The following is a 72,089-nucleotide window of genomic DNA, read 5'->3' on the forward strand; positions in this document are numbered from 1 at the left end:
AAGAGAGGAAATCGAGGCAGAGGATGGCTACAAGCAGGAGGGAATAATTAAGTATGGGAACTCTCAATAGCCAGCTCCAACACCCTCATTTCTTTAGTCCTAACCCTAATCCAACTCTTGTGCTTTCATTAGTTCAGTTAGACCCTGAACCACAAACTGTTTTCATGGGAGGAGTTACTGTGATGGTCAAAGTGTGATTTCAGAAGCAGACAGGTATGAAGGAACTTGGAAGAGAAGTGTGGAAGATACGTTCCCGCAATCAAGAAGTTTAAGTCTCTCAGCTCAACAACCATCTTCCTTATAGCCATTACTTTTGATCAGAATCTGTAGAAGGCTGACCGTTTCCAAATCGGCTAAAATTCCTTTTTTCTTTTTTTTTTTTTTTTAATGTGTGCTGTCAGTGGCATCGCTTCCAACTGTCTGGGGGAAAGTGCAAAAGGACATCTCTTCACACTAGTATCATAAGCCAATGTCATAAAGCTTTTATTTTTCACGATTCATCTGTGAGAAAAGGTTCATGGTTCATTACATAAGACGTGGAAACTGCTGTTAGTACAAACTGACTTTCTTCCCACCTTGGCCCTGCTCCAGAATGCAGCCACGTGTGCATATTGCCACGATAACAAGCTGTAAGTGCAGTAAAGGTTCAGAGCTATATTTTGCCCTGCGTGCCAGGTCCAACATGTAAGGCTGTAATTAAGTTGATCATTACCTTTTCTTCTTGGAAGGAGCCCTTATCTATCTATCTGTAGATAGTGTGAAGAACTGTTTTTTAATTTTGTACTTGACAGCACATTGGAATTATTTTCCTTTAATCTCCTGCTAAGCGCTGCTAAAATGCCTACTCAGTGGAAAATTACCTTATCCATACCCTTAGAGAACAGCAGTTGAAGAGTCTTTTATTGTACTGTCCAAACTACCTGCATTGCCAAAGACTAATAAATCCTTGTTATGAAGCTTAATACAGAACATCACACCTCCAGAATAGGATGTATGTACTACATCATCATGCATCACGACATGAGCTTGTTGTTTATAGAATCATAGAATCATAGAATAATTTAGGTTGGAAAGGACCTTCAAGGTCATCTAGTCCAACACCCCTGCAAGGAGCAGGGACATCCCCAACCAGATCAGGTTGCTCAGAGCCCCATGCAACCTGGCCTTGAACGTTTCCAGGGATGGGGCATCAACCACCTCTCTGGGCAACCTGTACCAGTGTCCTACTACCCGCACTGGAAAACATTTCGTCCTTATATCAAGTCTGAATCTACCTCCCTCTATTTTAAAACCATTACCCCTTGTGCTATCACAACAGGCCCTGCTGAAGAGTTTCTACCTGTCTTTCCTCTAGGCCCCTGTCTGTTATGTAAAGCCTGGGAAAAGACAACTTTTCAACTTTAGGAACATGATGCACTTTTAAGCAGTATCCAAATGAACTCAGCACAGAAATTGGCAAGGCAAGAAGGTCACATACACAATAAAAATACATTGGCACAGGCTCCACACACAATGGACGAAAGGAAAAAAAAATGGGAGGAGGAAAGAGCAATCTAGACTGAATTCCAGAGACTGGCAGCCAGCAAGACTAGTTAGTATGAAATGTATATTGAATGCAATAATTTCTAGGACACTCTCTTCAAGAAATAAAATTCCAAGGTTTTTTTTTGGCACAGGTGTCTACTTAGTAAACTGATCTCCAACTCAAGGTGGTTACTACTTCTGCCAATAGCTGCACTCTTGGAAAGATATTTGGACCTTTTAGAAGAGGGAAGACTTTTGGCACAAATACTGCCCATTGTGGGGGAAAAAAAAAAGTGGTTCATGCAAAGCATTTGTAACTTCAATAGTGGGTAGCTGGAATATTCTTACACTTTTTGTATTAGAAACACAAGCTTGGCTAAGAAGGCTTCACTAGCATACAATTGCCTTGAATTCCTGCTTGAATACTGCTTGCTAAGATGCTGCAGCCTGACCACTGCTTTGTAAATTATGAGAGATCCTGCCAGGTACAGAAGAAAGGCAAAAGCTTCTGATTACTATACCAATACTGCTGGTAACCTCTTAAGAGCACTTTTCTAATCAGTTCTTTCTTGGGATCATCCCCTTTCAGGGTCCCACCAATAGCAGGTGTAGATAAGGGCTCCTAACCACAGTGCCGTAAGGATGTAGGCCTAGTCAACCAAATTAATTCTACGTTTAATCTAAGTTGAGCAGGCATGGTATCACTGGCCAGTTTGACTACCTGGAAACTTGAGGATCAGTAGAAGGCACCAGGAGAAAAACAAGAATACTGAAAAACAACTATGTATGTATTAGTGAAATGCCTGTATTTGGGACAGGAGTAGTTACAGGCATCCTAACATTGTCTGAAGCTCAGGGAACAAACTCTTATAAGTGCTGCTGAGTTAGTGCATCTAATGTACATTGTTTTATTATAAGCATTTGACTGATTTTTTTTTTTTTGTTATAATCCAGAAAGGCTACTGGTAAACAAGAAACACCTTAAGAGGCAACTAAAGGACTTTTCCTGTCATATATTTTGTTGTGGCTGTTCGCTGAGCAACAGGCTATCATGAAGCTCTACAATTATAAAATTGTATTACACTGATTTTATAACCCAAGAAAGCAAAAAAAAAAAACCCATCCCTTTTGTAAAGTCTCATTGCATGCAACTATGTTTAGCAGAAAGCTCCACTGGGTTCAAACCATAAACCTGGAAGTGTCAAACAAGATCAGTCAATTTTCCCTCTTGAGCAAATTTGCGTGTCAGATTCAGATAGTCTCACCAGGGAGACTGAAAGCAGGTGCTGGCAAAATCCTTTCAAGCAGCGTTATTCCTCTGCTGTTTACAGAAGCATACACATGGGCACTAAGCACAGAAGGAAGTGTTTGCTCAGTTAAACTGTTTGCTCAGTTTTCTGTCTACATAGCCAGCTTTTTCATGATCTTTATTGCGCGTCACACCTGCTCTTTAAATGCAAAATCTCTTATGTTCTTGAGAGCAACACCTCCTCAGCAGCTGCAGCTGAACCAGCCGCGCAACAGCCCACAAAGGCCCGGATAACACCAACCCTGAGATTTATTTAGCATTTGTCAATGGACTGTTTGGTGGAAACTTGGAAATGAAAGTGCAGACATAGAAGGAAGCACAGAGCATTACTACGCACCTGCATGAAGGTCCAGGTGAAAGCAGTGATAGCATTACATTCATACACATAGAGAACTGTTTGTCTCTTCTGCAGATGTTAATAGGAGCTGCTACCTTCCATGTTCTGCTGAGAGGGCTTTATAATACTTCCCCTTCCTAGAGTGCTAGCTGCATCCTTCACACCAGGAAGCTGTGAAGTGTATCATAGACTTGATACTTCTCAGTCCAAGCCAGTTCAAGCAACTAATTTGGCAGAAGACGAATTCAACAACTCCTCAACCCAACTAGCCTCTCCAAACCCGCAATACTTTTCCCCCTCCTTTCTGCTATCTGTGAAAATGCACGAGAAAATAACAACTGGGAATATGGAAGAGGGTAGAAATGGAAAGGAAGACTCTTCCTCTTGACAGCAGCCTGAAGACAGATGAATTCCAAGAGATCAGAAAGTCATGTCTATAATATACTTGCATGTTTCCCTCCCCTCCCAGCAACTATTAACTATTTGATACATGTTCATACCAGTGAGGTGGAGAAAAAAACTTTAAATTAGTCTCACCAGCCCACGATATAAGGAGTCCACTTGCTGGACACTGGCAGAATGTACACGGAAAAGTCAGGTCTTGTCTATGGCTTCTACCGAGAACCACCGAAGTGTCCTGCAAGCTTCCTCAAAATTTGTTTTCTGAGAAAGACAGCAGCTGTTTGTTTGGTTGTTTGTTTGCTTTTTCTCTTTTAGAACACTTGGTGTAGATTTTTTACTTTCCTCAAGTTGCACATCTTTCCCACCTATTTCTGCACAGTACCACTTCACCTTTGCCAAAGAGAAACCCACCTCCTCATGCCCTTTGTTTGTACCACCACAGATGCTGGCAGAAAATGCCACTTGACTCTCTGCCTGACTCCCGCCCTTGCAGGAAGCAGCTTTTCCTTGCTCATCACTACTGGTGTTACTTCCCTCCCAAACAGGACTGGGGCAAACCCCTCCTCTTCAGTCACCAGACTGAATCACAGCATTGACACCACTCTACTCACGCTGCTAAACTTTGCGCCCCCCCCCCCCAGAGTCTTGCATGCACTTTGTCTCCGAGTTTGTAGAACCACTGTACTACATGCTGCCCAACTGCACACTGACTTCTGAACGGTGTGACATCCTTGTGACATCCTCCTCCTCCCACAAGGAAAAGGAGGGGTGAGGATACCAACTGAAGAGCAAAGAAGAGGTGGCCACGCTGAATTGCATCAGGGAGCTGATGTGACCACAGAGCCACAAGCACACTAAGTGCCACTTCTTTCTTTGGAGCATAGTTTGCTTCTCCTCCGTTTGAAAGACACAGTTACTACACCTTTGTCCAGATTTGCTTCCCCTGGCACGCTGCTGCAAGGGGCTAAAGGGCACGCATCCACCTCTGATTACTCATTCACTCTGGCAATTATTTTGTTCACTTAAGGCTAATGATAAGGGGTTAGCCTGCCTGCTTTACATAAGGCACATGCTGAATATTATCTCTCTCCCCATGTCTTCCTGTAGCAAAGCACATCCTTGCTGATATGATGGAGTAGCAGGCTAATCCAGTTCAGCTGCTGGATATAATCGTTTCCTTGAGGTTCCTTTGATAAAGGTGACTTGTGGCATAAATTTTTAAAGCATAAACAGAACAACAGACTTCTGTTACTGACACAGAATTAAAGGGAGGGAAGTAGAGAAGGAGGGAGAGGATGAGGTCAGAGTCCAAAACATTGCATAAGCTATGTGACTGTGCAAGAAGAATAGAGTAAGGAAAATTATGGAAAAAGAAGAAAAAATAACTTATTTCAATAGGGTTTTTTTTGTGAAACTCAGTATTCCAATAACCTCAGGGTACCTGAGGAAGGAAAGGCACGGGCTACTAGCGAGAACAGTCAAATCTCACAGATTTCTGCACAATCTCACAGGCTATGCTCAGATGGAATCTTGAGCGAGGCAGGCGCATTAGAGAGAGCACACAAGGCTTTGTAAGGTGCCTCCACATTATGATACTTATCCAGTCATCTTTCAAAGAGGAACCACTTGAGAAAACTGTTAAAATTTCCTCAGAACTCTGGGGTCCAAATTTGCCCTTATTCTTCGGTCATTGCAGTCTGGGAAGACCTTGATTACAGCTGCATAAGAGGAAGCACAGCAGCAGGACACAGTTCCTAACCCTTTGTGTTGGGTAATGAGTTTTGCACAAACCCTGTAGTGTGAAGTATGAGCCTACTCAGATTACGCGTATCACATTTGACTGAAACTGATGGATGGAACTGGGTTCATCCAAATCACAGTACTGAGTCACTTGTTTTAAAAAAAGTTTATTTAAATAAAGTAGGTACATTTCACAGAAATGGTTATAAAATGCATAGCATATTATAAACAATACTGTTACTTTACAGCTACTACTCATTATTATCCGAAATAATTGCTTTTTAAAAACTAACCAGCCTGCTTGGTGAATCAGAAAGCTAAAATCCCCAGTTATGCCATCTTAGGCACTGTGAAAAAAAAAAATCATAGGATATAACAAAGCAGGTGTCCACTTTTTCATTCACTCTACTGATTGTTTGTATTGCTGCATCACTAATTCACCAGTTCCTATTATGTGGAAATACCTGGCCCCCAGAGTCACATACCAAGACTAGATTTCCATCAACTGGAGCATAAATTGCACTTGCTCAGCTAACCAAAACCCCATGCAACTCCAAGGAAAGCTGACTGAGGGTGTTCACACTGATTAACTTAATGGATAGAGCCTGTATAAGTGGACAAAAAAACAAAGCAGATTTTCCAAGTTGTGCAGATATGACACACCTATACTGCTATTCATAAGCAACTTGATTTAAAGTTGGCAAGGCCATGCATATTTCAAGCTTCAATGGAAACTGAATGCCCAGTAGAAACAGACCTTACCGTCAGCGGTGATGCAATGCCACAGAATGGAGCCTTTCTACAGCACCTGAGAAACAAGCACACCTCAAACACTCAGAACTCCACTCAAACAAATCCAGAGGTGTCTGTTTTCTCATCTTTGGGATGCCAGGGCACAAAGAAGTAAAAATGAAGAGCACAGCACCGATCCATAACCATGGCTGAGACAGATACCAGTTCATTCACACAACACTTCAGCACATGAGTCACGACTAAAATTCTTCCCATTTACCCTTCTATGACAACAGACAGAAAGCAAATCCTGAGGTAAAAGGAGTTGCATCAGGTTTGCACTGGCGTAAGCAAGTCTAGAATCACGCAAGCTATACAATCCATTAATTCATACACAACAGAAGGAAAAATCCCCTTATTTTCAAAACATATAGATAGATGTAGATCAAAACATGTATGTTTTCAAAACATATAGATACATGCTCAAGAATAAACTGACTTTCTGCATTATGACATGTGCTTTACAGTAATTTAAGCTTGGCTTGGACTGAAAATAAAGAAATTTGAACTCTGGCCAGCAGAACTCCTTTGGAACTGTTTGTCAAGAGAGAAGAATGAGGTCTGAGGCAGTCCAAGAACACTGATGTTTCATTCACCATCTTCAAGTAGTTTTTCTAAGTTGTTCTGTATCTGGGAAAAAGGGAGAAAAAAAAATTGGGAGGTAGTAAGTGTTATACTGCATTAAAAAAAAATAAAAATCAAGATATACTCTTCAATACACTCTCCACGTGCACAATTCTGTCACAACTATTCATACCAATGGTATTCATGTTAAATGCTTCCTGCAGTATAGTCAAAGGAAACATCTGGATACAATCACACACCTAGCTTTCACACCACGAGTATCTCCTGCAATTTCCTCCTACAGATTCTCTCCTCCATCTAGTATGAGAAAATAAGATAGAAAAAAAACTAGAGCTACAAAGAAAGGGACAAGAAACTCAATTATTTCAAACTTCAAAGTCACAGCTCTTAGGTTTAAGTGTGTAATTCAAAGTTTTGTAACAGCTCCAGCTACACAGCCGGCTCTGACGTGCATGCAGCAAAATAAAGTCTTCCAACCATTATCAGACATGTCCCAGTTGCCAGATTTAGTGTACTGATTGTGGGTTATCTCTCCTTAGTAACACTGCAGGCAATGCCAAGCCAGACGCATCCTCAAAGATGATTTGCGCAGACCTATTTTACAAAGCCTATTTATCCACCTTCCATCTCCTTGTCCTTAAAAGCAGAGAGGGGGGAATATAGTGGGTCACATCCCCTGGCACACGTGTTCGCTATATCTCAGTAACTAACAGTCACTGGCTACACAAGGTTTAGTCACAGCCACTTTCAGATTTTAATTTGAGGAGCCATTGTACTTCCTGTTCAAGGATACCACTTCTTAATCCTACCTCATGATTTCTAGCCCAGATGCCCCTTTCAAGAGGGGCATTTTCGGGAAAGGAAAACAGTAAGAAGCACCTAATTTTATAAGACTCAATGCACACAGCAGAATTTCCTTTTCACGAGCTATATTAGAGCAAGGGAATGAGTAACATCAGGCCACATTTTCCCTCCCTCAGTTTAACGCTCTATCCTCTGATGGACATGGTGCATTTAAAAAACCTGTTAAAAACACTTAAATGCCAAAGCAGAATTCTGCTAAGCCATTGTACTTCCTTGGCTCCACGTATGAAGTAAAGCTTGTAAAAATCACAAGGTCACACTGAAAAAAGTAATTGCAACATAGTCTTGCACTGAACATTTTTAAACTGCAGAATATTTTTTAGTTTTCAACCTAGATAATTTCTGTGCTCTAGTTTATAAAGCTGCATTCGCGCAGGAAGCGAGCGATGACAAGTTACACTGGAACTTTTATGCCACCTTTGCTCCTGAAGCCATCTGCAGCCAATTACTAGCACTCTTCACTAAGGCATGTGAAGCAGTTAAACAACTGCAGTAACTTCGCTCAGAGAACGTAAAGCTATTAGGTTTCTACCAATTTTGCAGTTCAAGAGTTGGGTCAAACACCCTGTTCTAACCACTGCTCATCTAGATTAGAGAGGACCAGGATGTGGAAATATGCAGCTACAGGCAGTACTAACTTAGCTTGTATGCACAGCAGTTGACTTTATCTTCACTATTTGGCAAAGACAAGGTAAGACTTTAAGGGTCCAATCCTGTACACACTAACTGAAAAAAGCACATGACTTAAGACTTTAATTCAGGACAGAGGGTCACTTCTCTGGGAACAGCTGAATGATCTGACCATCCAGCTGCCTTTTACTGTGTCTCCTAGCAGAGACTATATATGGGAATGGGAAAGTGCCTAGCCCTGCTGCAAACGGCTGGCTGGCTGGCGTCCCACTGAAACGAAGTGAGGTCTCCCATGAACCATCCTGCCAGCCTGTCCCAGTCAGCTGGAAAGCAGTAACCTTTTAAATGACCTAATTTGGCTAAAGATTGTATCTGGTAATAATCTGGTAAGCATTTTCCTCTTGTATTCATATTGTTATTATCCAGAGCATACAGAGGGGTTACGCTAGTGTTATCACTCTAGACTTCCAGAGCCAACGATGTGGAGACGGAGGAAGGGGGACAACCCTCTTTTTGGTGGTCTTTGCAAAACCTATGCCAAACAGGTAAACAGTGATATTACATAATCCTAGCTTTAAGCTATTTGAGAAACTTGGTTCAGGGAAAAAAAGGCGCTGAAGGACCTTTGCATGCACTCAGTTTTAGAAACAGAGGCAAAAATATCCCATGTGACTTAAGCACATAGGAATTAAAGTAATTTTTGTTTTCGCTCCACTAATACTTCTTCTCATGCTTGACCAGCGTATGTGTTCCCAACACAAAACATTTCATACACCTGTACTGGTTGCAGTAGCCAAGGTTTGGGGGCAGGAGTGGGGCAGGGGGCCTGCAGGGGCAGCTGTCGTGGGAAGAGGCCAGAGGCTGCCCTGTGCTAGACACGGCCATTCCAGCTGCCTCCAATGGACCCACTGCAGGGCACAGCCGAGCCCCTCAGCCACAACAGTGGTGAAGCCTCTCAGAAATTGTATTTAAGAAAGGGGAAAAACACCAAATAGAGAGAGGAGTAGAGTAAGAGCGTGACAAACAGAAGGAACACCAAGGTCTAAGAAAGAGGAAGGGGAGGAGGTGCTCCATGGCAGAGAAGATGTCCACACTGCAGCCCATGGAGAACTCATGCTACAGCAGGTGGTTATTTTCTGAAGCACCAGAGCCCTTAGAGGAACCCATGCTGCAGCTGCGGGAAAATGAGGGAAGAAAGGAGAAGCAGAGAGAAAACTGTTATGTTCTTACTGTAACCCCCCTCTAGCCACACTTGCAGGGCAGGGAGTTGGGTAAGGAGTCAGGAGTGAAGGAGTGAAGTTGAGCCTGGGACAGGCAGGAGGAAAGGTGTTGTTCCATTGTTTGCCCTTGTTTCTCACTACCCAAATCTATTTTAACTGGTACTATACTAAATTGATTTTCCCCAAGTTGAGTCTGTTTTGCCTGCAATGGTAATTGCTAAGCAATCTCCCAGCCTTTATCTTGACCCATGAGCTTTCTCATCCTATTTTCTTCTCCTGCCCTGCTGAGAAGGGAGAGTGAGAGAGGGGCTGGGTGGGTGTCTGACTGCTGGCCAAGGTTAGCCCAACACAGCACCAAAAGTGGAAACAAGGTCTGGACACCCACTCTTGTTTTGCCTAGGTTTCCAATTTAAGTCAGCAAGTGCATTTAGTTTTGCAATTAGAGAATGGTAAAAAGTAAAGGGCAGGTACATGATTAACTATAATTATCAATTACACAACTGGTGCAGCAGTATTTGTGCTTCTGAAGTGAGACAGGCATGCTCTAGCCACTTTATATGAAGAGGCTAACTACATATGAAAACTAGCTCAAACAACAGCCCCAGACAGAAAATTTCATAAAATAGTAATAAATGTTAAGTTCAGAATTCTTAGCCTTGAGGGACAAAAAAACAAGTGAGATCATCACATGCAATAGTCGGCCCTGAAGTGCTCAGTTTATTAGTATTCCTGGTTGTAACCCTCAGCTCAAGGCAAAAATTTACACATACCAGGTGCTTGTACTCAGGCTAATTTATAGTCCAAAAACCAGTCTCCGTCTAGGAAAACATGCCAGCTTCTGGTATCAGACCTTAGGGTAACTTGGCACTTTTCAAAATAACAGACTATAGAAAATCAGCAAGAATCTACTTAGTGTATCAGTATTTATATCATAGGAAGTTACCTTTTCCAATTTTATAAGATTAGCAGTTAATTCATCACAAAGGGTATCAGCATTAATTTGCAGACGAGATCCCAAACCTTGGCGCACTGGATGTCTGCCAAACAGAATGAAGAAGTAAGTATGACAGAAGCAAAAAAGAGAAAAATAGAAACGAGAGATACTTGCAGACGGGAATACAGTGGCAACATTGTGAACTGTACTTCTTTGCAGAAACAAAGGCCTAAGTCTCTTCTGCACTCTTAACTACATTCTTTATGTGGTCTCACTCTCCAGAAGTTTGGATGGAAAACTTTACAGCTATTTCCACAGGAAATAAGTTGAAAAGTTGTGTAAGTTCCATATCGTGTGACTTGGAGGAAATTAAAAGGCCCAGCCACTGCTTGACACTATAAAATTCCACATTAGATCATCCTGTATCTTGTATTGTTTGGGATTAGCGCAAGAGAAAACAGGACTTTCTTGTGTAAGAGTGCTCTAGAAGAGGGGCACAGCATCCTGCTAACCAAAACTTGCCAAAATGGGAAAATGGCTCTTGACATTGCCTGCTATTAGAGGTAGGTTTATCCTTCTTCTTGCATTATTGGTAGAATATAAATGCAAGGCTGCTTAAGATAAAGAACCATTTCCTTCCTATTCCTTTTTTATCAAGAACCTAGCTGTCTTCTGACACACATATACAAATTCTACTGCTTTCCACAGAAGACAGGTGAGAGCAGCTGGATCCTAAGCAGTACTTGTTCAACATGACCACAAGGGCATTGTCAGAGTGACCTGTTTGTTGTGGATGGGTCATGAAACAAAGGTGAATTAACAAGCACCCTTATTCAATAATTTGCTACAGGTTTGAAACACTTTGCAGACAGTTCCACCACGCCTGGGCACAGCTGTGGCCTGAATTTTCTTTCCCCCCTCTTTTTCAGGTGCTGCTTCTCCAGCATTCCCACTCACACTGCATGTGGCTGCAGGTTTTGCACTGATATTTACAAATGACTTTGGAAGCCATGTTTTTCAGAGCAGCTTAGAAGAAAAATAAATTAGAAGACAGGTAGAAGAGTTAATGCAAAACTTGCTGCTGAATAAACTGATCAGTATCCTCAGTAGTAGCCAGTTAACTGTCCTCTGTCCTAAGAGAGGAGTAGGAGGCTGATACAACTTACAGTGGCATACTGCTGTGGTGTATCCCCCAGCACGGCCTCTCTATTTGATGTTTGCATATTTCTTATCCATGTAACACAGAGATTAAAAAAAAAATGCAAGGGCAAATGACATCCATGACCTTCACTAAAGAATGAAACTACGAATGGAACTATGGCCCCTTTCCATATTTCCTCTTCAAATACACAAAGAACCTTCCCTTCGTGTGTTTGGATTTTTTGTTGCTGTTGTTTTGGTTTGGTTCTGTGGTGTGGGGTTGTTTTGGTTTTTTTTTTTTGTTGTTGTTGTTGTTGTTTTTTATTTTTGCAAAACAGGATATCAGTTTCTAAAGAGTCTACAGGCAGCCCAAACCCTTAGGAAACATTATACTCAAATGTATTAGCACTAAGATTATGAAGTACCTTCTGTCATCTGAGGCTCATCAAATTACATTAAGACTGAAGGTAGAAGTTATACCTTTTCCATGGAATCATTGCTCGGTATAGGAACTGCTCATTTCAGCAGTTTACACTGAAACATTCTCAAGGCAGTAGTACACCACGATATATCACATTAGTACTACAAGTCTTAAACAGAAAGCTCTGAGATGAGGCTAGTACAGATACAAGAACTATAGAATACTGAAGTACCACAAGGGCACTACAGTATCACAGTGGTTTCTGAAGAAAACAGATGAGCGTAACAGGTACTGGAAAAAGATTTTAAAACCTCAAAACTTCACAGACTGTATCTTACTCCTTAATATGTGAATCAAAGGATGTGATGGAAATAAGACGTTCCTCCAGGACACCGATTTTGTATCTCATGTAGAAGGTAGAAAATATTAATACACAAACACTGTAAGAGAAAAATAAGGTACATCAGTTAATGGAAACTTTAGAGGTACCTGGCAAATTTAATGTTAAAAGCCATTTAAATTATTACTTGTACATGTTGAATAATAAAAGTAGCATTTGTAGAAACACCTTAGGAATACTCATCAGTGGCATTCAGACAGTTATGAAAATCTCAGTCTTGAGTATGGCTTTGCTAAGTGACATGTAAAATAAACCTGCAAGTAGTTAAACACTTTTAACATTTCCTGAACAGAAAGACCCTTTACTTTTAAAAGTAAAAGGCCTGCTAAGCAAGCTTGCCCCACCATTTCTACTTCTGAAAAGCATAAAGGCCACCATTCCAAATAGCTTCTTTTTTTTCAAGTGAAACTTAACTTACATTAATCTATGTAAACCTAAGAAAATCCTAGTATTTTGACAAACTTGGTATTAATTACTAACTTACAGAACTGCATAAAATATAAGTACATGGTTCAGAGATAAGAGCTTCTGGGACTTCACTTTGTGGAAGAACCTGAATGCTTCAGAATGGCCTATGAGAAAAAGAACCAAGTGTTACTTTGACCAAAGCAGACCACAGCATGCAAACAGTGTTTTAAAGCATGCAATAGACAATATAAACAGAGGAATAAACAAGAAAGAGATCTTCCAAATTACGTGAACTGACATAACTACGCAAACTTATCTCAGCTTACCCCAGCTGAAGATCTGCCCTTGACTCCTTACCTTTTCGAGGACTGCTTCGGGCTTTTCCATCAGGTCCGCGTTTACTGTGGGCATCTGAACGCATGGACTTTGCCTCAGTTTTGGAAACTGTCAAGTGAGTCTGTGTCTCAACGACATGATAATCTGCCAAAAGTAAGATTTTTAATAAAGCTGAAATATGAAGTTAAAGGAATCTGTGGGTAGCTTACGTCACTCAAGGGAGTAGGGGAAGAGGATGATTTTAAAAGCTGCATTTCTGGACTTGGACAGAAAGCACCAGTTAGTTTGGTAGCCTTAACACAGTTTGCATAGTAATTCTGCATAATTACAAAATATAAGGAGGCACCTGGACTGGAAGTGGATGATGTTTGCTGCATTTACATTTCCACATCCTTTGAAAGATGGCAACCTGTGCATACTTGGAAGGTTATAACTGAATTTTCATTCAGATGATTACACAGACACAAAAGTAATCTCTCAAAAAGGCTGAATATGCTAGAGTAATGATTCCAAATTACTTTAATAGCAACATTAAATGGAGACATTGCATTGTTACTTTAAAAAAGAGATTATAGTTCCTTTCCTGACTGTTTTTTAAATGCAGACGATGTCTTGAAAGAGACGGGATAGAAAAATCCAGTCATGCTCAGTTTTGTTCATACTTTGCTTGCACACCCTGGACTTCTCTAAAAGAAACAGAATCATAAGTTACAGATGTGCTTCCCCTTCCCCCAGCCCCTCCTTAATTATTTTTCCTAGGGTGATTCTTTAACTGGATATTGGGTTTTTTTTGCTTGTGAAAAAGGAAAATGGAAAGGTCTGAAGTAGCTATTAGCTGTAAGGAAGTAAGACAGCAAGTTAAACCATTATTCAGAAGCATTCATGTAGCAAATGATGACACCACAATTTAGTTACTGCTTCACAAACACAACCAAATGATTAAAAATACACACACAGTAAATACCAAAGACCAATGAAAGCAAATAGCCCCAAATCATTCCATTAAACAAAAGACACATAAGAAAAAAGAAGAGTTAATTAAAACTAATGCAACAGAAAATTGGTATTAAAAATGTGATACTATTTCATTTAGAGGTAATGGCAAAAGTTCCTTATTATACAAATTATTTTACAGTCAAGATGGAACCTGGAGTAGTAATGGCATAACAACACATTAAAATGTTAATATATATTAATTGTACAACACAAAATACCCTAGAGTTGCTAATAACATTTAGCATGTGCTACATATTCAAGCTCTACTGTACTTAGGAACTTATATGCAGCGAGTTTCTACACAGCATTCCTGCTAATTAGGTAAAAAACTTGAGGTATTTGAGACTACAAACAGTAGCGTTTAAGAAGGAATAACTTTGGACAGTATCTTCAAGTGTCTTAACAACTGCAAAGAATAAAACAAAAGTTTAAAAACAAACCCACAAAAACACATCCCAAAATTTAACTTTTTTGATGACCAAAAGCGATCATGGTACAGAATGCTATTTATATAGAAGAAGTCACACTGTAACTTGAGCTTCTTTAGCATAGGAGGTTTTGTTTGTTTGTTTTTCATTATTTTAAAGGAAGAATATCTCTTACATTGTATCTTCACTAGCATAACTGACAGGGAATGTGAGGAGCAGACAGTATACAAATAAGCAACTGGAGGCACTAGTGACAAATCAGATCAGCTGCTGACCAAGTATTGCATGAGTCTGGATTGCAAAGGGATATAATAATGGAAAAGCAGCTATTGTGGCTTTGAGGAAGATCTTAAAAAACCTAATTCTCCAGGACTGTGGAGAATGTAGATTCCACATCAGAAGGGGATTACAGAAGAAAAAATGAGAGCTAAACCATTCTCATTTTCTTGGGGCCCCAGGATGTCACTTACCTTGGAAACATTCCAGCTCTGGGGTCTGTGAGCCTGTGCTGCTAGACTCTTCCATCTCTTGTCTCCGCTGCTGCACTATTCCATCCAGATCAGAATAGTCTTCATTGAAATCCTGATGGGGAGAAAGAGTCACAAGAAAGCTCAGATTGTTCTAAATCTAAACAACCCTATTTCCTCTGACCTCCCTCTAGAAACTGAACCAACAATTACAGATTTAAAAACGTTTAACCAGGAATAATCTCTGATATTAAGATCTTGAGATCAAGTTAGCAAAATAAGCCTCGTATGATCACCAGAATTCAAGCCTCATTGTCTGCCTTCCTTTAAGTACAGAGATTAAGCCTGTGTGAAAGAGAAAGACAGTTAAGTTAGACAAACTGAGAAGTCCAGGACAGGCACTACTAGAATTAGACTCTGATCATCACATGTGGGTACATCGCTCTTTCAGATGTCTGAACCAGCTCTCAGAGGAAGGACTGCAACTAGAAACACTTCAAAAACTGTTCATGGCAGAAGAAGAAGCAACTTTAAGTCAGTACAGAGTGCTGTGAAACCTGACTGCTAAAGAGAGATATACAGAGCATACAGATTTTGTAATATATCCAAAGCACACATACATATCTGATCACATACTGCATGTGATCAGATCAAATTGCACCTATGTCAATCATTCCCACTGCTTCCTAGTGTTAAAAAACTCACGAAAGTTTTAGAAACAGGTGTCACTATTTCCTTCAGTTTCCTTTCTTCAGATATTATAAGTAGTACTTGAAATGAAAGATGCCACACAAGAAAAGAACAAATATCTAAGCCATTTACCAATGGTAGAGTTGTAGGACGATCAGCTGTGAAGCTGTTTTCTGTAGAAGAGGGATTTGGACTGTTGCCCACGCCTGTATCCTGAAAAAAAAGTAGCAGTGTTAACAAGGAACAAACACAGAAATGACCTAGCACTTAAAAGCAGGAAAGCACTAATAATAACACAAAGCTACATACCATCTTCACTCTCATTAGTACTTACCTCAAGATGTCTACAGATAGATTTTAAGAGCTTGTAGGTGGTATCTCTGGAGAGTAATGAGACAAACATATACTGAAAAACAAAAGTTACAAAACTGTTTGAGAAAAGGCACATAGTACAAGTTCCTTTTATCTAAATAAAACCGATAAGTGGTTTTGCTGATCAAGTAACTATTTTCAAGAACTGTCACACAGCAGGAAAAACCTCCACTCCTAAGCATACGACCTGAGGTTAATCACAATGAACAGGTACATAACAGTTATCATGTTCTGCTGCAAGAAACAGAGCATAGTCCAGATTTGCTCTTTTAAAAAAAAATCTTGGCATACTATGCTTTACCTGCTCCTTTAAAAAAAATCCCAAACCCCACAACTCATTGTTTGCACAGTTTCCTGCATTGCAAAATATATTTGCAATGAAAATGCACTGGTTCTAAAGCTGCTCTTAGGATAATCACATTTTCTACTGGCTGATGCAATTATTATTATTATGTAAGCAACTGTACTTTGTGCATCTAAGGTATTGCTAGCAGGTAAGAGATCCAAGTGAATGAAAGAATACTGTCAGAGCTGCCAACAAGGCAAGTAACCCCCCTGTGCATGCGCTTCCTGACCCAGCTGTTTCAGTTCCCCCAGTGCTACTACACAGCAGTCTTGGAGACCAGGGAATGACAGATTATGCAGAACAGACGGCAAGCACAGATTCTGTTTCTTATTTTCCCACCAAGTTCTACGTAGTTTTGTTTACTGCAGATCCAAAGAAAAACGACAGGGAGTTAGGGGGAGGAAAAAAAAACAAAAACGGTCCTTGCCTGTCATGAGAGGAAGCACAAGAAGCTAGAATCATCCCCTGAGAAACCAGATCCTCCAGGGTCCTAAGTCTAAATGCTCACCTGTGACCAATTCCTATTGCTGTTTAAAGGATCACTTGGCACCTTCAAGAATTGCACATATTACTGCCAATAAGTAGGCAGGGTTAAAAAACCCAAAAAGGTAGGAAAAAAAACAACCAAAAAGAAAGGAGGCACAATGCAAGTGCTTCACCCTCTACCAGTACTTACCCTGTCTGTGACTGTTGCTATGATCAGAGCATTTGGCACAAGAAGGGCAGTTTTGGTTTTCTTCAAAAGTGTCACCGAGAGCACAGGTATACTAATCTGAAACAAGATGAGCATAGTGTTAGAATCCTAATACATGCATACAAATCTGCAAGCTCTTTCACAAGGAGGCAGTCTACCAACTGTGGTAAGCCAGACCTTCAACACTTAATTTAAAGATTTCTCTAGTATGTCCCTGATTACTAATATTTCATTTAGAACAGGTATGGTTTCAGGTTAATACTATTTCTTAACCATTTTTACTTCTATTTTTATCAGATACTAATCCAGGCTTTTGTTTATACCTTCCTTACCTGATCTTTTCCGGCACTTACAAGACTACAGGCTCACTGTAGATCTGCAGAGCAAACCAGTCTTAAAGCTACGCTTCTTTGCTTAGAAACAAAACATTTCAAAACAGATCAATCAAGAAAGGCTTGCTGAAGAATAAACATAAAAGCTTCTCACCACTTACAGATCCTTTAGTCTGAAACAAGCAGCTGAGTAAATAGCTTCAGTAATGTTGAAAGATCCAATACCCACACACCCACTGACTGACTTAAACAGATTCCTGTGTGTGCCATCCAGACTGTCTATATTCACATTGAAAAGTTCTATTTTTCTTTGTGCTTTGTGCTTTTGTGTTTACACCCAACCCCATCAGCTTAATGCCTGCTAAGTTTCAGAGTATTTCACCTCAGACATTCTGTATGAGCTCTTCTTGTATATTACAAAGGACCAGATACATGGTTTGACTTTCCATTTAAAAACCTAGAGCTTAGCGAGTTAGGCAAATATGATAATCCTGGATACACTTGTTAGCATACAGTTCCTGTTAAAAATTCCTTTGGCATATACTGTCAGAACTACCTGAGAAAGCAGGAAGCAAGATTAAAAGTGTCCAAAGATTGTTCAACAAGCGATCACAGCACTGAACTAAAAACACGTCAGTGCAAAAGGAGAATGAAGGTACTCTGTGCACAGTTTCACAAAACCTTGTTAACTTTTGCTCAAAGCAGTAACACAAATTCAGGAAATGAAAAATTGTTTCAGGTAACAAAAAGTGTATTTGTAAAATTGCCAACCACTGTTGAAGCATGGCTAGTCAAGTATCTGCTTGTCATCTAGGGGCTAGAAGCTTGCTCTTTGCTCGGTACTTACTTACGTTAATAAAGCGTGCTAGCAGATGAAAAAACAAGTCAAACTAACCCAACTCAAAGCATATAATTGTAATTATTTTTAGTTCCAGTTTAAGAATCTGTAAATCTGGTCATCATTTGTTCTATTGATTTTTTAACACGTCTATTTGTCCTGCTTCAGAAGCCATGAAAATGGGTAATTAAACAGGTCTGCCACTATACCTTTCCTTCTTAAACTGGACATTGTATTGTTCCATAAAGTTTTTGCAGCACTTTTCAAAACAGCTTTTTCTGGGAGTAGGGAGCAGCTACAATATGTGTATGACAGGAAAAAATGAGAATCCTCAGGCAGTCAGAACAGAATCTGTGTAACTTAAAAAAAAAACAAACCAAAATGAAACAACAAAGCAAACCAAAACCAAACCAGAAGATTTTTTAGCAGAAATTCTGCTAATAGTAGTGATTGAAAAAAGCAGCATAGAAATCTTCCAATTGGTTCAGTTCCCCACAAAGAACTTTAAATCAGAGATGTTAATGGCATTCTACTGCATGTTATTTTGATGGATAACATTACTGTAATCAAGACTGAAGTGTACTTAAGTGGGATTAAGTACTTGCTTACTGCACTGTTACTTCAGCATTAGATTTGAATGGTAAAATCACTGCAAAGTATTTTATGTCCATCTGGGATAATAATTATTTCAGGAAACAAGGTTTACATGCAGGCAACTTGAAAAGCAACTGAAATGCCTAAGATAATGCTTAGCTCCAGGAAAGACTCGGTGCCAATATATCTAGTCAAAACAGAACCACCTGGGAAGACAGTGATGTCTTTCAAAGCCTATTCAAACCTGCACAAGAAATCTTTTATCTTTGAATATGCAGAGTGTTTACACTGCAGACTCAAATCTCCTGACTTGCATGACTATTCCCTCCACCAAAGCTTTCAATAAAAAAAAAATCTGCAAGTAGAAGAATTCATGTTGAAATATTTATTAGAACGTGTCGACCTGCTATTTCTCACAATAAAACACTTTATCACTAAGCTTTAATTACCTTACAAGTCCTGAGAAACAGAGGTTTTGTGTCTGGGAAACTTTGTCAAGTGTGTCCGACTGCTAAGAACTTTCCTCTTACTGTCAAGCTTTATTTCCTCCTCCCTGTCCCATTACATTACTTTTCACTATATCCACGATTTTCCTGCTTTTTTTTTGTGTCTGCTGTACGAGACTGAACAAAGCTTTAAGTCTGTCTTATAAGAGTAGGGAAAGACAGTTAGATCAGGCCTATCCCTTTCACTCTTAATTTTCCTCACAATGTTTTCTGAAAACAATGTCCCAGATTTGAATAATCTGGAATATCACTATAGCCACATTTACAAATACTGTCTACTGTACCCTATCTTGTAATATGGTTTCTCTTTTCATTGTATACATAAATATGTATATATTCCTGCATTTAAAACTCTGTTGACAAAGATAATTTCCTGGTACTATGTCATTATCATTCTGCATCTTTTTACCAGGTCTTTCTAGTATACTTGGTAGAGTTCTACTAGATTTTTGTATACATTTAGGTTAGTTTGAATTTAGACAGCTGTCCCACAGTTTGAAACAGTCACATTTGTTTGTGGTGACCAGGAGATCACCAGTACAGCAGCTTCAATTTTAATGAAACAAATTGCCAGGATAGCTGTTACTACTTACGAATGACAGTATCCAATCATTTCTTAATTTTGATTTCCTTGTTTGTGCCACATGGCTTTCACTGACATAGACACCATCAGCATTATGCTCTGTACTGCCTATGACTAACAGAATCCATTAACTAGGAATCAACAATAACTACTTTTCTTGGGCCAAGCAGTAAAACACAATAACCCACAAGGTCACTATGAAGAGTGTGTTCTTAAGAATTTTAACCATTCTTTAAATCTATTCCACCTTCATAAAGCCCTTTCAAAGATAGATGGTGGTCCATCAAAATGACTGACAGCAGAGAAATGACATACTGTCAACTCCTAAACTGGCTTTGGCACCCAATTCACTGACAAAGGGCCTGGATCTAACCAGGAATTTTGTTCAAGGAAGTACTTGAGAAAGAAGCCAAAGAAATCCTTGCAGCAAATCAAGCTGCTTCCCAGTAAAAGCTCAAAACTAAAGCAGAGTTTATATAAAAAAGAAAACTACTCCAAAAGCTCCAAATCAACAGAACCAGTACAGAAATCTTTACTTTTATCTGTATGCAAATCATTGACCACTGGGGGCCCAAGCCTTATGTGGGTCATATCTGCACTGAGAAAGAGTTAATTATGGTCTTGTAAATTACGATCCTCCTGACTGTTTGTGTCCCATTTCTGCTCTTCATAGTAGGCTCACAAGTAAAAAACCTAGCAAACTGGTTTTTCTTTCCCTCTTCTCTGTTTACGCAGAACAGAAGGAGCGCTAAAAGAATCCCTCAAAGACCTTTGCCACTCAACTCAGCAGCCAGTTTTAGTTCATCCTCTTTAATTGTCTTCATATGCTTGATCCTTCCCACCAGTTCCCCAACTACAATCTCGTAGTCCTTACACTGTTCAGCCTTCCTTCCTCCTCCTGCTCCTCTCTTCCATGCTTACCTCAAGAAAGATATTTTTGTACAGTTTGTGCTACATGGGCTTGGCAATGCCCTCACTGTTGCATGTCAGATCCTTTCCTGTCATCTATCTTTTTCAGACAGGAAGTCTTTAAGAGAGAAACTCAATCTTCAATAATAATACTGCTTTAGTTCTAGAGTGACTTTTGGGCATATTTCTGAACAGTGATTGTATTCAATAACACTTAGAAGTATTATAAGTATCCTAGCCTTGCGTAATAATGTAAACTTCTGGTGATGAAGAAATCGTTATGGAACAGCTTTACTGTTCTGTACGTAAAGATTTTACTAACCTTAGTATCTTTACCAAAAACCTTGGAATGGAAGCAAATCCAGTTTTCAGAAAGGAATAACTTTCCTTGGTACAGAATTTCTTTCTGCAGAGCACAGGTAAAACCTGAAACAAATAGACACTCTATAATCTTTAAGGTAACAACAATTGTTATCAGTCTGGCTTTTGTCTTGCTTTTTTCAGAGCCACATGTTTAGATTTATACCTTTTGATAAACATTGTCAAATCTTGAAATATTCAGTAACTTCAACTGACAAGCTCAGAGGATTTCACAGGCTGAAGTTTAGACTCAAAATATCTGAAGGATAAAGACTGAAAGGCATAATAACATGCAACTGGCTCCCAGAAGCCAAGAATCCTTTTTGAGAGAGTACCACCTAGCTTCCTATAAAATTTTTTACTTGCTTTCAGGTAACTATATTATGTAAATGTAAAGAGCTTAATGAAAGGTTTTAGCTTTAAGCTCTTAGCTCTACAGCAGTTGTCTGGACTAGGAGACCAACAGAGGTAAAACACATGTAAACTAATACCGCTTTTACTTCACAGCCATTCAGCAAAGCATTTATCACTCATGAATTGCTTTCTTGTATTTTTTTCAAGAAACATTTGTTACACACTTCTATGTAGAACTCACTTGTTATAACTACTACAGAGAACAGCAGAATCTTTAAATATTTTAAATTCCTCTCCTATGAGTGTTTTCACATCTTAAAGCATCAACAGCAAAAACTCAAGTCACTTGACCAGTGCTGTCTCAATTAAGTAGTGCCTTTAGTAAGGAAGCTTCAGTACAAAAAAAAAAAAAAAAAAGCTGCATTAGGTTACTCTGCTAAGAAGTGCAAAGTGGGCTACAGTTCTGAAAGATGCCCAACATCTGAAGATCTAAGCTTTGCAAGATTACAACAAAAACACCCACTGCATGCAGATGAAGGCCTTGTAGCTCTAGGCAGCTAGAGTTTAAGTTTTTTAAAATTTAGATAGTCCCTCTGGTACATCACCACAGTTGGTGGATAACAACATTATCTTAGATCCACAGCCAGCAATAAAAAGGGAGTTAATACTTACTTTGTTTCAGTGGCTCATCAATGGGAACATCTAGAAACAGCTTATGAAAGTGTGCATTTGCCTTCAGCTAAAAAACAAAAAGCCCCACACATATAGACATATACCTTATTAGACAGTCTTATAATCAAATAATGCATTCCACTTCCTGTCCTCCCAATAGCTTTTCATTTTGCCCACTTGTTTTATAATAAATTCTCATTTTTGCTATTTGGCTATTAAGTCTGTATCCTGCTTTATCCAGACTGATACACTGGTGAAAAAGGAACCTATGTCCTTGTACAACCATGAACTATAATATTGCTAAACAAAGGGGCTCTCATGGTAGTTATGTATTTAGTCTTAGTATATATAAACAAGCAAGTCCGTCCTCTGCCCTACCTGATTTGAGGCACGTTTTTTCCTTTCAATCTTCGAGTCACTCTTGATATCCACTGTCAGGACTGGGCTATCTGTGTTGCTCTTTGTCCTGAAGATCAAAAAAGGCATCCCATATAAGCTTGGCCTGAGTTCATCAGTCTTGGTAAGTCATCAACAGGATATGCTTTTCCATGAAACATATTAATCCTTCAGTAACTATTTTCTGATTCATTAAGAACACAGGAGTATATCTTATTCTTAAACCATGCCAACCCTCACTGAAGGTTTTCTTTTAACTTAGAAGGAATATTCTGAATTATTAGTTGTAAGGAAGTAAAGAAAGTTGAAGACGTTTTAACAATTTAATGAATTATCACAGTGCTTAGGCTCCACATTCATTTGTTTCTCAGCAACATGTGGAATACTAACCATGTTACTAATGCAAGAAAAGGAGGATAAAACTTTCAGTAGCAGAAACTGTAAGGTAGTGTACTGAAAGCTATGAACTTGTACAGCAAAATGTGAACTCATTTGGAAAGCGCAACAGAGAAGAAATACAGGTGCACAAGTCAGAGGATGGGTATGAACTGTACAGTATAGTGTAATGAAATCATTAAGATAGTTAGCAATCTCACAGGAGACGAAAGGGAATTGTGAGTGCCAGTTGTATAGGAAGCTGTACCTGTACAGCTCTGCCATTCATACTGGAAAAAGAAAACCAACCAAAACCCCAACAAGTCCAGAGTAGAACAAGTAGAGAGGAAAGTCTCTACTGATGGCTGGGAAAATACGTTTTGTTTGTTATGCAAAAGAAATTAATGTCATGGACTGTTCAGAAAAACAAACACAGAGATGGGTTAACAGTGTTTCATAAATCAGGAAGAAAACAACATTATCCCCGAGAGCTGTTTAGCACAGAACAAAACCATATTGACAGGCTATAAAAATAAAGCAGCTCTTTTTTTAGAGGCTTTCAGATGCAGACTGAAGAGCAGAAAGAAAAACATGACACAGGACTCCTATATTGAATGACCTAGAGAACATGTGCTAAAGATTCAATGGGGAAGTAAAGGTACTATGAAAGTTTCCATAGTAATGGAAATGGCACCTTATTCTGCACAGTAGATCTTCTTTACTTTCTAAACTTGAGAAGTTCAGGATTTCCACTAAAAACTGCAAGCGTGGGAGGAAGACAAACCCCAAGTGTAATGGAGATACAGCTAGATTTAGGAAAGAGATTGTACAGCAGGACTGATTTACATAGGAGGGGGACTGGCTTCATATCTCAGGTGGTCCCTCACAGAAGAAAACTCCAAAATACATGTGTATGTATATTTGTGGGCATATGTAAAGTACAGGTGAAACTGAAATTAATAGTGAGCCTTACAGAAAATGTATGCCAATCCCTTACTAGCACACAGGCAATTACATTGTATTTGAGAGGTAAGACTGGAAAGAGAGTTTGCAAAAAAAAAAAAAAAAAATCAGATATTTCTTTGAATATCTTCTCCTCAAAGATGCTTCAGGAAATTAAGTGATACTTTTAAAATATCTGCCTTGTGACCAAAACCAGTGTCAGATTGACTGCTGACTTTTGCATTGTCTGCTCAGTTGACAATGTGAAAGAGACGCGAAATTTGTATTCAAGTCCTCCAAGTGGGACTTCAGTATTATTTAATTTTCTTTTAGAAGAGTTTCAAATGCATTCCAGTTCTCCAACAGAGGAAGAATGACTGTTTTTGCAGAGGCATTACAATAATCTGACACAATATAGAGCACAGAGTGCAAAATTAAAACAGTTGTCACAGTCTTACCACGGACAATCAATATTCCAGCATAAGACTGTCCTGAGAACAGCCCAGGACTCAGACTGCAGCTCAGTTTGACTGCCTGTCAAACTGACTGTGAAAGGGATGTAACCAGCAGTGACATCAAACCGTGCAAAGTATTTTTTCCTAGAACAGGAAAGCTAAGCCAGCCCAAAGTCGAAATTCCCACTATTCTGTTTGCTAGTGCTGGGTAACACAGCACCCCCCGGAAGGTGGCTCCGATTCCTGTTTACTTGCATAGCGTGCAAGCTAACCCACAACTAGGATGTCTGATAAATCCTGCCATTCAGTACAGCTTCTTGAATGGATTGTAACCATTCTGATTATCTAAGCAGAACAAAACTAACAGCATTTCTGACATTACCTAGCAACATCAACTTTTTTCTGGTCATCAAAATATTCCATTTCACTGGTAGGGGTCTGCAGGAACACAGCAGGCGATTTTCCTGCCTTTCTTTTTTCATCTGTTCCATTTTCTCCATCTGAACTGCAGAGGGAAAAATAAGAAAAAAAAAGAGATAGAAATGTGTATTGCAGGATTTATATTGATATAAAATGCCACCGCGACATGTGGACAATACAGTACATATTAAAGAATAAAATTATGCCGTATATTTTATATTAAGGTCCTGAAAAGTCATCATCTACTGACTTGATAGTATTATACATCTGAACAGTATTCTGAGCTCCAGTACTGGAATTTCAGCAATAAAGAGAAGAAAACTGAAATACTGCCATGGGTATTTCAGTGCTCATAACATTTGCAGCTCTAGCTTCTGCTCCAAACAGAACGTCTCATTTAAGAAAAATGCATTCCATATTCAGTACTCATGGAAATGAGTCCAATGACTAATGGAAATTAATTTGATTGGCAAGCTGGGAGAAGCATACCTCCATGACAGTACCTAGTGCTTAGCAGATTGTTTGTCGCTGGGTCCTATCTTGCCTCTCACCTCTTCTGTGAGAGTCCACCTGCAGGATTTTCACAATAAAGGGTCCTCTCAAAGTATTAAAAGTGCTGGTTTTATTTTACAAAGCAGCACTGCCACCACAGTGCACTGCATTTCACAGCACATGCCACTGCTTCAGAAACATATCTTAAGGAATTAGAGTCTAAGAGATGTGCCATCAGAGCCTTTCCCTGGCTTTCCTTTGCGTAACTCTCTAACAGAATGTTAATTCAGAAAATTCAGAGTAAAAAAAAAGCTGTAACTAACAGCAGAGTCTGACGAATGACAATACTTTAAAGTAAGGCATGCTAAACATATACACACACCCTCCTTTGGAAGACTAAAGCCTCAGAAAGGCTACAGATGCTCTTAGCATTAAAAAAGAAAGCCAAATTGTGTGGCCTGTTAATTTAATGCCTGGCCTGAATGACCCCACTTACAGAAGCTTTTCATTATAATGTTTAATTTCTGCATTTTTATGGCAACAACACAGTCACAGCCAACATATGACAGTGTCTTTACAGAAATAAACAGTTTATTTTCCTACTAAGACAAAAATTTTGCTGATACAGCTTCCCAGACTAATTTAATCTCGTTTCTTTTGGGAAGGGCATAAAAAGATCTATTGCTTTGATTACACTTTGGTGAATAAGATCAGAAGATACTCCTCACAACCTTTTGTCATAGGACAAAAGCCATAGAGTTTTGCCTTAGTGGTGCTGGGACTTGTTCTCACCAGGTCTTACGTTTACATATAGCAACTATTCCCGTCTAATCCTTCCTTAACCCTTAGCACTCCCCACCATAGGGGCACTGAACTGACACTTCTTAAGTTGCACTTTGTGTATACTTGAAAGGGTTACAGCACTAATAAAGCCAAGAAGGAAAAAACCAATTGTTTGTCATTGCTTCACTCTTGGACCGACCCTGCCTGAACACAAGGCATCAGCTTTTATTTTCAGCCAACATAAACTAGAATTAAATGGGCAATTCAAGATATTCAAATGGAACCCAATCTTTTGCCTGAAAAACACAAATAAGCAGTTCTATGCTGTTTGAGATTTTAAGCAGAGAGAATTGACAACCCAAGGTACTCCCTACGAACACAGCGGAGCTTGTATTCCAAACGTCTGCAAATCCTGCAAATGTCTTGCTGTTATTTTTCTGTTCCTCAGGGCTTGTGGGGAGGCCAGAGAATACCCAGGATGAGTGGGAGAAGAAACAGAGTGAGGTAAAATTGTCAGGTTCCATCACACCTGCATCTCAAAAGAGCAGTGCAGCATGGAAACTCCCAAGAATAAGACTACATGACAGCAGGATTTTTAAGATGTAGTTGCTTGAGCCTGGAGTCTGACTGATGTCCATTATTGCCTTGAGAGCCTGCTGTTCTTACATGGCAATGCTAACGACTGATCAAAGCAGCCTGTATCACACCCACACCTCCATATTAAAAATCTCTTTGAAAAATACTCGGAACACAGGTTTTAGTGTTGACTTACACCTGCCAGGATGGTTAGATGTTTTGTTGCTCTTAAATGCTTTATTTACTTATGAGTCACATTCCCTTTTCTCTGACCCACAAATTAATCAATTCCTACTGTGAAGCAGGGATTGAGTACCTATAAGCCTGTTCTGTTCTGTCTGTTTTCCCTATGAACCACTACTATTCCTAAACCTCTGCTATCTGAACTCAGGGCTGGAAGGAGGATCCAAGGACTTACAGGCTGGTCAGCCTGACCTTGGTACTAGGGAAGACTATGGAGCGGTTCATCTTGAGTGCGCTCACCAGGCATGTGCAGGACAACCAGGGGATCAGGCCCAGCCAGTATAGACTCATGAAGGGCAGGTACCGCTTGACCAACATGATCTCCTTCTATGACCAGGTGATTGGCCTAGTGGACGAGGGAAAGGCTCTGGATGTGACCTACCTGGAGTTTAGCAAAGCCTTTGACATTGTTTCCCACAGCATTTTCCTAGAGAAGCTGGTGGCTCATGGCTTAGACAGGTGTACTCTTCATTGGGTAAAAAACTGGCTGGATGGCTGAGCCCAGAGAGTTGTGGTGAACAGAGTTAAATCCAGTTGGTGGCTGGTCACAAGTGAGTGGTGCTCCCCAGGGCTCAATGCTCGGGCCAGTTCTGATCTGGGTGAAGGGATTGAGTGCTCCCACAGCAAGTTTGCAGATGACACCAAGTTGGGCAGTTGATCTGCTCAAGTGTAGGAAGGCTCTGCAGAGGGACCTGGACAGGCTGGATCAATGGGCCAAGGTCAATTGTACGAGGTTTAACAAGGCCAAGTGCCAAGTCCTGCATTTCAGTCACAACAACCCTATGCAGCGCTACAGGCATGGGGAAGAGTGGCTGGAAAGCTGCCCAATGGAAAGGGATCTGGGGGTGCTAGAAGACAGCTGGCTGACCATGAGCCACCAGTGTGGCCAAGAAGGCCAACAGCATTCTGGCTTGGATCAGGAACAGAGCAGCCAGCAGGAGTAGGGACGTTATTGTGCCCCTGTACTCGGCACTGGTGAGGCTGCACCTTGAATACTGTGTTCAGTTTTGGGCCCCTCAGTACAAGAAGGACATTTCGTTACTGGAGCGTGTCCAGAGGAGGGCAATGAAGCTGGTGAAGGATCTGGAGAACAAGTCTTACAAGGAGTGGCTGGGGGAACTGGGATTGGGAGAAGAGGAGGTTGAGAGGAGACTATATCACTCTACAACTACCTGAAAAAAGGTTGTAGCGAGGTGGATGTTGGTTTCTTCTTCCAAGTAACTAGTGATACGATGAGAGGAAATGGGCTCAAGTTACATCAAGGGAGATTTAGATTGCATATTAGGAAAGATTTCTTTACTGAAAGAGTGGTCAAGCATTGTGACAGACTGCCAGGAAAGTAGTAGTTTTGTCACCATCCCCGGAGGTGACAAAAAACATGTAAACATGGCACTTTGGGACATGGTTTAGTAGGCATGTTGGTGTTAGGTTGATGGTTGGACTTGATCTTAAGAGGTCTTTTCCAACATTAATGATTCTGTTCTACTCTATTCTTTTCTGCGCAGCACAGACTTTCCTTGACCTATCATGCCCAAAAAGAATAATCATCTCAACCTTCCTTTTGCTAGGCCTAAAGTCTTAAGTCTTCCTTCAGAAGGTATGTCCCATTGTTCCACTAAATATCTTTTCTATGCCACACCCACCTGAACAAATCTTTTTTGGATTTTGTAATGAGAATCTGGAGTGCTTTATCTAATAAGCTTGCTTTCATACCTTACACAGTTGAATTATTTCACTCCTGGACTGAAGAAAATATCTTTTCCATTGTAAACTCTCCTGCTATCCTCTTCATAGCAGATTAGAGTGGTCTCTGTACTGGATAAACTAACAACAGTGCTCAAGTTGAGGACCTTAGACATTGTCTGTTTCTACAAAGTCTGGTCACTCAGAAGCAAAATGCCTCCAGTAGCTCTACAGCCATGCTCCAGTGCTAAGTGGCACAAGGCACTGTTGATGGGAGAAAATACATCTCCTAAAAAACCATGCCTCAGAATAATGCTATGATTTAATCTGCTTCTAAGACCAAGCATTACTTTTACTGTGCAAATGAAAACCCAAACATTGAGTATCATTGAGACTCCAAAACTATCAAAAGAGGCAGAAAATGAGCTACAGCTACCCTAATCACAAAGGAGCAGAGAGCTGCTTAACAGCTTCTATAATAGTTGTTAAGGGTAGCCATAATGTATGCATTTGGTATTTGTATAATACTTAATATACAGCCTGTACTTAAGGCTGAAAAGCAAAGGAAGTAAAGTAGCTGATTCTGAAGCATGGCATTTCTTACATATTTTGTATGACAGATATAGAGCCAGCAGATGTATTTATACTGCATACAGAGAGCAGCAAAGCATTAACAGAGAAGTAGAGATGTGAAACCCTGCATGAGGGAAAGAGTCAGTTCGTTAATATGAATAGGTATGATCCAGACTGAGATTTAATTGCCTCAGGTTGTCCAAGGAGCAGGCTAATTCTCTTCTCATGAGATCACAGTCAAACACAGCATAATGGAGGCAAAATTATACAGCTGCACATTAATTGAATACCATATGCATACAGATGGGCATACATGCATATATACCATGTGTTTCTCTACGCATTGCTAGGCAGGTCTGCAGGCACAGGTGGAATCTCAATATCAGCGAACACCAAAAGAGGAACCAACCCAATTGTTAAAGACTTTTTAAAAAATTGTGACTTATTTTACATATCAAAATAATTACTTTCAGAAATATTTACTGTGTTCTATTTCATAGCTATCTCTTGGAATACAATTACTCACCTGTGAGTAGTTTCATATGCCTGTGTTGTGGTATCTTTATTAAAAGGATTAATGAAAATTTTGAGTTAATACTGAACAGAAACTTGTCCAACACTGTTGGACAGTGGATAGCGGAAATCAGACTTTTTCCTCAACTGAATAGACATTTCACATAATAACCAGATCAAGTTTCACACTATCTTACCATTTGGACATCAGCAAGATCACTGTCACACTGCAAACGTCATTAGCAAGTATGTAAATTCTCTGCTCTAAATACCATCTATTATTAACTGGCTGTATTCCCTGTCTAATCAAAACCAGACTGCTATCAAGTTCCATAGAAAAAAAAAAAAAAAACAAACCAAAAACCACAGAAGGATTCCCTGTGGTCTGAAATGTGAGACACTATAACAAGATATTTTATTAAGTCAACACTAGAACAGGAGCATAAGCCATTTAGCTCTCTTGTCTTTTCAAGAGTTTCCGTTTCAGATACCCACTTCAAAAAGCAAAGGCTCTCTTGTATGTAACTTCACTTAACCTCACAAGATTTCCATGATGCAGTTTTTATAGGAGTCTCAGCAGGTGACCAACAACTATTTATCTGAACATAGGCATGGCCAAATCCAGCACACAACAAAAATCTTTGACAAACTAATTTCTGAAAAAAAAAAGTGAAGCAAAAGACCATAGGGGAGACACTCATTCACATCTGCTCTGGACTGGAGAATGTCTTCTTTTTATTCTCCAACTCGCTGGCAGCCTTTAGGAGGAAAGGATTTTCTGTCTCCCATTTCTAGCCTACCTCACCTTCTAGCCAAAAGATGAGAAAAAACATGATCACAATTCTAACTGAAGAGGAAGTGTGCAGCCTTATATCAGATCACATTTTTGTATTTAGAGGTAACCGGAAAAAGAAAAGAAATAATTATTCCTGATTTATGACTTGTTCAGGGTGCAGAAAAAGAACAAGGCACTTAAGTGTTAGGTCTAACAATTGTTCTATAGTGAATTCAATAAAAAAAGATAAATACTGCATATATACACAATCCATGCATTCAGTACGACCTTATGATTAGATCTGCTCTGTAACCCAGGCAGAAACAACACAAATCTCTCTAGAACAATACAACGTCTTTACAAATGAGGCCTGATCACTGGAGCATAAACATAAACATTTGGTCTCATTACCTGAAGCTACATCTCTGTTTCTTGGAGGAAGGACTCCAGAGCAATGTGCCTCCACGTGACACAAGACTTGGCTGCCACTTTTCCAGCATTAATTGTGTTTTTGAAAATAACTGAGTAGCTACATCAGACTGAATTAGCATTAAAAAAAAGGGAAAAAAAGCAGACACCAGCAATTCTATTAACAACTGCTATTAAGAATGCAGAACAGTCAGAGCTGATAGCAGAAGTTTGTGAGCAATCTTACCAACACCTTTACTCCTTACTCTGCTGCTTAACAAAAACAAGGTTAAAAAATGAAGCTGCCACAAATTACTTATCAGAAGCTTCTGTTTTACGGCACTTTTACAAATAATGACTCAATATGCTACATAGAAATATTTACTCAATATACTGCACATAAAGTGTTTCAAACAATGTATAGGGAAAAAAATAATTTTGGTTCTTCAGACAGGTTATACACAAAGAGAAGGATGGTGTAGTTTGATCATGTAGCAGTTTGTTTGACAACTGGCATTGACAACAGACAGTCCATAATCATTAATGAGATTTCTCTGTTTAAAAGGCAACACTAACTGAGCAGAGAAAATTTAAAGTAGGTATTTCAAGGGATGCCTGAATAATGGTTTTTGTAGATTTCCCAGAAAGAGTAGTGCCTAACAAGGCCTAATGGAAAACACTAACTGAGATGAAAATCTCACTGTGTCCATCTACCCTGCTTCATCAGACCTTCCCATCAAGGATGGACACAGATCAAAGGGAATCACTGTGGGAGGCTCACTGTTCACCAATGGTCTGGCAGTGATGAATTTCTCATAATTAACTTTGCAACCTACAATTTCTCTTACAAACCTGCCTACATGTTCTTAGAAAAGACCAGAAAAATGTAGATAATCTAATACAAATACTATTATTTCACAGTAGAAAATACTAGCTTCCAAAAACGGGTCTAACCCCGATTTGACTGCAACATTGTATATAAGGAAAGATTTTCCTTCCAAAGTCTTGGAAAAAGATATTATTATTAGAATCAGACGTGACACAAGGCGGCCTCCCTAAGCCTCCTTCTTCAGCATGAGCCTTTCCACTGGCCACACGCTGTCTTCCATGGCAATATCCACCTTCTCCTATGCTGGCCATAGCATATTTACATATATTGTACAATTTTATAAAGCCAAATGACTATATATATAATTTTGCTATTTACTTGACTTTTGTACTGTAACATTCCTTCCTACTGTAACCAGAAAAAAGGTTGAACAAACCTAAATGGTTCTTCTTGAACTAGCATAGCATAAATGGCAGCTCCAAATTACCATCAAGAGACTTTCACCTAGGTAATCTATCTTTCTAACAGCCTAAACTAAGGTTCCCAGATGGCTAAACTCCTGATGTACCTACAGGAATGGATCTTTGCCTAAGTGTGGGGTTTTTTTGTGTGGGTGTCAGGAACTGTTGTTCATAGTAAGGTAACTAGAAGGTTTCCCTCATTTATCTACAGTGAAGGAAGGCTTCAGTCTGCCTCTGCATCCTCTACTCTGATGAGTTTCTCCGCTGCTTTTCTGTAATTCGCACATTTTTTCCTGCCACTCTTATGGAAGCTTATTAACCTCCCTCACCTTAAGTGTGCTATTTTTCAAAGACAGAGGCAGAAACCAGGCAGTGACAAGTAGAAGTTTAGTTAACAAAAGCGAATACTTCAATACAGCACTGAAGCTCAGTTACCAGGGAATTAAGAACAGGCAACTATGTACATAGCCTTCTAACCCCTGGTTCTCCCTTTTATTCAGGCATCCCACCTCCCAGTACTTAGTTCCACTACTGTAACAATCACCTCAGCATAAGACAGCACATGATGCCATTTTACAAAGAAGATAAGAGCCCTGGCAGGGAGCAGTGCCCCATGTCCTCCTGGAATCTCCCACTGACCCTTACATTATGTGGAAGGAAAAAATGGATGTTTTCAGTTGTTTACAGCCTTCTAGCAAGAAAACATCATCTCTGTAATTCTGGATAGCTCAGAGTTCTTCTAGATAAAGCAAGAAGTTTGAAGGAACAGTGGAGAAACAGGAAAAGACAACTTGTCCTACTGTATTCCTATTATCTTCAGAGAAATTATTTGCTCTGTGATGACAGTATTTGAAGAGACTTTTGCACATCAGCCTAGCTGGATCCAGACAGCAACCTACAAATTTTGGTTAAAAGACATACTACAAAATAGGTCTGTGAAGACTGTTACACCAAACACAGGATCTCTCTGGTAAAACAGTAACACAAGTCTAAAGAGATTAACTGGAAAAGATATACATGGATGTGGTTAGCAGCGGCGCATGAAGATCATTAGTCCTGGCAGTGGTATCATTAGATAAGCATATACTTTCTAACCACATGACTGCAACATTTATGGAGATGGCCGTAAGAAGACAATACTCTGATACTATGTTCATGAATCATCTGTCAAATACCAGCAACAAATCCTGCTGCCCAAAGCTTATCTGTAGTATTATGTTGCCTAACAAGCATTTCTCATAGACTGCCCATAACCAGTAAAGGCAGCACATTTGGGAGTATTTCAGGTTAGTCAATGAGGCACTCTGGAACAAAGAAAAGGCTGTTCGGATTCATGGTGTGCATTTACACACAGTACAATTATTTTTAAAAAGCTGCTTTTAACTTAAGCATGTATATACAATGAACAAAGTAGCTATAGGAGCAATTAAAAAACATCACCATGAACAAATGGAGGTCATCTAGATTGGAAACTTCTGTCACACCTCAAATGTAAATGTTTCACTTTGCAAGCCTAACCTTTTCAGATCACATATAATGACTTTCACTGTAAAAACAGGGAAGAACTACCAGAGAAGAATTAAAAAATATGATACTTCATATGTGCTAATATCTTCATCCACTGAAAGTACAGAACATGATTAGCGTAGGCACATACCTACCCCTTTTTCCCTTCACAAAGCAAACAAAAAAAAAACCCAAAATACCACCCAGTAGAAGTTTGGCTGCTGGAAAGAAGTCAACCTGGATCAAAGCTGAAATAAAACTTTGTATCAGTAATAAATAACCTCTCCTTTCTTCTCTGCATTTTGTATTTCTCTCAAGTAAGAGAGTTTACAGAAAAAAAGTTAGCAAGTTGTGATTATGCACAGGTCAGTCAATTAATCGTCTTTTAACTTATCAATTGATAAACAGTTATTAGGAAACATCTGTTATGGCAGCATAACACGTCAGACAAACAAACTATAAAAATCACATTCGTTTCCCAGAAGCTGTAATTTGCCAGTAAGCATTTTCCACTGCTTTCAGTAGCATATTTCCCCCTAGTATCTGCAACGTATTTTTGCTCAAAAAAAAAAAATCTAAAACTTTCCATATCTTTCAGAGTCTTAAGTCCCAGTGTCCTAATTTCTTTAAGTTACACTTAGTAACTGGACACTACCTATGCTGAAACTGTAAGGGGACAGAATGTGCCACTTAATATTAGTGGTATCTCACATACAGTAACTCAGCCCATTGCTCTAACACGGACAGACTTCATGGTACTAGGCCAAATACCATCTGTAGAAACTGGAAAATGCTATATTGACTTCAACAGAAGCAAGCGTGTGTGAAAGCAGAAGGATGCTGGCATGGGATATGAACTGCTCGTTATTATACCTCCACCGTTTCTCCTTAATGTACCACAATCTGTTTCCAATGACACAACATTTGTTCCACCAGCTTGTCCTGCAGTGGGGCTGACAGCTTCCGAGGCAGGTCCAGTGCCACCACAAATATAACACACTCCCCTTTCAAGTCAGAAAAATAAATAATCTTGAAATACAATGCAAGGGTTAATTCCTTTTTTGGTCTGAGGCCACAACAGGATGTAACACTCAGGGACCACCACTCTGAAGGCGTTTTCTGTCTGTGAACTCCTGATTTGCTTGCGAGGAAATCCATGGAATGACAAACTTTTGGCACATTACTATTTTGAGTGCACATAATAACAGTGCCCATCTTCCACATAGTGTTATCCCTGGGGTTGTACAACCCTTGAGAAGTACTGCAAACTTTGCGAAGATTTAAGTATTGCTAAATATGCCAGAGAAGCCCATTTTTTAAATCAGTATGAATGTGCTTAACTTTTTCTGTATAAAGTTTCCTGAACCCCTGGCAGATAAACATAATATTCTCAGATCGAATATTGGAATAATTATAAAAAAAAAAAAAACACAAAACAATCCAACAAAAAACCCCCAAAACTACTACAGCTTCAATCCTTCAGAAGCATCTATTGCCCAGGGACACCTTTATGGTAGCAGCAGAAGTAAACTGACCTATAAAGTGCATCTCTAAATTGAACAACATTTTAAGGATACCTCCAGGAGATACAGATTACAGTACACACATAAATCTCTCTCCCTTGAGCTTTGGAAAACACTAAAAGATTCCCTGAGCCTCTATAAGTCTGCTAGGATTTGTTTCAAACAGAGGCTAGCGCGAGCTCTGTTGGTTGCATATTGTTCCCTAGAAGTACACGAAAGGAATGAAACCATACCACAACCATACATACTTATTTACAATATTTTCTAAAACCAAATCTACAGTGATGCAGCTTTTAGTGAGTTCATTTCTAACTGAATCAAAACAAAGATTCTTTGCTTGTTCTTCAGACGTACAATCCTCCTTGTAACTTCACATTAGTCAAACCAAAGTTACTTGGTTTCTGAGGTTAACTCACAGCCAAATGAACATGACGGTTTCTCAGAAGAATTCAGCTACCAGTTAAATGGAATTGGCAAACAAATTCCAATTTTGTTTCCAGCCACCAAATGCTTAAACAATTTTCTAGTTTAAGACAAAGCATTTCATCTTTTTTGCCTACTCCAATCTTTTTACCCTCCTGCTGCTCAGGCTAGTATTGCTGAACACTGTAACTTGCAGCATAACAGACCATATAGCTTTCACCTGCATGACATCTACATTCTACTGAACAGCAAAAATTGACAGCTAAAAAAAGGAGAGTCATAGCTAGTGAGACTTCTCCATTTATCACACTGGTTAAGACTGACTTCACTTCCACAACTGCAGCTGACTCAGTACTGGAAGATTAAATACCTGGGAACAAAACAGACGGTCAGCTAGTTAGTTGACACATTTGCAATCTCTCTGAAATCAAGCTTTCCATACAGTTTCTTGCGCTCCTAGTCTCATTCTCAAAAGAAAAATCAGATACAGATCTTGCATACCTGAAGAACTTCATTATGTTCATTGGCATAAGTCTGCGTGGAGGATCAGGTCTCAAGGCTTGAAGTCAGAAGGCGCTAGAGAAGGCCGGGGAATCCTGTCTTATTTGTAATGTGAAGTCACTGATGTGACTACACCATACAGGATAAAGGACACTTAGAAGACACTTTGATTCCCAGTGCTCTCTAACAAACAAGCTATTTCTGGCAACAGATTTAACTGTGATACATACTTTGGGAATACACCTGCTTAGAGACCAAGGATACAACAGCTGGGGTGAAAAAAAAACCCGAAACCAACACAGACCTCAGAATTTTCTTCCAGAGAAACAGCTGGAAGGAAACAGTTGCTGGTAGTTTGTTCTCCTTTCTCCTGGAGGCTGCTTAAGATTAAATCTTTGTGAAGACAAGTTATTTGGGGAGAGGAATCATCTCACATTAGGACAAAGTAACTTTTTTTTTTCTTTTGAGTAGAAAGTCACAGACTTTTTTACTTGCTTGTTTTGCAGATGCTTAAATCCTAAAACAGCATATTTGGGACTGCCAATTCCTATATGAATTGGGAGCCCGTATGGAAGAAGACAGCTGCCTGAATACAGCCAGATTTTCACATGATGGTCATTACCACGGCATACAAGAACCTAAACAACTTGAGACTTCCACAGAAAGTCAAAGACCAATGCAGGAGATTCAGGCTTTAACCCCTGACATCCCCAGCCACCATCAGAGGCTGGGAAGATCAATGGCCTTGGGGGAGTGCTGGGAGTCCTCTCGCCCACAGAAGGGGAAGCCTTCTAACTTCTCTACCTTCCATCAGTTAGCCCAAGCGGCCTACAGCAGCCGGCAAGGCCTCCTCTTCCTCCCAAAGAGTATTAAGTACTTTTGATCCCTTCGCCTGCTCAATTTTTACAGTACCTCTCAGGTTAAAAAGCAGAATGAGGCCAGGTATGGGTACGGCTGTGATGGGCAAGGAGCACCACAGCTAACCACACCAAATGAGTGCCCACCGCCTTGCCAGAGCGGCCCACCCCTGGGACAGAGGCCAGACTGAACTCCCATTCTACTGTATCTTGCCTCTATCAAAGTTTGTGAACTTTCCACAAAGTTCTGGGTTTTCTTGGCACCCAAGGGAGAGGACCACAGCTTTCCAGTGGGAGCTCATACATGTTACTGTAAGTGGAAAAGCACAGCTGCTAGATTTCTGTGCCACGGCAGAGAAGGATTTTCAGCCTGTTGCATGAAACTACTAGAAGCGATATTTACATGCCTTGCTCCTGAAAGTACGACTTCGGAGTTCAGCGCTGTGCTCGGGGCGGCCGGCTGAAGAGCACAGGTCTCAGCTGCGCGGGGGTGTTCGTGTTCAATTTAAGCCTAGACGCGGAGACCCCCTCGACGCCTCCTCCCTACGAACTTCAAACCGAAGCCAACGCCCAGAACAGCGAAGCCCCCGCCGCCCCGGGGGCTCCCACCGCCGCCTCGCACCCGGCCGCCGCCGTGACTCGGCCGAGTGACTCTCCGCAGCCGCCTCTCTCCCGCGGGCCGGCCGGAGCAGCAGCCTCGGCCCCCGCAGGGCTGCGCGGGGTCGCGGCGGGCGGGCGGGCTGGCAGCCGCCCCGCCCGGTCTGATCTGGTCCGGTCAGTACTCACAGCCGCAGGGCGCCCCTGTTTTCCCGCCTGCCAGCCGCCCGCGCAGCCTTCGGCTCTTCCGCATCACACCGCTGCTCGGTCATCAGCACCATCGGCACCGCGCAGCACGACACAGCCACCCGCACTCCCGCCGCACGGCACTCAGCCGGCCGACCGAGCCGCCCCGCCCCGCCCCGGGGCGGGCCTCGCCGCCGCTGCCGCTGCCGCTGCCGTCCTGGTCCGGCGGGATCCGGAGCGCGGGCTGCGGCGGGAAGCCGCTAAAAACCGGTTACGCCGGCCGTCCGGGGTTGGCTGCCGCCCCGCGCCGCAGCGGGGAGCCGGTTGCGGCCGCGAAGTGACTGACGGCGGCGGCGGGAGCCCGCGCACCCGGCGTGGCCGATCCGTTACGCGCCTTAAATTATTCAGTCAGGACGTTGTCGCGTGAGCCGCTGGCTGGAACAAAAGGCGTCCTTAATGTTTTATACGGGGGACGGGGGATGCGGTTTCACACACACACACACGGTCCGAGGAGGGAAGGCAGCAGCGACCGGCCCTGGGGCCCTCCGGCGAAGGCAGCCGGGCCGGACAGCGGACGGCGCGGCCCTCAGGGCTGCCTGGCCTGGCCCGGCCTGGGTTTGCAGGCCGCCGGTAAGGCACAGAAAGTGGCCTTCCTCGGGTTTCCGTGAGCAGTTCCCTCGTGACTCCTGGAAGCAGGTGGTAGTCCAAATACCGATGTTGGCCTCCAGACAGCTGCACTTCTGTGGTGATTAGCTGACATTTCCATCTGCGCCTGCCTTAGGTGTTTTTTTTTTGTTTGTTTCCTTTCTCTTCAGCAGCACCCCAGGCTGGTTTGTTTGCCCAGGAAATGACCTCACGTTGCGCAAAAAGCAGAGGGAGCGTAGCCTTCGCCCGGCCTGTGCTGGTGGGGCTGTGGGGGACGTATGCCCTCTGAAAGGTGAAATTGCAGCATTTGGCAGAAGTCCTCTTGCATGGCAGATGCTAACCATCAACGTGTGTATGAAAAATGTTTTTGTTACCTGGTTATCACCTGAGTCGGTGTTCAGTTTGGTGAGCTAATATTTTCACAAAGCAAAGATGGAGCCTGTGGCTATAACAATACAGTCTAAGGAATGCCAACCTTGGGATGAGAGTTCAAAGTAATATCTCAAGAAAAAAGTCTATTTTTATGGTTTAATGTGTTAGAATATATGACATTTTCTTCCTAACTGCTGGACCATTCACAGAAGGTAAGGGGAGAATACATGTAGCAGAGTGGTCTCTGTTAGTGGACGTCAGGATAGGAGATAGATTCGTGCATTTCAGACTAACAGATGCACAAAGCAAATCAACCAGCCTTCCGGTGGCATTGTTAGGATTGCTTGATACTGACACAGTATTTTGACAGTGTAAGAACTACATATTAGGTATGACTGAAATATATTCAGGAGATCAGTAAAAAGAAAGAGGTATTAAGGGTGAAAACGCTAAGGACTGCCATAACTGCTTGGGTACATACATCCAGCAGAAAATGCTGGATTGCTGTATGGTTTTAGCTGGACCAGGTGGATTTCATTAGATCCAGTTCAAGAAAATTTAAAGACAGTGTCCCAAGCTGCATAGAAAGGAAGACATTTAAAGTGGCTGTATTTCTGCAAGGTTGTGTTTATGTATTATTTAACATGAAAACCAAGGCAAGGCACATGTGGAAAAGAAATGAGACGTGATTTACAAGAAAGATTATTCTGGGCTGTTAGATCCTCGCCCTGTGAAACTTTGTTTGCTGCCTTATGCTCCCCTGTGGAGCAGCTGAGCAGGTTTGGCACTGCATTTCATAGCCTTTCCCATGCCCTTGCACCAGATGCAACCTTTGGCTAAATAGCAGCATGCCATTTGCCCAGGGGATAACAGAATAGGTCCCATTTCAGCTGTCTGGACTGTTGAGTAGAGCTGGAGCTAAAACAGTCAAGGGAAGGCAGGGTTGACATCCTGTGTCTGGACCCAGGACCCTTTGCTGGGGTGCAGTGACCTGTGTGAGGTTTTGGGTCCCTGGGAATTGTTCTCGTATCAGTGTGCACCACCAAAGCATGCACAGGAAGTCTGGAATCAGCAGGGAAAGTGACTGCCTACCCTTCATCTCGGTTTTGGAGGCTTTTCATTGCACTAGAGATGTATCAGTTGCTATTTTAGTCCTGATTTTAAGGCTGAAGGCAGACTTGTGGTTGAATAACTCTTGTGTAGTTCTACCCACTTCAGCATAACTTCTGGTTTACAGTAGGTGAGAATCTGACTTTTAGATACTTGAACAGATAAAATCAGCTGCCTTTTGAGTGCTTAGGTTTTCAGTCTCTGGCAGATTTAGCTACAGGACAGAAATGCGACCGCTGGCTGTTCATTCATCTCCAGAGGTTCCTGCCTCTACCACAGTGGTGCGAGAACTGGAAAGGAGCTGCTTGGTCCCTGGAGCTCAGTCTCTGTTTTAGCTTTGTCTGGCTCCATTCTCAAGGTATGCAAAGCTGTCTGTTTAAATTAGTCAAAGTATTTACTGTAGAAGAAACTTGCATTTAAATAAATGGATACCTGCAGCCTTGACACTAAAAATCAATCCTTACTAAAGACTTTGTTCCATATCATGATACATTAACTCTTGTCAGAGATTTGGTTCTGGCAATTTTTTAATACATGCCTCTTCAGTGCATTCTGTTATTATCTATTAATGACAGGGGAAGTAATAAGCAATGACTATAGCTTGTGTTTTTTGGAAGATTTGAAACTCTATGGCCAAGCTTTGTCAAACTGCGTGGTGCAGCAACTCCAGAGTCAGAGGACACGTTCCCAAATAGGAAAAGTCCTGAATGCCTGGATTCTCAGTAATATGTAGTGAGGAGTGCCTTACATTAAACAACCAAATGTGCAGCTGCTCATGTGGGTGGAATATATTTGAAAACCTTATGCTTTTATTTTGATACACTGTGGCAAGTCTTACATACACAAAAAAAACCCCACAAAGGACCTTTTACTGTACAGTTATAATTGCTCAAGCATACAGATACAGTAAAGCAAGTATGTGAAGACCAGGCTGTCACCAGCAGAAGCCCATTGTTGTGTGAAAATGTGGCCTGTGTTTTTCTCTAATTGGTGAAGTGCAGACTGGGCAGAGGAAGAGAAATCAGTGTACTACGAAATTACTGATTACTGTTTACTGCCTGCAGTACTGGTGATGCCATGTAGGCAAAAATTGACATGTTCATCTCTGAAGAGACTACAGTAAGCCTCAGAGAGGGCTGGGGGTTTTTGATAATCAAGACTTTCAACATTATGTATAACACAGCAAAGGATGAAAAACTAGAAATGAAATAATAGGAAAAACTTGCATTGTAAGAAAAGCTTTAAGATAGAAACGAAATCACAGAAAAGCAGAATGGGGAGAAGATCACTGAGTTATCAAGTTCATTCCCTATCCCAGGGCAAGGCCTGCTATTCCTGTGTCATTCCTGACAAGACACTTGCCTAAGTTGTTCTTAAAAGTCAGCAGTGTATGCAGGCAATCCATTCCAGTGTTTACTGTCATCCAGGGGAAGTCCTCCATAATCTCTAACATGATCCTGAATAGCTTATTCCTGAAAATTAAAGCCATTGCTTCTTAATTTATTCAACATGAAGAACAGTAAAAATCTGTCTCACATTTTCCCTCATTTTCTTCTTCTCTTTAGCCTAAGATAAAAGGGGTAAATTGGGTTTTCTGGACTTCTTTTTTTTTTCCTGTGAACTATCTCTAATACCTTCAGATCTTTTCTGAAGTGCAGTGCCCCAAGCTGGACACCAGAAGCTTTACAAATGTTGAATAGAGGCAGGATTAAAAGATTACTTTATCTGTCCTATACACACACTACCATTGTTTATATTTCATAGTAAAGTGTTTACACGTTTCACAGCAGGGTGAGGCTGGCTCAGGTTTAATTGTTGAACGACTGTGACTGGGTGAAGCTTTTACAAAGGACAACTGAGATGTTGTTCTCCTCTAATACATTAGCAGCTGATTGTTAGATTTGACTAAGTATGACCTTCTATACATCCTTTTTGAATTTCACTCTATTTTTTTTCAGACTGTTTCTTCAGTTTATCAGAATAATTGTGAGTCTTGTCTTGAATGACATGAGGAAAGGAAGAGTAAAGGGGCCCAGTGAGACACACTGGAAAGGTCTGTATAAAAAGAAGTAGGACTGCTGCTCATACCTAGAGATTCTTGAACAGGATATTGCAGATGAAGGATAAAAAAAGACAATCTAGCTGGAAATCAATAGGGTTAGAGATTGTCTTAATGAACAGTATGTATCTTGGGGTTTTATTTCAGTACAGTCATCAAGGCTTTTAATAAAGTATTTCTCAGCTTATATGGCAAGTAGCAGCATGCCTGAATGTGAGGAAACTTTCCTGGGAAGGAACAGAGCAGAAAATGAGTACAGTGATTTCTGGCATTGTGTATAATTTGAGCACTTTCCTCCTCACAAGTAGAGAATTCTTCTGTACTACTTGCCAGGTGTGAAAAGGTATAAAGAGATACAGCCTTAAGAGTACCCCAATACAGGTACTTTTGGATTACAGATCACTATATGTCTTGTCTTCAGTTTTCTGTATGATATTCTGCATTGGTAGGATTCTGTGAAAGCTACTCAAATGCCTTGGAAGCTATTAAGGGATGAAAGACCTGCTAAATAAGTCCTTAATAGTACTCTGTTGAAATATGGTAGGAAAGCAGTCTTATGTTAGGTACCATAGAAATAGGAGCTGTAATAGTATGAGACACAAACTAACAGACATTTGGAAAGATGTTAAAACAGTGAAAAATTTTGAGTTCTAGAATATATGCAAGTTAACCACAAGCGTGACATGGCTTACAGCTTGGGAGGTGCAGGCTAGAAAAGACAAAAACGCCTGCACTGAAAGAGTGGTGCAGCATTGGAAGAGGTTGCTCAGAGAGGCTATACTCTCTGTCTTTGGAGGTTACAAGACCCAGCTAGACAAAGCCATACCTGATCTGATCTGGTGTTGGTGATACTCCTGCCTGAAGCAGGAATGTTCAGAAACGTCTGCATGTCACTCAGCATACTTGAAGTATGCTCAAAATAAATGGAGTAAACCAAGGTCCTAAATAGTCTGTAGGAGGTAACTAGTGCCAGAACACAGTGAGTGGTGCAATTTTGTAAGGAGTGAAAAGCAGTTTTGGCCCATTCCTTGTCTGGATTAAGAGTTCAGTAATTCATTTGTTTTTAAAAGTGTGAGATTGCTTTATAAAGACATGTATCGTGTGACTAGTTTCTTCTGAGCAGTTTGGTGGAAGTCGTATCTGCCTAGCCATTCCAGTTTTTTGTTTAAAAAAGCCTGGATTACTGTATTGGTTGAACTCCCATTTGGATAAGGAAGTGCATAGGGTGTATGGAATAAGCTGGGCTGAAAGCTAGTTAGAGCATTTCTCACCACCAATGGTGAGGTGTGCTGAGGCTGTTTGTTGCAACTGAATATGAAAGCAATTGGATGCAATAGGCTTCACTGCCATTATGTACTGTAGCATCCAGCAGGAGAAAGGAGAGAAATTCTCACATAACACTTATGGGGTATTAGTAATGTGGTGTCAGCCCCCCTCATAGTGAACGTGTAACACGTTGTACGTGTACTCCATCAGCACATTTACAGCCATTTTCATAGAATCATAGAATGGTTAGGGTTGGAAGGGGCCTTCAAAGGTCATCTAGTCCAACCCTCCTGCAAGGAGCAGGGACATCCCTGACTAGATCAGGTTGCTCAGAGCCTCATCCAGCCTGGCCTTGAATGTTTCCAGGGATGGGGCCTCCACCACCTTTCTGGGCAACCTGTTCCAGTGTTCTATAACTGTGTGACCTTCACACAACTTACTGTGTAGTCACAGGAGACACACTGCATACTGTGCGTCTTACTGTGTGTCACACTGATCAAAAGAACAGTATGGGAAGGAGGGTTAATGCCAAAACACAGTGGAACCGGTGAAGTAAAGGAACATTCATCTCTCTCCCAGTTGTTCATGGCGACTTTCTTATATTCTGAAAATAGCAACCTTGTGACATGTAATAGTTCAGTTCTGCTACCCATGAGGTGGCACTCAGCCAGCTGGCACTTTGCTGAAAAGCACAGGCCAGTGTTCTCTTAGTTCATGAGAAAAAAAGCAGTCATGGCATACTTCCCAAGCAATGTATTGCCCTGGATGATTCATGGATGGCATTGTTAGAATGCAGTGATGCCTAGATCTTGTCATGTATAACAAAAGTACCAAATCCCATGGCAGTGAAATTCATTTTTCTACATTTATAACCATCATTTAATATATTGGCCAGCTAGGCAGGAAAAGAGAAATACAAATTTTGCTTTTTCTACCCTAGTGACAAATCAACTTGTCTTGATTTGTCATCCTCTTCTTTTCAATGTCCAAAGGAAACCCTGGGTGACATCCAGGTGTGACATCTCTGTATACAGATTACATGGACAAAAATTTCAATCCAAGTGCACCAGTATAAGACAGCAAAGAGATTACATGCATCTAAAGAATAATGTGCTTGCATGTATGTAATTATTGAATCTGTCTGTGTATCGTAATGAAATATACATGGATACCTCTTTGAACCAGATACGCATGCATACAAACGTACATGGTATATCTAAATGGTGATCATTTTGTTGAGAGAAACCTTTAGTCATCCGTGAGTCTCTGAAGAGCAGCAGAACGGTATGTAAGAAAGTGAAAGTTAACACAGCTTCTTTGAGGATAAATTGAATCTTCCACAAGAAAAGATAATGCCCAGACATTCAAGGAGCTTAGGATAAGATTGTTCTTCCTTTGAGGAGAGGAAGGTTAAAGTGAGGGACAGAAGATAATGTGAAAGAATGAATCATGCAATCAGTTCTTTCACAGTCTAAATCAGATGGTGTTGTGAATAATAAGCTGTTCTACTGAGCCGGACAGACTTGCTGTTTTGTCTCATTTAGAACTAGGAGCTATATTACTCTGAGGAAAAAAACTTCGCAGATATGTCTTGCATAGCAAGACCACATAGGATGAATGCCAAAACCCAGGTGCAAGCCTTTCAGCAGTAAAGTGGTTACTTGAGTCTTAGGTGCTCATAATTGAACTATAAAGACAATATATCTTTTAAGAAATGGTAGATATGTGCTTACCTGTTTAACATGACTGTTTGGATTAGTCTAAACTAAGCCTCAGCCTTACAGCAGTGCATTGGATGTTTCTGAGGGGTATAATTTCAACATAGAAGTAAATTTCCTTTGAGAAAGTTCACATTCCCATGCAGAAATCTTCAGAGAGAAAATCCCAGTGTAGGGATCCATTTTTGTGTCCCAACAAAAACCCAACTGCAATAAAACAATCTGTACAGCTTATGTTACAAGATGTTACACAGTTTTTCTGTTATTCTGCTGTATGCAAAACATAGGTACATCTTAATGCCAGATCACAGATGGAAAATGCAAGTATTGTAATTAATTGATTTACACATTTCAATGCGCCACATGAGCTGCTAAGCTAGGATTAGAGTCATGGACCTCTTTGACTCCCATTTCCATGACTTTGCATTTAGAAAACATACCTCTCCATTCTGTACTTTTATTAATTTTTAAAAATTTATTTATAATTTTTACCTAATAATGTTACTAGCAAATGCTGAATCTTCCCTTTTTTTTTTTTTAACAAGTATTTGATATTCAACCAGCATTTGATTATTGCTGGGATTGATGTTAACATACCTAGCAGTATGAAATTCACAGAGCTGGTGGTCAGTTGTCCTGATCTAAATTGCTTAAAAATCTCATTCTCTTGTATTCAGTATATATTTTTTTTCAGGGTCATTCTGAAGATTGGTCAAACAACAAGGTTTGAGATTTTTCTAAAGTTCAGGAGATCTGGTTGTGTTGATTCACGTTATAGGGGTGTGCTCCAAAGGGGAGGTTGAGATCCCTATTGTTTTTGCCAATATTTTGATCTGGACTACTGGAAAATGTTTTGTTCTAATGTCAGAACAACTATATACATTCATGCTGATAATAATGCTGCATACACATGTGGCCAATACTTTTATCAATACAAATCTCTGATCTATTATGCATGGCTGACACCTCAGCTATAGCTCCAGAGTCTTAATTTGCTTCTGAAATCAGTTCTGCTCTGTGTCAGGAATAACCTGCTGCCATGGTGATAAACCATGAGCTCCTCTGTCTGAAATGTTAATAACCCTTTGTATTCTGGCAAATTTATGCTCATCCACATGGTGCCAATTACAGTGAAGTAAAAACAGAGGTATATAAAAACTTAGGCATATAGTCAGTTTTTGTCCTCAGGCATGAATAATTAGGACAAACGAGAGCAATCATTAATATAGTAAATTTTCTCTGTGGATGCATCTTCATATATGGGGAATATGCTCTCAGTAAAATAGGACTGTATTGAAAATAGCACCTAAAAATGTAGACCCTGCATTTCATTTTCCCAAAAGCATTTTCCCTGGTATTTCATGTGGCTCATTTTGGATAAGTGTATCATGACTGTGACAAACACATGAAAAGTGAGTTCACTGACAGCTCAGTCCAGCTACGAGCTCATTGTGTGCAATCATGCATTCTTCTTATTAGGTAGTCTAGTATTTGCAGCCTGCTATTGCATCTTTCTATTGATAGAGGTATAGTTTCACAGCAGGTCTTTATAATCATATTATCCTTCTTACTTATGATCCAGCAGTTGGGTAAACTGGATTTCTAGAAGGCCTGCCCCTGCCACTCGCTATTTGGCAGGCAGGTTGATTATTGAGAAATCTGAGGCAAAGGACTCTGTTCTTTCTAAGGGCTGATCACATTGCTATCAGAGTATATATGGTAGCTTTTTGTGTACTGGTTATCTAGTGGTAAATAAAAAAGTAGGTAAATCTGTCTGCCTAGTGTTCTGGGCTGGACAGAGAAAAGAGGGCAAACTTTCTATTGCCCAAATTAGAAGTGGTTAAACACCACCTACTTGTGTTGAACCCTGTATATTCCACTGTATATACTCTTATCCCATGCCTAATTGGAAAAAGAGATCCAGAGGCATACAAAAGCACATGTGGATGCTGTTTTAAAAAACAGGCTCTAAGTCATTAGTTCTAGGTAAAAGCTTTTGAGAGCTCTAATTAAAACTTAACATTTCTGATTCCTTATTCTCTGTTCAAACTCTTGGATATTATCTTGCTGACATTTGAATTGGAAGAAAGGATGTTATGCAGATATAATACTAAAAAGGCCTAATAACATTTCAAAAGAGGAAAAATGAGGCCAGGAGACTTATTTATACTTGTGACCCAATTAGTGATATGAACTGTTACCCCATATAAAGAATTTGTGCTCAGCTACAACAAAATATAATTCAATCACACAAGGAATATGTAGAAGTGCTCCCTCTTCAGTGTGGCTGAGCACTGAGCAGATATTAAGGACAGCACTTGTTAAAGGATTTTCGAGCTGGTTAAGAACCAGAAAATGTCTAAAGCTACTTTGAGTAGCTCTTAAAAGCTATTTTATTCATAATGGGTTGACAGAAATACTATGGATGTTTACTTGTTTCTCTCCTGCAGTAGATGGGAAAGGCTAAGTGCCAGTAACCCTCTGAAACTGCATTCCCCCATTTATCTATCCTATCGAAAATGCACATGATTTATCCAGAACTCTTCATTGTAATGAATTCTACCTCAATGTGAGTCTGCAATCCAACAAGTCTACCCCTCCAACGTAAGAAAACAGATTTCCTCTTAAAAATTGTTTGCAACTTTTCTACCAGCAAATGCTTTAGCAGTACTCATTCACGCAAGCATGCAATTTCCGTGAATACTCCTTGTGTTTATATTCACTTTTCTCTTGAAACGTAATTTAATGAGCATTGTAAAATTTCATGTAGACCAAAACACACATGAAAATCTTTTGTGAAACTCCCTATTCTAACAAAGCTTATATTTGTTTTGTACAGAGATCCACTCCAATATCAGATATTGGATGACCTCGGAGAGGTCATTTTAAGACTTGAGTTTGTTAGCGTGCATTGCTATACACATTCAAAGCTGTACTTCAGTGTAATAGATAAGGCGAGAACAAGACCCTCTTGTCCCCCCTTAAAAATTTCTCCTTTACAGTAGTGCTCCCGCAATCAGTAACATGAGTGAAATACCATCTCTGTGTGCATTGCCTTCTCATATTAAGCTTCCTTTTCAGAGCATTGTCACTGGTGTATTTGTCCCAGTGCCCTCCTCTGTTGCCGTCCCCCCCATCGAGTACATACAGAACACTCAAACACATCAGGATTTACCTTATAAATACTGATCCGAAACTCTCTGTAGGGCTGACTGGGGTGCCATTAGTTGACTTTCGGAATCTCTTCTGACTTTCAGAATGAAAAATGGAGTCCTCTAAGGAATTCCCTTTTCTTATCATTTTAATGCAGTTAACTGTAGACTTAGGTAGGTTAAGTTCTGGAGCAGTCCTTCAAACGCACAGCCTTTCAGTGCTATAGGAAGTGCAGTCTTCATGTGACTCCAGCTCAGGCTAGTTTTTAAAGTCAGTTAATGAGTAACATATTGATGTGACATCATAAGGTGTTTTTCTTTTTCGTCTGCAGCACTTCATAGGTTTACTTGGAAACAAAAATCATCAAAGCTAGGGGTACTGTGTTTATGGAATGTCACTATTAATAGCAATAACTGGTTTTGATGAAAGAAAAAAAAGGGAATTTAAAATGAGAACTCTCATTCAAATGATGTTTCATTGACTGGTTTGTACCACAAACCATAACATGGTCTGTCATAAATTCTACTTTATGAATTACCTATCTGTCTCTAGTTACCCCAGTTTGAACAAGATAATTGTCTGTCTTTCAGAAGTTACTATATTCACCTGTCCTGTCAAAATTCTTATATTGCACTTCTCCAGTGATGAATTGGTGCACATGCGTGCATGCAGCTGCTAAGTCACGTCATTGCAGTTCAGTTTAAACACAGATAATCTTTTAATTCTCAATGCATCAAAACCAAACTGAACAAAACCAGTTTGCCTAACCATTTTTTTTTTCCATAGGAATTGGCAAACATTAACTACAAACTTACACAGTTTTCTGTTTGTTGAAGATGACTATAATGATTAGGCCAGTCAAGGGAATGGTAAGTGATGTTTCTTTAGATTGCAAGTCCTCTTACAATGTTGTATTAGCACCCCAAGGCCTCCAGAAATTCTGCTGAACTTCATTTACAGCCTGCATCTTAATAAGGGTTTGCCTATGAGACTGAACAAACATGTGGAATGTAACACTCTCTTTCTTCTCTCAGCATCTATAAATAGATTGTGAAACAATACAAATGTATTTGAACTGTTCACAGGTTTTACTCGTGAACTCAAAGACTTCTAGTCAAACTGATGTCTTTTTCCATGGTTTTTTTTTTTTTTTGTCTCCAGTTTCTTTGCATGACTAAGTACCTGATTTTTGCTTTCTTAAATATAAAATTTATTTTGTGATCAATATTAAGCAAACTATAGTGAAATCTACAAATATCAGAAACAACAGGAGAAATAGTAACTATTAAAATACAGGATTAGCATAATAGCTAAGAAGCAAGGGTAGAGACAAAACAGCAATTTACTTGGAAGTGAAAATTGTGAACAAATGTGAGAAATCTTGAAAGAAAAAAGGCAGAAAAGGAATGAAATACATACTCTTCATCATCTTAGGTATTCCCTGTGTAATGGAAAAAATTGAACACTGATACTTAGGAGCAGTATCTAAGCTGCTTGGAAATTGAATTTAACTTCTTGTTTTTCCCCAGTTAAGTGTTCTGAATTAATGCCTCCTTTAGTAGCTACGCTGTACATGGTTGGTTTCCTGCTCTCTAGACCTTTTTGCTACTCTGATTCTGCTTGATCCTGCATGATCATAGACTACACACACAGGGCTGGTTAGCTAGCAAAGTCTCTGTACTTTATTCTACCTCTATAAAACAAGCGATATAACCTTCAACAAATACAGTAAACAAAAGCTATTTTCCTCCTCTAGTCACAACGAGAATTGGCCTTGGCTCTGTTGTTCACCTCTACCCACTTCAGATAGGAAGTCTTTAATCTTTTTAAAGAAACTAACATCTTAAAAACTGATTTAAAAACTTAAGTGACATAGTGAACTCATAAACCATTAATATGAAATATTTGTATTTAAAAACAATCTAATTGTGTAGTAAAATGTAATGAAAACCCTTCATTAAAAGTCAGAATGGCAACTGTGTTCCTTCTTTATGTTACAAAGAGATGGCAATTGAATTTTCACCTGAATGGGTAATTGCAGGAACATTTTTAGTAAAGAGCAGCCATGACATGATTTACTTCCTTCAAGTTTATGCAACTTTACTCTTGCCCACAAAACAATTAAGTTCTCTTACAGAGAACCGTGCCCTAAACTACTGTTCTGTCATATGCCACCACATAGTAAGTCTATGCTTTCCAGCCTGCAATTACCTGACCACATTGCATTATGCCTGTAGTGAAGAACTGCTAGGTTTGCCCATGTTGGTGCTATACTGACCAGGTCAAACACTTAGCTGGTGAGTTAAATGCTCTTGTACACAGCTGTACAAATACGCTAAATACTCTTGTACAAATATTCTAAATGCACAGCTGGTATTACTGAGCTAGTTTAGGACTAGCTCAGGACTGACTACATAGAATCATTTAGGTTGGAAAAGACATTTAAGATCATCACATCCAACGGTAAACCTGACACTGCCAAGTCCACCACATGGACTTCTTTGCAGTGACACTGGTGTTATGTATGGCCGTGTGAAGCAAAATAGGTTTATGTGACAGTGCCCTCAGACTCTTACTGCTGATGCTTATAAAGAGGGCTCGCCTTTCTTAAGTGTTGCAGTAGTAGGTGCCTGGGCTGATGGAAAGAAGAGGAGGCAGGCCTACAAAATGCATTTCTGGTGGGAGCAGAAAGGTATAGTGGTAGTAGTGAGGTCATTATATGCCCAAGGAATGGAGTTTTTCTCTCCTTATTATCAGGCTCAGACAAACTGAGTTTACTATTGATTTCTAGTGCATCTGCACAACTGTGTATCTTGAGATGTTTTGGGGCTGGAAAAAGGAAGAGATGGTAGCTTGCAGTTCGGAGCCCAAAAGGGCTGACCTGATGGTGCCTGTGTGAAAGATAAGACTTGAATTCATATCACTTTTACTGGAAGGAGATCTAAGATGTCTGACCGACCTTGGGATTGCCCTATTTTGATGCAAGCATATGCAAACGTTGTAGCTTATAATCACTATCTAAGTTTTTAAAGCAGTCACTCCTTGTCTTTCTGATTCCTGGTATCCATAAAATTTTCCAGGGGAGGTTTTGGGACCTACAGAAATTTCACCTATAGAGGCGTGTGGCAGATACAGTACTTACTTTTCATAGCTGCTTACCTTCAGATCTCTTAGCAGTAGTTAACGGACACCAATATCTTTTCGCTTTCTGATGCGGTGGATCAGGTGTGGGGAGAAGTTGATACTCTTTGATGGTGTGGCTATCTGCTGTACACGGACTTCTCCCCAGAGAATTGTTCTTCATGTTCAGAAGAAATTGGTAGCTCAGTGGCTTGTAAGCTTGAATACATTTTTTGACTCTGTCTTGCTGTCCCGTATCCTGAAAACAGCTTTTTGCCTTTATTTCTTGTTTCTTTTCCTTTAATGTACTTTTCTTCAACTCTGTACGGATATTTGTCCAAGTGTATCCTTATTTTACTCAATTATCAAACTATGCCCTTTAATTCTGACCTTTGTCACTGACACTCTGTTATCACTTATCTGCTAGACTGTATCTTGTGGAGTCTAGCACTGTTGCAATTGTTTTCTGATAGGCAGACAGAGGGAAAAAAAAAGTGGTTAGTGTCCTTGACCCTCATACAATTTTATTCTCAGTCTGCAACAGCCATCACTGAAAGGTTAGAATTTGTCTTGAAAAATTTACAATTCTTTTTTCTTCTTTTTTCCTCATGACTGCTGTGAATTTTTTTTCAAAGTGAGTTACTGCAGGAAAAGAAATGGTAGTTTATTTTGGCTTTCTCAATTCCTGAAATATTTCTTCTGAGGGAAGAAATACCAGGAAATATATTAGCAGTGACAGTTGTGTTGCACCTATTTTAAGTCCCTACATCTTTACTAAAATGATCTCATGTTACTAGATAGGAAGAAAAAGTGATGAATTCTGGGTATTAAGCATGAGAGCTTTCATTTATGCTAGGAAGGCATTTGTGCCTTGTGGTAAGTAACTGCTAAGAAACTGCTTAAAGATTGCAAGTTGAAGTGATTATAAAGGGAGATGTTATTAAACAAAAAAGGTAAAGAGATGGCTGGAAATATATTATGAACAAAATGTTCAATTTTATTACCACCCTAGAATGAATCAAATCAACAATAAACCAGCCTTTGTACTTGTGGCAGGATGTCATACTGGTGATTTGAGATGGTAGTGAATGTTTTTATGTACAATCTTATAAGAGTTTACATCTGGGCTGGAGTGCAGCCACCAAACCTTATAGATTTTCTAATAAAGAGCAGGGAAATGGATGTGTGGGTGTTTCATCAGTTTGTTCTGAGTGTCCAAATTTACAGGCCTGTAAATTGGAATAAGACTGTGCATAATTAGTCTGTTATGATCCCTAGAATAATTGGGAGGTGGGGGCAGAGCAACTTTTAACTAGTAGCCTAAAGCACTGAGTTCTTGCTTTTTGGATTTGGCTAGCATAATTTTGTTTTCTGTGGTATATAAAGAAGCAGCTGCTCTGATTCACAGCTGACATTGTCTTTCAGTGATTAGGATTGCCTGTATTTTTTGTTTTCTTTTTTTTCTGCCTAGACCAGGCTTGTGCAAAATGTAATATTTTTTCTCTGAATTCTACATTTGAGAAGTGCATCTTTCCACACATAATTCCAGAATGAAATATGATCTAGTTCACTATAAAATCAGTTGGGACATTTTTAGATAATTTTATATGTAGGTTCCTATATTCTGTTCCTCCTTCTAATCTTAAGACTTCTTTATCTATTCCACCTTATGCTTAGTCTGCAATAGTGAGATACACTCAGTTTGTATGTAGTGAGTTTTGAATTGTGCCTGATTCTGCTTGAACTTACACCTGTACTTTGTTGAGTATGTGGGATGCTACAGGCAGATACCTAGGATTGCTATGACTCCTGTGCAGCTCTGAACACTGGATGAGAGCAGAGCTAGTAGAATCACAGACACATTTACAGAGCAAGGAGACAGAAAACTTCTTCAACCGGTCAGGTGCAGTGAGAGAGGTAGATGAAAATGTAGCATAGAAGAATGACACCTAGAGGTATATCGGAATGAACTGAATGGTGTGGTGTCCATGCTTGTGGAAGCCAGTGACTGTTTTTCTCTTCAGTAATCTTGTTGTAGGAACATGCACTTGTAACTACGTCTTTTTTGCCCTCTGGCATGGTGATCACACAGTAGATGCTGCTGTGCTTACTCCTGTGTATGAATGCTCACTGTCCTTTACTCTGGAGCTCCCTTATGCCCAGCTTCTGGAGCCACATAGATAAAACTTATCCACTTGGAGTAATCAGGCTGTGTTTGGCAACCTCTACTTCCTGGCAGGATAGAGTTTTCTAAAAAACATACCCACACCCAGTGAACTTCGAAGGAAGCCGCTGGGGTAGTGAAGAGAGTCTGATGTGGTGGGCCTATGCAATGCAACTCTGACTTGGAAGAGGGGGTTTTGTAACCCCATGGTTTACAGTAGGAAACCCTGAAAGTACATACAGCTTTAATTGCTTGAGCATCAGAGGTTGACAAAGAAATAGAAGACAGAAAGTGTCTGAGTTTGTTGCTCTATGTGAGACACCTAGGTTTGTTAATAACAACAAAAAAAAAATACATCTTCTGGTGGATTGAAGGACTCCTGCTATTAATGATGCCTGGCCTGAGTGGCTTAGGTGAGACTGAGAGTATAGACTCTGTGGTAGTAAACAAGAGAATATAGGCATGCAAAGCAAATGGGCTACTAGCATCTGATTTTTGCAGGGTGCTGCTTATTTGAGTGAATGGCTGATTCTTTGCCTTAGGGATGTTTGCAGGATATGTTTTAAAAAGGTAAAGAAATTAAGCTTTGCTGCATTTCTCATTCTTGAAGTGGTCTAGAGGCTTGCAGTACTATCAGTCCAAGCATTAAAACCAGATTTTCTCTTTTCTGAGTAGTGTAAGAAGAGAATTAAAAAAAACCAAAACAAAACAACAACTTTTTATTTATGCATTTGAAGCTGATGAGTTTGTCAAGGTCACGTTTTCAAACTTTCTGAACTAACGATGAGGATTACAGCCAGGCCTGGAGTAAAATGTTGCTAAGAATAAGTATCTCATATGAATATCTTACCAAGTTGATGCCTGCTAATATGAAAAGAAGAAATACATTCAGTAAGCAGCATTGTGAAACACTGAAAATTTCTGCTTATCCATAGAATTATCACCTCTGAGGTGACCTTATGCTAGCTGTCTTCTATCTAGACCTCTGCTTTATCAAACACTTCACTTGGTAAATGAGGAACTGGTCTGCACAGTGTAAAATACCATTGCTGACTGTGCAGTGACATCCCCTCTCGAGGGCTGTGTGGCCATAGGCATTAGTGAATAAAATAGGACATTCCAGCAATGTCTAGTTAGTGTAGCAGCACTGGGAAACTGCATGAGAGAGTAATAATGTCCATGAGAGAGCAGCTGGTAATACAGCTGTCGGTAAAACAAGAACAAGGTGGTAATAGGAATAAAACTCCCAACAAGGCCAGCTGTAATATGTCACTGTAGCAAATCGTTAAAACGGGGCATTTGAGACATTATACCAAACCCCACCGAGGTGAAGAGAAGCTTCATCAGACTTCTAATCAGATCACTGTCAGACAACCCTGTGCTGCAACAGTGAACTTAATTTGTAGGTAGGAAGCATGGAAGAAAACCTCACTTGATAGAAACTTGCCTACAGTAATCAATAAAGACAGTCTTAACAAATAATGGATTTGGTTATTTTGATTTTCTCAGGAAGTGATTAGACTAGACTGTGAGGAAAGTAAACAGATCCAGGAAATTTAAGCACTTCAAACCTGTTTTTCTGTATTTTTCTGTTCTTTTTAAGGAAAGGGGAAACTCATTGTTCTGATACAGTCCCAATCCAAATATGGGCCAAGCTGTTAAATTTTCTTCCTGCTTCTTATAATATATTTTTATTGTGTTTAACATAAACAAAAGGAGGAAGAGTTGGAGAGACAAGTTTAATCTTACATGATTAAACAGTACAGTGCTTCCTGAAAGTGAAATAAAAATACATGGGTTTTTTAAAAATTATTTTTTCTCTTTTGAATGTTTGTTCAGAGATAAAGTTCTGTCCCTGCATATTGCAGAGAACTTTTTAAATCTGCTCTCTTTCTCTGTCCAACTGTTCTAAAAGGAGAACTTTTTTTTTTGCCCAGATGCGGCAATTAGAAGGAGCCTTGTCAGGGGAAACAGGGAACTAAGGTTTAGGTGTGGCTCTTTCCCCTTGAAGATTTTATTCTATTTAGCTGTGTACACCATTTAAATTACATAAGTCTCGTGTCTTTCCTTCTTGAAGGGAAAAGAAAAGCATAGAAATTACACTGTTCAGAAACAAACTATTTCAGAAACAAACATCCTGTTTGCAACCTGGATATTTGTTTGATTTTGCTTTTGTTTTTCCCTTGATTTGCTTAACTGCTTTCATTCCGAGATACTCTTGGGTGCTGTGCATGTGTCCCTGTACATACTTGTCCTGCCTAGAGCATTAGTTGTTGCTGTGTTTGCCGAGTTGACTGACTCTATATCTCCTTGCCACTGGGAGCAAGTCGCAATAACTGGGTTTAGCTCTTGTGACTGTCACTTGTGAGAGAGGAGACTGTCTAGCATGAGAGGAGACCATGAAATACCTGAATGAAGGGTGTCACTGAAGGCTGCTGAAAAACACAGGTGGGGTGAGCTGGACTCTTGTCATCTCAGCGGTAGCTGTAGAGCTGCTGCTGCTCTGTGGTCAGCAGATCAGGCTGTGTAGTGGGGCAGCAGAAAAGGAAGAAAACTGCAGCATTCTTCTGCAAATGGATGAGGTGTTGGTCACATGTATGTAGTTTTCTTTTTCTTTTTTTCTTTTTTAAATCTTTTTGTCTAAAGGTAGTAGGCATACAGTCTGCAGCCTAATGGGAAGACTTATTTTAAAGTACACATAAATGAAAACTGTTTGTTGTGCCAGTATTTGCCATTTAAGAGAGTTTGCACCACATCAGCTACTTACACAGAAATTGCAATTATGCAGTCATAGGTTATAACAATAGCGCCTCATTAGTCTAAAATACCTCTGTGCATGTTCTAATGAGGAGCTTAAAACATTGTACAAACAGCACCTAATGAAGTTAATGCTACCCTTGAGAGTTGAATAACAGTAGACCTGTTTTTACAATTACATTAAGTGAAACTTGAAGATGTGAGGGTATTTGGGGAAGGTTAAAGGAACTCAGCTGATTTTGATCTAGTCTCTGTTACCAATTAATGCTGAGTGTTTGAAAAGCCTATTCAAGCCACCCATGTCACTCAGATAAGTGAAGGAGGGCAGCATTCAAAGCTTCAGCTCCTCAGTTTGACCAGCAGTACAGGACTGTGTTGTTGGGGTCCCTAATGTTACATGACATAAATGTTGAAAATTAAATATCAATATGAGGTGATTCTTGCTAACTGTAGAACTGTAGTCACTTAGGTTAAATTTTATATGAAATCTATTTGTCCTTAGAGGGAATGGGAATCTTAGAGATATTATAATACTTTGTTTGTTAGAAGTTAGTCTAGCATGTCTGGGGTAGTTAAGAGGAGTGGTAGAACAATGGTAGGTCCCAAACACCACCTGTAAAAATAGGCCCTGAGCCATCATTTTGGAGCCAGGAAAATCAAGGAGCAACGCGACCTGTTCTCAAGACCATATATGGAGATTTCGAGGATGAGTTTGACCAGCGAATTCAAAGAGGGGGCATTCTGACGACCACCAAGACCACCAAAAGACCCTCGACTCAAAAGACTGAGCATGCGCAAGTGGGTGGGGAATATTATAATGACTTCTTGGGAAGTTGATGTTTATGTATAATATTTCTCAGAAATGTAGTAAATATGTATAATTAATGTGTATTTAACCTGTGCTGTTGATCGAACAGGCGCGCATGCTAGGTGGAGCGATCCCCCGTGCGCCCAGCGCTGCAATAAAGAAGTGCCTGCTTCTTAACTTCTCATTGCTGTTAAGGAGTTTTATTCCAGATTTCAGTAACACTGATACTTCAAATTAATTACATAAAGCTGTTGTTTGGCTCCATTTGCAGTAGGTAGCATTGGTTAAAGAAGCCAAACCATGGTAATTTTGGTCAGTTTGTCTCTGTGTGTGTTCCTCAGATGAGGAGGTTTAGCAACCTCCTTTACATGTATGTTTTAATATTCTTATGGCAATTTTTCCTATCCCTTGAATGAGCATGAAAAAAATATAAAACAGATTAATGTAACAAAGTTGGTAGCTTGCAAGAAAAACATTTATATTAATCATTAGTATATGCAGAAACATATTTGAAAATATAAGGAAGCACTTTTAAAATCTGTACTAGATCTGGCATTATGCAATAAGCATTTTGTACTTTCCAGTGTTTACATAGGTTAGAATTTAAAATTAGAGGAATTAGAGTTTCCATCCAGACCGTTACTCTGTATTATTCTATATTGAAAAATACCTTCTATAGTAAGCAAAAAATACAAGCTACCTAGGAAGCTAATAGCATAAGAAGACCAAATAAATTGTTGATGTGTCCAGAACAATCTTTTGTGTTTAAACCTAAGTATAGATTTGTAGGTCAGTTTACTATGCCAAGCTATCAATTTGTTATTTATAATATATTAGTACCGTAAGTGAACAAAGTCTGTTTATGCTTAAACAGGATACATAGCCCAGTGTTCCAGTAAAACTGGAAACAATACGACTAGGATTTTTAACATCTAGCTTTACATTCCTAACATTATTTTAAATTACTAACAATTTTTAATTTTAATAAATATTACCTATTAATTTAATTTCTGAGTGATCTAATCTGGCAGTAAACTATTTGTGTTAAGGAAAGACAGGAAGAGTCATAAATACTCTTTTTTGATCACTTGCTTTAACAATACTGCTAAAGTTCACTGGTTTATACTGGGTTCTTGAGGGTGTGATGTAACTTTGCGTGTTCAATAGTGCTTTTCATCAGCAGATTGCTTGCTGTGTGTTGTTATTCAGGCATCACTGGATTTGTTCTTTGCCTTACATACGTTGAACCTAAATTTTGGGTTCAGCCTTGTTTCTGAGCTTTTCCTTAGAAGCTAGAAAAGGTAGATTGTAATGTGATTCCTCACTGACCATCTGCAGTTGCTGTCTTGAATTCCTCTCCTCTAACTTTATTTAGGCCTTCAACAATAAGACACCTATTTTCTAAATTCTGTTGAGACTGCCAAAGATTAAATCTCCACTGTTTTTTATTATGACTCTTTATCTTTTCTGATGCAGTCTGCTGTGCTTTATTGGCTTAGTACTTTCCATATTTTTCTCCATCCCCAGTTCAGTAAAGTTTCCTTACGACTCAACCATTATTCCTTCCCTCGTAATCCCATGTGTGTATAACTCACTTTTTTTTTGTGTCTATGTGTGTGTAACTTTCTTTTTTTCCAGGAGAAAACTACCACCTTTTGCAGTTCAAGTGCCATTTCTACATGAAAATTTTCTGGTAAAACTTTTTTTTTTTTTCCTTTTTTTTCCCCCCCTGTTATGCCCTCAAGGGGTATGGAAATGTATAGACTTTTATTTTGAAATGAAGACAAAATGCAATAGACCATCTGGAAAAAAAAAGTCTTTCTCTTTGTGTGCTGTGAACTTGTGACATTTATCAGTGTATAAACTGGAAAAAGTTCAGGAAACAAAAGGTCAGGTTCTGTTCAATCTAAATTTTACCTACCATGTAAATTGCATTTTCTGTGTAAATTATTTTTGAATGTGTTGACTATTTCTTTGAATTAATAAAGTAAGAAGACTCTCCCATGGTATAATTTAGTATTTGGTTGAATAATATATATTATCACTATAGAAATCTAAGCCTTGAATTACTTTAGAGAGCAACAGTTAAAAAAAAGACACCCTCTCCCTCCCCTCCTCTGTAAGCTTGTAACACTATGGCAACGTTTAATTTTCTGATCTAATGTTGCCGCAAGAAAAAGATGTGATGGAGTCAGAAACACTCACACAGATGATAATGAGAAGCTCATAAAAAATTATTCTGAAGCTTTATCCTATTTTCTTCTTTTCTAAAAAACTGCTCCCCCCAGTGAATATTTTCCTATTCTTATTCTTTTTTTAGTTCAAATTAAATATATAGGAGAACAGCACCATCTAGTGGGTCCTGGCACCGGGGTGGGCTGTGCTGGATGGCATTTGCTTTCCTCTTCCTGCTCAGCCAGAGCCGGTGACCCTACACCTGCAGCTCTCTTGTTGGTGCTGCAGCTACTGCTTCCCTTGTGCTTGGGGTTGCTTCTCATACCAATAATAAACTGGGAGTCTTGCAGTCAGTTTTGAAAACAGTATTGCAAGAATTTAGTTTATAAATTTTCTACAGCCTGGGGTGAGTTCAGGATATTTAATAATCAGTTTATTTATTTGCTCTAAAAACCATTCTGGTAACATTTCAGTTAAAGAGCATCCTTTACAAATATTACCCATTTGAGAATGCTCTTGATTATCCCTACAGTGCACTCATTAATAGTTAACACAGCTTTTCAGCAATGGTCTTTCTTCCAAAGAAAAATTTTTTCCACTGTGATCCATTAGCCCTTCTTACTTTCTTAAAATGATGCCTAAATGTAGTTTATTTTTCAAGACTAGAAGTTAGAGCTACTTTACAGGGTTGAGCCAAGAATGATGGAATAATTGAGAAAATTGAGATCTGAAAGCAGCCAGATGTCAAAACAGGTGCTTGGTAATTTACTTATTGTGAATTATTTGCTAGTTTTAATGCAAAATGCCAGGAAGTAAGAACTTTACAAATCAGAGGAAGTCTCATATATATTTTCTCTATAGAAAAAGTACGTTTATTATGCTGCTTTTTACTCAACTTTGTTTACCTTCTGTGACAATATTGCATTTTGTGCACCTGAGATTACTGGATAACAGAGTAGAACATGTGTCCAACAGGTATGAGTGAGTACTAGTGAGATCCTGCTACATAAGCTGTAGCTCATTTGTGATGTGGATGTTTGTGTTTTTTTAATTATAAAGGAAGCATAAAAGTTATGGTAAATAATTCATACATTGTATAGTGGTTGTGGTACATAATAACTAACTTCAGTGAATTAATAGCTTGAGCCTTAAAAAAAAAAAAAAGGAAAAAGGGGGGAAGGAAACACTTGAGCAACTCTATAGTTCTGAGGCGGCTAGTTAGCTGCAGAACTGCTTTAGCTTCATCAGCTAGCAAGATTTAGTTGTCTTGTGCTTTTTTTTTCCTCGTTGGTCCTCTGGGAAGGTGTTTCTTATCATCCAGTTCATATGCAAGAGCTTGAAAATATTAAGTGTTTGGTATATTAAATTACATCTGAAATGAGTTATGGAGAGTGACATATATTAGATCCTAATCTGATCTGATTGTGAAATGTGAGAGTTAGTGTGTCCTGAATATGATGGGGAAAAAAATGTAATCAAAGGAGGTTTATTTGGAATCTGGATTTGGAAAGAAGAATTGGGTTTTTTTTTTTTTTGTATGCTAGTGAACTTATGCTCAGTCACAAATTCTTGGTGGTAACTCTAATCCATAGCTTCTCTGCTTTCTAGAATACACTTGTCAAAATGATGAATGCTAATCCAGACTTCCTGTTGTATGATACAAACTTGCAGACGCAAATAATGCAGTCCAGTCTGACAACGGATCAAAGCTGGTGTGAAGGCTTTTGCCAAGCTTGCACTTGGAGAGGCCCCATTGATAAGAGTGCTTCATTTGCTGGGATGGTGCACAGAAACGTGAACAGGACACAGAGCCTACTTTATGTAGCTGAGAGATGTCTTGGAGTAATTAAATAATCTGACTTCTGTTGCTTTTTCTCCTCCAAGTGATATACCTAACAGTGTGAAGCTCTACACCTCTTTCACCTAGAATGTCCATCTTGAATTTCCTAATGTGCACAGATGCACTTATTCTGGTTATTACTTATCTCCTTCCTAGTTCCCCTTAATGCTAAAAGATGAAGGAGTATGATAGTGGTAGAACATGTTGACAGACTGAATCTCTGGCTGTAAACCTGCATGACAATATTGCAGCAATATTCCACTGGAAACATTGAGCTTGCATAGCTGAATAGAGTGCCACTTGAAGCTGGACAGATAGAAGAGGTGACACAGTCCTAAAGCTGGTATAGAAGTACCTACAGTACTGGTTGGTATTAGCAAAGAGTGCTATGAGTACTTGAAATTACATCTGGATCAGAGTATGCATCTTCAATTCAGAAAATTCAGTGGAAACTTTGCACTAGAATTATTTATGAAGAAAAAAAAAATGTCTGTGATTTGCGTGTTTGGCTTTTGTGTGTTTAAAAGACCACCTCACCCTCTGGCAAAAAAAAAAAGACCCCAAACTTGCTTTTAGCATCTTTGGAACTAGAAGTCTCTGAACAACATTTTATAAATCACACTTTCTCAAAGGGGCTGCATAGAAGAGGGATCAGAAATATCAACTTCACCATAAAATATATGGAAGTGTTCTAGTTTACCCTTACTTCATCTGCATCTATCTGTTTATGAACCCACGGGTTTTGAAGATTTCTGCAGTGTCTAACTTTGTCTCCTGATCTGGAGACTGAATTTTTCTGGTCAGCTTCTCCTATAACCTATAAGTATTGAATAGCTCTGCCTCTTGCATACAGGTAGCCACATAGTCCATAATCAGGGTTCTGGCTTACAAGAATCGCTGACTGCCTGTATTTGCAGTTATTTACCTTAAACATTTTATACTTTTATAGAATCATAGAATAGTTAGGGTTGGAAGGGACCTTTAAAGGTCATCTAGTCCAACCCCCCCTGCAAGGAGCAGGGACATCTCCAACCAGATCAGGTTGCTCAGAGCCCTGTGCAACCTGGCCTTGAACATTTCCAGGGATTTGCTTGTAAGGACAAGCTTTGTGGACTTTAGAAACAGTACTACACAAACTCAAATAAGGACTGAATGTGCTTGAGCTCTGTTTAATCATAAGTGCTAAATTTCATGGTTTGATTACACAGATGTGGGAGCAAGCATCATTTTCATGGACATTAAGTGTCTCTTGGCCTGATTCCTTTGACCTCAACCACAGCAGTAGCCTTGAGGCTGCAAGAAACTTTGCTGCACATTTTCAAAATCTGGTTAGAAATGCATTTTTTCCTCTTTGTTAAATTGCATCCTTATTCTTGTAGGTTTCCTTCTTTGAATTTTTCACAGGTTTTGTTGAAAAGAATAATATATTGGGAGTATTTAGAAATGTATTTAAAAAATTGACACCAGCAAGTGCTGTATTGATCAGGAGAAATGTACGTTTGTCACTGAATGATACCAGCAATTTGAAAAAGAGAGCATTTTTCAGTCTTTAACCTATCTGTATATAACATCTGTGGAGGGAGAAGAAGCTCTCAAATCAGTCTGAACTGCTTTGGTTAACTTTCTTTTTTTTTTTTTGACTATTTAACTGATGAAACAGATCATATATGCATGATGCTCATCCTGGTTTGCTTTGTAAATAAACTTGATCTTAAGTGTTATGTTATGGATATGAAGAATGTATTTAGTTTCACATGCACTTATATATCTATTTGGAATTCCTGGCTTGCACACCAGCTAAGCTTTAACAGCAAATTAATTTTCTGGCTGGATTACATTGAAAAAGTGTATATTTAATAGCTTACCTCCTGAAAGCATGCACAGCACTAACTTTGACAGATGGTTGTTAGAAGTGCCTGAGGAAAAAACCTGTTTTTTCAGTGAGTAAAAAAACCTGGCGTTTTAAAGGCAAGTAAACTTGTACGGTTTAAATTATTTTAATTCTTTGGGATTTTCTTTTGTGTGTGTGTGTGTCTATTTGTGCTACCCAGAACTACACAGGAACACTTTGAAAGCAACTTTTCAGCTTGTAGGAGCTTACAATCTTATCACAACTGAAGGAGAGAATATTTAATGTCCTTTTGATTTTTTTTTCCTGAGGTAAGTAGTTCTTCAGATATTTCAGTGTTGAAAATAACATCTCATCCCTTGTGTCTTTTTTTTTTATTGTTAGGGTAACAACTGGATGTGCTAGTGCACACTAGGAAAGACTCAGAGATGCTTTGATTTCATAGTATGTTTGATTTTATTGTATGAAGCCTCTGTATGCAGGAATGCAGAAGGATGTCAGCATGCTCCCTGCAACAATCAACACCACTGGCAAGAAAGCACTATTAATTTTGGTAATGCTTCCCATGTTCCTTGTTGAATTGACTTAATTCTAATAAACACAAAAATCTTCCCTCATCTGGCAGTCAGTCAAAATGCAGGCACTTGTGTGCTACTGGAAGACTGGCCTTTCAGCTCATCCCAAACCATGGAAATTAAATCCAAACTGTGCAGGTGATGTTATGTAATCTCCGAGGCCTGTTACAAAGCCAGATAAAACTGTTAGCTGAACCTGCCCGTGTTTCCTTATCCTCAGAGGAGGTTCAGCTGGTGTATAAAATTAATGATGCCTTGCTTTCATTCCAGTGTTCAGACTACTCAGTCTTTAAAAAGCTAAAGAGACTGTTGGTGAAATGTCCAAGAAGCACAGCCAAGAAAGCAAAATTGTCCTGGCCTGCATCGCTTATACTGAGGGTACTCGGCAAGGCTGCATCGGGCCCTGTGTTGCCTTTTATTTTTGGAGGGCGCAGCATCAAAATGTGTGCCTGCCCTGTGAGGCTTTGGCTTTTATTCTTGGTATCTCATTCAGTCTCTGTATAGTTGTTTTGGTTCTTTTGAAAAAAAATGTTGTGCTCTTCCTGTACTTAGCAGACCAATTGTCTCTGCAGTTTCACATGCAGAGTTTCAAATGCCATTCTAAACTGAGCTAATGACTACACCATTAAAATGTTCATCTATCTGAAGATATAGCTAATACTGAAAAAGGAAAGTTAAAGAACTTGAAAGATTATTTCTTCTTTTAATTGTTCAGTTCAAACACATTTTTATTTAATCAAATAGTTCTATAGCTTGAATGATCAGGAGTGGGCTTTCATTTTGTTGGAAATTAAGGTGCAAACAACTGAGGCTTGCTAGCAAAGTACTGTTCACATTCTTGAATCTTTATATTGTTAGGACATGAATTCAGTAAAATAATAGAGGGCAAAAGGAGAAGACAAATATGACTACACACCCTAAACTGTGAGAACCATTTGTAAATTTCCAAATTGAATTTATTCAGATGCCTAAATGCTGTAATTTTGAGTGTGTCCTTGTCATTTTAGGTGTGTTCTTAGGATGGAGGACTGTTGTGGTTTAGGCCTAGTCACCACACAGTTGCTCTCTTTCTCTCCCCTTCCTCAGTGGGATGAAGGAGAGAATTCGGAAGAAGAAAACTTGTGGGTTGAGATGAAGACAGTTTACTAGAATAGCAAAGGAAAACTACAATAATAACAAAATATAAAGATACTAAAATATACAGAGTGAATGATGCACAATTTCTCAGTACCCAGCGTCCCGATGACCGATACACCCTGTCCCGAGCAGCGATCGTGGAAATGAAACCAAGCAGCTAGCAAAGGAGTGAGCAAGAGATGCCCCCCCAGCCAACCCCCACTTACATGCTGAGCATGATGTTCAGGGCACGGAATAGTGTCTTTGGCCAGTGTGGGTCAACTGCTCTGGCTGTTTCCCACTCAGCCTCCTGCATCTGCACATTAGCCAGACCTGGGAAAGCCGGACAAGTGTCCTTGGTCTCATTAGCAACAACTCATCAGTTGTATTTATCAACATTCTTCACATATGAAATCAAAAACATTTTGGCTACTGAGAGGAAAATTAACTCCCTCCTAGCCAAAACCAGCACAAAGCCTGTCCTTGTAAACATGCAGATGAAAAAACTGTTTCAAAAAATATTGCTGAAAGAATTAATTCTTGCTTTAATATTTCCCTAATGCTAGAGAGCAGTAAGGGGACTGATTTTAGTGGACAAGTAGTGCAAAAAATTTGGGCAGCCCTATAAACAGAACTGAGGTGTCATTGTACCCATTATCCCCAATCCAGTGGGGCTGTAGAGAGGAAAAACACAATTGGCAAAAAATTTTGCAGAGGCTGCCCTGAAATATCTGGATGTGTTACCTCTCCCATTGCTATATATATAAGAAGCAATGTGAATAGAAAATACGGACTGTCATCTCGTGAGATTTTAATGGGTGGACCCATGTGTCTGTCTCACCCAGTACTCCCTGCGGTCAAACATAAAACTAACAGATAATGCTTTTCTGAAACGTATTGTCAGCTGTTAATGAAATGTATAAGGACTTTCCACAGACCGCTGAAAGATATTTTACCAGAATCTACCACTTGTCACTTGTTGAAATCAGGAAAATGAGTCTACATTTAGGTATACCAGTGAGAACACATGCTTCAGCTGCACTGGAAAGAACCTGGTACTGGTAATTACTAATGCTGCTGTCATGTGCAAGAGCCTGCTTCATGGATACGTGCTTCTCAGGGTGACAGAGTCACATCGTCTTCAGACACAATGCACAGCATATCACCTGTCACAGCAGAGCTGGGTGATCTGGATGAACTTTCTTTGATCAGCTGTCAACAGCCCTGCAAATGAACTTTGATGACCCTGTTATAATCTGAACCTGCTGATTGTTTTTAGAAATTGTGGCTTGGGGTTTTGCATTTGGGTTTATATTATTACTGATCATATATATACTAACCTGTAAGAACTGTTATATGTTAAGACTTTAAGGAATGAAAGATTATGAGGGGTACGTGGCTCAAGGTCTGTAAGATACTGCCTGTTCATTGGACTGGCACTTGTTCATTAAAATCCAGACCTATCCTGAAAAGATGGACACAAATTACCCCAGTGTACCAAAACAAAGATAAAATACTCTCTGGAAAGTGTTTGTTATTTGAAAAACTGTCTTCCACCAGTGTGCATTATAATCAGTATTAAAAAGGGCTATCGTAAGTCTATCTGTTGTAATGGAAGTGATGCATACTGCTATTTTTGCCTTACAGTCAGAGGTACAGTGAGCATCTCAGGTAGCCCCGCAAAGCAGAATAGCATTTGATTATGCGCTCATCTCTCAAGGAAGGTACCTGGATACTGGTTAACACCACTTGCTGCACAGATGCAGGCCAAGATCAGAGAACAGAAATAGACAAACATAAAATTTGAGGTGATGTTCAAGTACTACATGAAGCACCTGGTAAACGACCTTTTTAACTAGGGGGGATGGCTCCCAGACTGGAAAGGATGGTTAGAAAAAACTACTTAAGACATCGTCAAGGTACAATTTGTTGGGTTTATTAACGTCAGTGCTCGTGTGTGTATTAGTTGGGTTGATCTTATGCTGTAGCCAACTGGTATGTAATGGTAGAGAGCACTGCAAAAAGCAAGCAGAAGCCAGAACAAAAATGGTGAATATGTTAGACGATAAGGAAGAAGAAAAGGAAGAAGTGCTTGCCCTAATGACTATAAATTATTATAAAACCTAGAGGCAGGAGTGGGTGATGGGACAGCATGGCCCACATGGTGATTGATCCTGGACTCCCACAAGTCATGGGTGTGTGTAGCCCTTCTACCATATGCTAGATCTTTAAGAGAAAGAGATCCCTATCTGAAAGTGTCTGAAATTAAGCTGTAAACAGATGAAGAATGGAGCAAAGGAAATAAAACTATGTGACGCAAAGCAAATGTTTTTGGAAATGGAAACAGAGAGCAAGAAGCATGAAGAGGAATTTGAAGGGCTTGCAATAATGAAAGTGTGTGGGTAGTAACTGCTCATGAAAGGAGGGAACATAAAGGGGAAATTCAAATTGCAGATCTCAGGCATGGAGGGTGAGAAGATCCAACTGCAAGAAGGGGTCAATTGGCTAGAAGCAGGGATGCCAGAGACAGAAGGATTCCTTGTAAGGGGGTTGAATTTTCCCTTGGTAATGAGATAAGAGACAACTCCAGTGTTGTCTTGTAGCTGTCCTGCAGTGGGAGTGCTCAGGGGCCACTTCTGGGCAGCAGAACTGGGAGATGGTCCTGAGGCTGGGCTGAGGTACCCCATGCAACCAGTCATATGAAGTTCAACCAGGCCAAGTGCAAGGTCCTGCACCTGGGTCATGGCAATCCCAGGCACAAATACAGGCTGGGCGGGGAATGGATTGAGAGCAGCCCTGAGGAGAAGGACTTGGGAGTGCTGGTGGATGAGAAGCTTAACATGAGCAGGCAATGCGCCCTTGCGGCCCAGAAGGCCAACCGCATCCCGGGCTGCATCAAGAGAAGCGTGGCCAGCAGGTCGAGGGAGGTGATTCTGCCCCTCTACTCTGCCCTGGTGAGACCCCACCTGGAGTACTGTGTCCAGTTCTGGAGCCCCCAACACAAGAAGGACATGGACCAGTTGGAGAAGGTCCAGAGGAGGGCCACGAAGATGATCAAAGGGCTGGAGCACCTCTCTTATGAGGACAGGCTGAGAGAGTTGGGGCTGTTCAGCCTGCAGAAGAGGAGGCTCCGGGGAGACCTGATAGCGGTCTTCCAGTACCTCAAGGGAGCCTACAAGAAAGATGGGGATCGGCTGTTTAGTAGGGCCTGTTGCGATAGGACGAGAGGTAATGGTTTTAAAATAGAGGGGGGTAGATTTAGATTGGAAATTAGGAAAAAATTTTTTACGATGCGAGTTATAGAACACTGGAACAGGTTGCCCAGAAAGGTGGTGGAGGCCCCATCTCTGGAAGGGTTCAAGGCCAGGCTGGATGAGGCTCTGAGCAACCTGACCTAGTCAGGGATGTCCCTGCTCCTTGCAGGGGGGTTGGACTAGATGACCTTTGAAGGTCCCTTCCAACCCTAACCATTCTATGATTCTATGATTCTATGATTCATATGATCATTGCTTGGGAAAAGCATTTCCACACACAGCTGGAGAACTGAGAGGGAAATACAGAAGGCCAGAAGGCAGCTGTTCAGGGCACCACATGGCCAAGGCCAAGCAATGTCCAACGGAGGAAACACCCCACAAACCCAGCAGACCGGGCACTGGCTGCAGCCCCAACCCTGCAGAAGCTCCCAAGCCACCACTTCAGCAAAGAGGCAAGGACATTTCTACATGTGGAAGAGGTGCCTAACTGGATAATCTCCATAATGGGGCACTTTGATGCCTTCTCTCTTCCTTCCTGGCCGCCAGCTCCTACAGCCAATGGGACACAGTGCTGCCCTGGCATTGCCTACAACATTTCAAGACAGCTGGATTTACTACTCTCATTTCAAATACTATTTCCAAATTAGTACTGTAACATAGTTTTGGTTCAGTAAAGTGAGAGTCAGCTCTAGATGTAAACATAACAACTTGATAAATTCAGTGTTCTTTGCAAAAGTGAAACTTGGAGGAGAGATTATTTTACTAAGCGGAGAAAGCTGTAGTAAGATTGAAGTGATTAAGCAGCTGGTTTCTTCTGCTTTGCAAGATGTATTCAATAAAAGACTGGATACTGAATGAAAACTCTGAATAACAATGAATGCTTGACAAAGCAACTAGCATTTGGCAGATAGTGGATTTGGTCCCTTTCTGAAGGTGGATAGTGCCTGAAACAATAGACATGACTTGTGAATTTGGAATACTGCAGTGAAAGAAACTGTAGCATATGAGCACGTGGAGATCCAGGCTGTTGTCCAGAAAATAAACATATGAGCTGTTGTGATTAGTCAGAGAGACACATCTTTACTTACAGGGGGAAAAAGCTTACAGCAGTATTTGCATTTGCAAACCTCAGCAGAGTTTGCCCAGTATGAACAAAGATCATGAACTACAATACAACTGTCATAAGGTTTCTTTTTAAGTGTAACAGGTTTTCCTCTGGCAAAATGCAGAGCAGTGTATGATGTATTGAGCTATTAACCTAGAGTAAATAATGTAGTTGGGTGTTCTTTTTTTTTTTTTTTATCAGCTGTATACTGTCTACTATCCTGAGAGAACAGTAGTCTTAATAATACTGAGGGAAGCCATTGACAGAAAAGGAACATTTGTTTGGTTCCAGAGAACAATTTTATGTCCTGTAAGGCAAGCAGGACTTGCCTTTTATGGGCAAACAGGGAACTGGGACAGATGTTACATGAGAAGACACTGGGCAAGAGAACACCTGTTACTAGATAAATACGTAAAAGCCTCTGACTTCTTTCAGAGAGAGTACATGTAAGACAAAGCCTGAAAACAACTTCCCACTGTAAAGAAGAAGAACTCAGCCAAGGCAGTGACACAAATAAAAGTACAAAGGCTAAAGGACCTAGATGTCTTCAGTTCTTAAAAAAAACCCAAACCAAAACTAACCAACAACACCGCCACCCCCACCCCCCCTCCACCCCTCAGCCCCACCCCAGCAATGGAATGGATTCTCCAGTAGAGAATATTGCAAGGTGTTGGGAGAAGGCCATAGACTCCTTGTGATGGGTGGACTCAAACTTGTCAAATTCCAATTACCTGCAAAGGATAAATAACTGGGAGAAGAGAGCCTAATGATGAATATTTGTTTTATTTTGGAAGTTTCATTGGGGTTCCAGGATGTTCTGCAAGGGGAGAGAAGAAAGGAGGGGAAGAATTACACAACATGTTTCTGTTGCAGAACATTTTTCCAAAACCAGCTTGTTTTGTTTAGAAACTAAATTAAATCCCCTCAAGATGCAACATGATTTGACTTCATTGTGAGAATAGAATCTGCAAGGTCTGAAGAGTCCTTTGCCATCATCTCACATTGAAGTATTTCCCTTTGGGAGCAGTAATACTATTCTGTGTTATTATGCCCTAAAGTCAAAGGTGTGTTGCAAGGTATCTCAAATGGTTTGAGTGTTATTGATGAACTTAATAGGTTTGGTTATATGCAATTGAAATTGTTTTGGGCTGGAAGAGAAATGCAGGGGAACTGCTCCTTTTCATAGTTTCTAATGTGCAATATAGAGACTTATGTTATAAAGTTTGGAGGTAGTTGGACTATTCGCAAGCACTCTAAAAAGTTGTTTTGAGAATACTACAGCTTCCAATAAATCATACTACACATTCGTGTATAAGTAAACTAGGACAGTCTCTCACAGAGAGACTGCTGTATTTTGAACAGCCAGTGTGCTTGCAGTGTACACTGAACAGTAAAGATGTTGAAGAGAAAATAATAAACATTTTGGGTATAAGGTCCAAACTTTCAGAGGTTTGTGGAGACTGAATGATTTGCAGACGGGAGCACTTGATAGCTGAAGTAGAGAAGAGAGGTCTTAAAACTCAGGAAAGTGAAACTTTTCCTTGAGAATTTAATTCCACTTGCACAAAGTCTTAGTGGAATCTTAATTGGTCACTCAAATTGAACTCCTATAAACAAACCAAACAAACACGAAAAAGACTGAAACACAGAACCCCAGCCCAAATCCCCAGTAACTGCATGCTGCTTCTCCCCTGAGTATCCCAGTTCATGGATATGCTGAGATTTCACAGCTAAACTTTAGTGAACAGAAACTCTGTTCTGAAAACTTGAAGAATCACACTGTACTGATTTGAAAAAGTTGTCATCCTAGTCATAACTTTGACTTTCATGCTTCACTGGTAAAAGCAAAGGAATCATAATGCCCCTTTACCTTATGCAGGGTTTGTAAGAGAACTCTAAGACAATGTGATGGGTGACACTTTATTTTCACACAGAAATTAGTAAGAGAGTATTCAGGATAAAGTGTGAAGAATGTACTAAATTATAAGGCTACACAGTGAGTAATAAGAACAACATGAAAATGTTGAGTACTCTATTCAGTGAGCATCAGGATCCTGGACACTGAATCACTCAGATGATTATCTTGTAGAAAGAAATTTGATCATGTAACTAAGGCTACTGCAATGCATAAGGGAGAGAAAACTTGCCTACCTGAACCTCTTTGCTTATGTCACAACTGATATTAAAAAACCCCAAACTGAACAGGTGTGTGGAACTGAATGGATAATTTCTTTTTTCAAGTCTTAAGTCCTCCTTGGCCATGTCTTACATAAAGGGATCCATCTCTTTCCTCTTTTTTGGGTATTTTTGTCCAAGGATACTATAAAAGGGTCTTCTAGGTGGTGGAAGAACCCATTGAAGAATGTGCAAGAATCTTCTGGTATAAGAAAAATGTGAACACCCAATGTATCACCAGGAGAATAAACCAAGTTCAGGAGAATAAACCAAATTCTCAGTGCAACTTAGAAATAGGTTATGCTTGCTTGCAAGAGTTAGGAAAAAAGAGACGATGAAATGGCAATGTTTCTCTCTGCTTGAACTGCCTGTAAGAACATCATATTGGCCCACAGTCTTCCAAACTTACACATAAATTATAGGAAAGTTTTGACAGTCATAGAATTGTAGAATCATAGAATCATAAAATGGTTTCAGTTAGAAGCGACCTTTAAAGGTCATCTATCCAACCTCCCTGCAGTGAGCAGGGACACCTTCAACTAGATCAGTTTGCTCTTAATTGGTCACTCAAATTGAACTCCTATAAACAAACCAAACAAACACTAAAAAGACTGAAACACACAACCCCAGCCCAAATCCCCAGTAACTGCATGCTGCTTCTCCCCTGAGTATCCCAGTTCATGGATATGCTGAGATTTCACAGCTAAACTTTAGTGAACAGAAACTCTGTTCTGAAAACCTGAAGAATCACACTGTCCAACTTGACCTTAAATATCTCCAGGGATGGGGCATCCACCACATCTCTGGGCAACCGGTTCTAGTGTTTCACCATCCTCATTGTAAAAAATTTTTTCCTTATATCTGGTCTAAAACTACCCTCTTTATTTTAAAACCATTACCCACTTGTCCTCTTGCTACAGGGCCTACTAAAAAGTTTGTCCCCACCTTTCTTATAAGCCCCCTTTAAGTACTGGAAGGCTGCAATAAGAGCTCCTTGGAGCCTCCTCTTCTCCAGGCTGAATAACCTCAACTCTCAGCTTTTCTTCATACAACAGGTTCTCCAGCCCTCTAATCATTTTTGTAGCCCTCTACACCTGCTCCAACTGGTCCATGTCTTTTCTGTGCTGA

At 40.0% G+C, this 72,089-nt stretch overlaps 1 protein-coding gene across 4 annotated transcripts; it reads right to left on the minus strand.

The window, feature by feature from the left end:
- Positions 1-5,461: 5,461 nt before the first annotated feature.
- Positions 5,462-48,170, minus strand: GRAMD2B (GRAM domain containing 2B). Of its 4 annotated transcripts, none has more exons than XM_086770386.1 (14): positions 48,046-48,170; positions 24,734-24,856; positions 22,562-22,649; positions 22,184-22,250; positions 21,120-21,223; positions 17,018-17,113; positions 15,958-16,029; positions 15,756-15,836; positions 14,937-15,048; positions 13,064-13,186; positions 12,783-12,870; positions 12,237-12,338; positions 10,347-10,440; positions 5,462-6,734 (listed from the first exon to the last, which is right to left on the minus strand). In XM_086770386.1, exons 1-14 carry the CDS (start codon positions 48,168-48,170, stop codon positions 6,693-6,695), a joined length of 1,317 nt encoding a protein of 438 aa, XP_086626512.1. In that variant the 3' UTR covers positions 5,462-6,692. The 4 variants fall into 4 exon arrangements, with proteins under 4 accessions (XP_086626512.1, XP_086626509.1, XP_086626511.1 ...); XM_086770383.1 differs by lacking the exon at positions 48,046-48,170 and adding an exon at positions 37,704-37,791; XM_086770385.1 differs by lacking the exon at positions 48,046-48,170 and adding an exon at positions 36,365-36,457.
- Between the last annotated feature and the right edge of the window lie 23,919 nt (positions 48,171-72,089).

Source organism: Chlamydotis macqueenii, chromosome Z, assembly GCF_036417535.1.
Source record: "Chlamydotis macqueenii isolate bChlMac1 chromosome Z, bChlMac1.mat, whole genome shotgun sequence".
Taxonomy (NCBI): domain Eukaryota; kingdom Metazoa; phylum Chordata; class Aves; order Otidiformes; family Otididae; genus Chlamydotis; species Chlamydotis macqueenii.

What these genes read in the sequence shown, in the direction of transcription:
- GRAMD2B (XM_086770386.1), bottom strand. Translation starts at nt 48,170, where the DNA reads ATGATAAGAAAAGGGAATTCCTTAGAGGACTCCATTTTTCATTCTGAA. An exon ending in CCGAAGCAGTCCTCGAAAAG is followed by an intron (nt 12,871 to 13,063) that starts GTAAGGAGTCAA and finishes TTTTTCTCATAG; the next exon opens with GCCATTCTGAAGCATTCAGG. An exon ending in TTTGATTCACATATTAAGGA is followed by an intron (nt 10,441 to 12,236) that starts GTAAGATACAGT and finishes TCTGTTTGGCAG; the next exon opens with ACATCCAGTGCGCCAAGGTT.